At 44.9% G+C, this 72,089-nt stretch overlaps 1 protein-coding gene across 1 annotated transcript; it reads right to left on the bottom strand.

Moving 5' to 3' along the window:
• Nucleotides 1-14,586: 14,586 nt before the first annotated feature.
• LOC307180255 (small integral membrane protein 10-like protein 2A) lies at nt 14,587-34,410 on the bottom strand. The gene is made up of 3 exons (XM_079910380.1): nt 33,687-34,410; nt 31,802-32,102; nt 14,587-14,717 (listed from the first exon to the last, which is right to left on the bottom strand). Exon 1 carries the CDS (start codon nt 34,265-34,267, stop codon nt 34,031-34,033), a length of 237 nt encoding a protein of 78 aa, XP_079766506.1. The 5' UTR covers nt 34,268-34,410; the 3' UTR covers nt 14,587-14,717; nt 31,802-32,102; nt 33,687-34,030.
• Between the last annotated feature and the right edge of the window lie 37,679 nt (nt 34,411-72,089).

Below are 72,089 nucleotides of genomic sequence, written 5' to 3'. Positions count from 1 at the left end.
CCACTGGACCGCCAGGGAAGTCCCAAGTCTGTAAGGGTCTTGCAGGTTAGGTTGGGCACCTCCTAGTCACTCAGTTTGTGATTTCAAGCGCTGGTCTGTGCTGATCCGTTGGGGAGAGGAATATGTACAGTGCAGAGAAGCAGAGCAGTGGGCATAAGGAAGTTCCTCTCTCCTCCCTGGTTCCAGCCAATGCTTAGGTACACACACCTGCTACCCTGCCAGCGTCTGAGTCAGCTCCTCTCCTCTCCCTGCCCTATGTGCAACTGCCACACGGAAGCCAAATTCGACAGACGTCAAGCTAGGACGCCACCTTGCATCTGAATTACTTTTTGAAATTCGGCATGTCCAGGTTTACTGACCTGTGCAGTCTTTTCAACATTTCCTTCTGCTGCACATGGTTGGGGTCACAAACTTTCGTCTTGCTCTGCCAGTCCTCTGACTACAACATTTTGAATCGAGTTACTTGGAATCTCGTGCCTGGTTCCAAGCCTCAGAAAAACACGAGAAGATCCAGAAAGCAGGTTAGGCGTGAGGCCGGTCATTGCCCCTATCCGTGACCCCATTCAGGGCCCTTGTAACGCTAGTGCCCTTCAGGAAACAGAGAACCAGACTCCTCAAAGGGCATTGCAGCAGGTTTCCAGGAATTACTTATCAAAGCCGATGACCCAGGGGCCGTGACCCCTAGATTCGGACGGGATTCAGGGCTTTCTCCTAAGGGAAATGTCTGCCCCTACTTCTTCCCAGCATCCTCGGATAGTGTGACGATTCCTGGGAGATTCAGGAGGGTGGAGGGGAGGACGTGCAGCGTGAGATGGTGAAGTCAGGCCGCCGACGGTCCGCCCCGTCCACTGCCAGCCCTTGCAAGCGGCATGCCTGGCGCAAAGACCCGGCATCCCAGCCTCTCCTGAGGATCCGGATAAGCCCGCGCAGGCGCGCCCGACGCCCCGCCTGGCGCGCGCGCTGCCGGAAGTGGGCGGGGCCTTTCAGCGTGGAGGGCGGGGCCTGCCGCCGGCGCGGCGGTGCGTCGTGCGGTGATGCAGCTGACGCTGCGCCCGCCAGGCCGCAGTCCGGCCGCCCCGCCCCCGGCCCGCCCCGCCGGCCCCCCAGGCGGCCCTGTCAGAGTGCGGCAGCGGGCGGCGCGGGGCTGGTCCTTGCAGCCGGCGAGGAGGCTCCTGCGGCACACCCCCGGCGGTCGGCGCCTCTCTTCAGCGCGCGCGGACATGGCCCAGGCAGCGGCGTGCTGCCCCAGCGCCCGCGGCTCCGGGGACGGCGAGACTGGCAAGCCCAGGAAGGTGGCGCTCATCACGGGCATCACAGGCCAGGTGAGCAGGGGCGGGGGCCGCGGGCACGTGTGCGCGCGGGGCGCCGGGGGGGCGGCCGCGGGGGCGCCGGGAGCTCGGGCCGCGAGGAGGCCGGTGCCCGCGCGCGGGGCTCCCTTGCTGCCCGGTCCCCTCGCCCGGGTCCCAGGTCGTGGAGGAAGTAAGACGGAGCGGTGCTGTGCAGTCACAGACCAGGAAATGTTTTCTTGTTTTGTGTTTTCTTACACGTTAAAAGCCACCTCGCAGGAACTTCCGAGACCGCGGCCGCACCTGGACGTGGGGCAGGCTGGTCTGGGCTCGGGCCAGGTCCCCTCCCTGCCCCAGACCCTCAGGAGTGTCCGGAGCCCGGCCCGCGAGCGGCGGGCGGCGCCGGGGCCGGGCCTCTAGGGTCCCCCCGGGCGGTGGTGGTGCCGACACCCAGGAAGTGATGGGGTGAATAAAGGTGATAATCCTAATGCGCACGCAGGCTGTGCTTATTACGCGCAGTCACTTGGCTGATAGGACCTCATTTAGTTTTCCCAGCTGCTCTTTGAGGCGGTGCTCTTATGATCTCCACTTCACAGATTGGGAAACCAAGGCCCGCGGTCAAAGCGCTAGGAAGTGTCCAGTTGGGATTCACACTGCTGTCAGACTCTCTGGCAGGAGACAAGAGGTAGAAATTGTCTAGGCGTACAGTCAAAGGGCGTTAGACAGTTGTAACTGCTGGATACCTGATTACTTCTTAGTTACTCATGCATCGTGCTGTGTTTAAGGTAATTACAGTAAACCCCGTTTTGAAAACTGGTGGGAGGGGTGTGGGGGAGGGACAGGGATCTGAGGCTGAGTAAGAGAACCCTCAAAGTCAGTCAAGGGCCTGCATACTTTCAATATTATGGAGAAAGTAGTTAAGCTGTTCGTGTAAGTCTGTTGGTATGGCTTATGCCTACGGAAGTGCCAGCAGCGTGAATCCATGCAGGTTAGAAGGGAAGCCTTATTTAGAGCCGGGAGTGCAGTGGTCGGGTTGGTGCTGAGTGGCCTCCTCCAGGCTGTCTTCCTGAGCTACTCCCTGGCCAGACAGTTTTGGCTCCCCACTTCATTTCCACCTTAAAACCCCTGCTTGAGGGTCAGGCTCCTTCTAACCTCTGCACCAGTATCTCCCACTTCCCTCCAACCCCACCCTGTGCATTGTCCCCTCATTTGTTGGGTGTTGTGCTGGCTTCTGCAGCCCCTGGTACAGTGCTGATCTCTGGTTGCCACGTAAATCCCTGCTGGTGGAGTTTACTGCTCTGCTTCGCATTTATCTCCCAGGACAGTGACTCCCGCCGTGGGTCTCGGAGTGCTGTGAGGTTCATGCAAAGGATCTGGAGAGCCATACCTGCTGTCCAGTTTCTTAGTCGTGTTGGGTGAGAGCTTGTTGAGCTACTCATTCTGCTGAACATTTTATATATTCCTATGTAAGAGGCAGGTACAGTTTTTGTCCCCATTTTACACCTGGCTTAGTAAGTAAGGTTAAGTATGTTCCTTGAAGGCGCACACCTCATGAGTGTCAGGGCTGAGATCTGAACCCAAGAGTTGCTCTAGTCATTTTGTTATACTGCCTCTGTGGTAAGCCACATTAAGTTACAGCCCTGTGTGTGTGTGTGTGTGTGTGTGTGTGTGTGTGTGTGTGTGAGAGAGAGAGAGAGAGAGAGAGAGAGAGACAGACAGAGACAGACAGAGACAGAGAGACAGAGACAGACAGAGACAGAGACAGACAGAGACAGAGACAGAGACAGAGACGGGGGAGTAGGGGAGAGAGAGGGACTGTTTTACTCTAAGAAGAGGTCTCAGATTCAAGGTGAGGTTGAAACCGCTGCTCTGGCCCTTAGGGCTGTCGTGGCCTTTGTGCTAAGATGGGCTTTTGCATGGGTTGTCCCACGTTCGCCCTTGAGAGTGCATGCAGGTGGCCAGGGTGCCTGTCTGCTGTGCATCTCTAGTGCTCACTGCCAGCAGTCACTCCAGCTTTCTTCCTCCTGTCTCTTCCTGACAGTAGTTGTGAATCATTCCCGGGTTTTTTTTTTACCTTATTAAATCACCTCGAAGAAAACCAGGCTGTGCTCTGCATTGCCGCTTCAAGGCCCTCTGCCAGCCATCCCCAGGGCTCACCTCATGGTCTAATTATGCTTGCTCTTTGCTACACCCGGGGAAATGTTATTGCTGGTCCCTGAATATTGCTGCCTTGTACCTCCGTGGGGTCATTATTTTGCACCTGAATGCCCTCACAAGTCTTACTCCTTTTAACTCAGCTAAAACCCTCAGCCAAATGCAATCATTCCAGGCTTTGTATTTTCAATTCTTTGTATTTACAGATGTGCAATCCATGTTGGCTACATAGATAGTTCACATAGCTTAGTTCTTTGGTTTCTTAACTCCTTTAGGGTAGAAACCTTCTTTTGAGCTTACTACCTCCCATGTGGCTTCACCTAGTGGGCTTCCAAAATGTTGACTTACTCTTCCCATGAACAGAACTTGTCTCTACTGTGTGCCTGCAGGGTGCAAGGCTTGCTTTGTGGCTGCTGGGAGCCAGAGCCTACGTAAGCTGTACTCTCTGCCCTCCAGGATCTCACAGTTTTTGAGGGACTTAATGCACATGTCAAAGTCCGTATTTTACAAATATGTTAGGGGCCGCATGCCTGGTTCATCCAACCTCACTGAATGCTGGCAGTAGCAGGGGCTGTGTTTGGGGAGAACAGCGTGTACAGGAGTGCAGAGAGGGGAGAGTTTGGGGGGCCATGAGGACCAATCATAGTAATAATGGGAGGAAAGAGAATTTATTACATTTTGTACCCCTTGCTTATTTCCAAAAAGATTCTGAGGTGGCTTCAATAAAAAAAAACACAGCGTTGGACCATCCTAAGAAGAATGAAAAAAATAGGAGTCTGCAGTGAAGGCTGTAGAACGATGGAGGTAGTGTCCCCAACACTGAGGACAGCTGCCAGGTGGGCATGAAATTCAGCTTTGAGCTTCCTGACCGTCGAGGCAGAGTGGGTGGGCACGTGGAACTTTGTTAGTACTGAACTCTCGGGGACACAGAACAACATGATGCACAATGAGCTCAATGGAGTCATCTCCTCAGGACGCTCTTGTTACCCCGATGGACTGTGGGAGCACATTTTTCGGTAGGTGGAGACTTCAGAGAACTGAATGGTCAGCGTTTGTGGGGTTTTCCCTTTCTGATATCTGTTATGTCAAGCTAGTCTCTGCCAGGAGCATAGGCAAGTTGGAACTGTAGATTACCTTGTCAGGTGTCCTTGGTACGAAATTAATATTGGTGTTTTAAATATGGAAGAACTGACACGTTGAGGTCCTCCACACCTGCAAGCAGCCTAGGTTTTCCTTAGGAAGCGCTTTAGATGTGGTCAGACATCTAAGCAAACACCAAGTCCAGAGTTCTGCGCCATGACACATGGAAGGCAAAGTGTTTATCTTTAAATGGTTGGAAAGCTAGTCCTGGTCAAGAGGAGTTAACTTGTCTGCTGTTGGCAGACAACACATTTTTACCAAGTCTTGCGTAGAGGAAAGAGATGGACCCTTTGAGCTGTCAGGCAGATTATTTAAGCCATAATATTTTGTTTCAGAATTTTATTTTTATGGCCTTATTTTTTATTTTCACTAATTTAATTATTTTCTTTTGAGCATGTTCTAGCTGCCATCAGACAACCATAGCCTTTAAAGAAAGCATGTTTAAAACAGATACCCAGATTCCCTAGACTTAGGTGGCTCTCACAGGCTTTATCTTCTTCATTTAAGATGCTGGAAAATGGTAATTGAGAATTGGCAGGAAGTACCATTCTTTCCACAGTTTTCCTTATCCCTTTTAAATAATGCTTCAATGGGATCATAATAGATGATGGGGATATTACGTCTTCTGGTTTTACTTTCTAATCCATATTTGGTGTCCCGCAAATTTCTGCATTCCAGTATTGGCATCAGAATCATCACTTGTGTAGATAGAGATTTCGTGAAATGTGATGAAGTCTATTAAAATAAGCCTATTTGATTGGTAATGGCTACATGGAATCGTGGAGCCAAAGCTGTGTCCAGTTCAAGGGAGAGGCCCATGATAGATTAGTGATGTCTGCCTGGGAGAGGGATGGGAGTGATGGCACAGTGCTATGTCTTTACAGGATTGTGAATCCTTGGGTTTAGGAAAAAAGTGTCTTAATCACTTATCCCCTATATCTAGCATAACTGGTAAAGGTTAGGTACTCAAAATATTTCATAATTAAGTCTTTACTTACTGATGTTTATTATCTTGCAGAAAACTTGCCTGGAAGTTGTAGAAGTCTGTAGAAATGAGAACAGAATGCAGTTGTTGTTGGTTGGGTAGAAGCAAGGCATTTCAGGGTACTGTGGGGGAATTGGACAGTGTATACCCAACATAGTTGCAATTTAGGAGATAAAATGATTTGTTGTAACTTCAGATTTAAAGGATTTAGAAAATACCCATTTCAGGGAAAAAAAGTAACATCCAGTTTTGTATGATAGATTGCCTACCATTTTTGTACTCATGTTAACCATTGAATTAAAAAAAAATTCCGTTGTCGTGTGCATTGAGATCTTCGTACCGGAGTTAAATAACCATCATTGTGTGGAGGAGGAGGGGAGGCTGAGAAGGTGTGATTCCCCAGGTCACACAGCCGGTTAGCACGGGGGCTAGGACTGATCAACACTGTACTTCACTGACAGCAAAGGGGCTGCTTTGAGCCAGAAAAATTGGGGTAAAGGAGTCTATGGTAGTGAAATGTGGAGGATGGTGTTCTGTAAAGTTGAATAATAATAAATTACACCTGAAAAGCCATCAAATCTATTTCAGTATTTAAGGAAAAGGTGACTATGTTAAGTTTTATAACATTTAACATCTTATTTTGACAAAATTTTTGCAGTTTGAAAAGATTGAGAGGCAATTAAATAGGAGTCTTTAGTATTTAACTTACAAAGGAAAATTAATAAAATACAGGGACTAGAGAAGGTGGTTCACGTTCGGCCATTCCTTAGAGAACTCGGACACTCCCTTCATTGGAGGCGTATGCTGTCCCGAGCTAGAGTTGCCTCCGGAGCCTGCAGACTTCTTGAGCACGGCCTGTCTCCCCATTACGCGCAAAAGCCCAGTGCTTCTGTCTCCATGTGGGGCTTCGGGACTCCAGGGCTGAAATCGAGGGGAGTTTTATTAGTTACCACCTGATCGCTGAGATGAACTAGAAGAACTGCTAATTGTCCTTGTGATCTTGAACGGCTTTCTTTGAGGTGTGGAGTTCTCAACTTGCCTGTCCTTTGAAGCAGCCTTTCCTCAACTTTTGTTAGAGGTTTTCACTAAACTGGGATTATTTGGCTATGATTCCATATAAAGAATCAGGCTTAAGGAGTGAGGCAAAATGTTTGCCTTTAACCAGGATTCTGGACACTTGGTAGATAATTATTTGGGGGGAGGGTACAGAAAAAATTTACTGACATTGATAGAATGATTGCTGTGTGCCAGGCAGTGTGCCCAGCATTTTATATAAATTATCTCATTTAACTGTGGGTGGTAGGTATTTTTACTGTCCTCCCTATACCGAGCAAGGAAACTGAGATTTGGAGAACTTCAGACTTGCCTGAGAACCTCTTGCACCAGTCTTTTCTCAGGACCTTCTCTCCTGTGTCAAGTCAGACTAGCTCTGTTGGCCAGATTGTTGACAAACTGTACAAGTTCACTGCTCTTGAGAAGCAGGTTGTTTTTAAAGGCTGCTTTTTGATTAGTGCTTTACCATGCTGTTTAGGTGATATTAACATTACTAGCCTGTGTGTCTAGGAGAAGTCTGGGGTGAGGGGGGGAAGGGGGACGGAGGGCTGCCCTCTGAAGCCTGCTGAAGACCCCTGGTGGCTCCTTTCCCCAGCGTTCTTCCCAGTTCTCTGAGGGTTTTACGGTAAGAAATGGAGATGGGGGAGCAGAGTGGCTTCCCTGCCCACAGACCTCCCGGTGGAGGGTCAAGAGCCAGCAGCCACTTCGTGGGCCCTCAGAAGCGGGCCAGGGCTGCAGCTTGGGTGAAGGCGGTCTGGTTGGAGCCTGTGGCTGCAGAGCTTGCCCACGGCCCAATGTGCACAGGGACAGCCAGGTCTCCGGGTGGTGGAGAGAGGCGGGCGAGGGCCCTTCTCCACCTGCATGTGGACTGGAGTTACAGCTCCGGGTTCACTTGCTGTGCTTCTTTCCTCTCTGCAGAGTGGGGTTTGTCCTTGCTGTCAAGGCCCAGATTCCTGAGGAGACTAAGAAGTCTCCTGTTCTAGACTCTTGGATGCCGTCATGTAAGCTGGAACATCTTTTGGCCTGCAGAGTGCCCTTAACGGATACTTTGGACTTGCCTTTTCTCCAGGTGGTAGTTCAATCTGAAGAGATGCTTCCTTGACTTGAGAGGACCCTCCTCTCTTCTCTCTTCCAGTAAGCCTTGCATTCGGGCTGAGAGTGGTTCTCTATTTCATATCCCCAAAATTTCCAGTAGCAATTTGGTGTTGTTGTTGTTGTTGTTGTTTTTTGCTTAATTAATCTTTTCTCTTGGAGGCAATTACATTTGGGGGCAGATCATCCTCTACTTAGTGATAGAAGTACTAGTGCTCATGATTAATTCGGTCGACGGATGTTTGAGTGCCAACGATGTGTCAGGCACTGGGGATATGACAGTGAACAGAACAGACAAAAATGAGCCTCCTGTGACACTCACGTTCTGGGTGGTGATGATGGCGGTGATGGTGGGTGGATGACAGTAATTAAGGTGTGTTGAGCATTCACCCTGTGCCAGGCACCGCTTAGCGGGCTTTACACCTGTTTCCTTTCTGGAGCAAGGGAGCCCTCCTCTGAGGCGGTTTTCTTGTCACCCCTGAGGAACGCAGAGGTTAAACAGATAGCCCAAAGGTCACTCCCGTCCTTGTTTGCAAAGTCAGAGGTGAAATGTAAATCCCAGTGATTTTATTTTCTATCAAATTTATTGCTAGAATTAACAAATAAATTCTAAGGAGAGGTAAATAGATGGTGTGTCAAATTTGAAAAATAAAGCATATTCAAGAGGTTTTTTTGTTTGTTTTTGCAGTTGTGGAAAGATATGGATTATAGTAGTAAAATAAGCCTGTATTAATCACTACATTATATGGCCCTTATTTTATTTTCTTTGCTGTCATTTAGGTCACACCGTTAATTAATTCGTTGATGACTTATCTTGCGAACTCCCTAAATGCTGGGACTCTGTCTTGGGACAAGTGGAAGAGGAGTTGAATTTCTCGGCCAGCATGGGTTTCAGTTACTGCTTAGCTAGTTAGGAGCTGCATCGATTTGGGCAGGGTATTTACCTTTGCTGCCAGGTTGGAAGAGTTATTCCTACCGAATAGAAAAGAAGTCTGGCATGGAATAGGGCGTTTGCCCCATGACTAGAATGGACCTCTCTTCACAGTGCTAACCGGATAGTGAGAGTGCTCCAATATGGGGAAAGGACATTAAATGTGGAGGGCGCCAAAGTCAGCCTTGCTCTGTGGGGGGAATCTATCGCCTAGGGCGGAAAGTTCCCTGGGATTTGGAATCAGCCACAGGCTATAAACAGATTTGAAGTCCGGTGTGTCTTACAGTGCAAAGCAGATCTGGGGGCCGATCTTATCTTCCCTCGTGAGAGGATTGTGGGCAGTGGACTGGGCTCTAATCCTCCTTACTGTGATTTTTGGTCCAGGAGGAAAGGTTTGGCATAACTGGGAATGAGAAGGATGTCTTCAGTCCTGTCCTGCTTTGGTCAAAGACTGTTATGCGGTGAAACTTTTTTTTATGTCTTTACATTACACATAATTAATTGATTAACTGAGGAAAGAGCATGGACCTGAGAATCAGAGGCTGGGTTTTAACACCAATTAACTGTATAGCCTTAATTTTTTCTTAATCCATAATACGAAGGGATCACCTGACGATCTCTAAAGTCTATTCAGAGTGGAACGTGCTATAACTTTAGAATTGAACACTAATTATAGTTTATTGTATGCAAAAAGGTCTTGCATTTAAGCAGTGCTGTCATTTAATATCAGTTTCAAAGCTAAGGCCAATAGGACAATTTAAAAAAAAATAAAACCAGTGACTGTTAACTGTAGTGAATTTATAATTAAGTGTGTAAACTGGGAAGAAATTCACATATGAGTTGTATTTTGCTAGAATTTATAAGGTTAAAGCAGGAATTCTGAGCTGTCTGCCCTGGTAGGTTTTACCAAATGAAGTGGTTTTTTGGTGAGGAAGGATTTAAAATTCCTGGAGATCACGCCTCATTTTCCACATTAAAAATTAGATTCAGAGAGGGCTTCCCTGGTGGCGCAGTGGTTGAGAGTCCGCCTGCCTATGCAGGGGACACGGGTTCGTGCCCCGGTCCGGGAAGATCCCACGTGCCGCAGAGCGGCTGGGCCCCGTGAGCCACGGCCACTGAGCCTGCGCGTCCGGAGCCTGTGCTCCGCAACGGGAGAGGCCACAACAGTGAGAGGCCCGCGTACCACAAAAAAAAAAAAAAAAAAAAAAAAAAAAAGCCGTCTCTGGCAAACTGCCATCCTGAGCAAACGCCCAGCGCACGGACTCCCGCGCAGTAGGCGCCTGGGGCGAAGCGCAGAGGTCAGGAAGCGGCCGTGGGGCTTCGGGGCCGCCTGAGACTGGCCTGTGCCTGCCCTTCCCTGCCTGCGTCTCCCCGACCCCACCGCCAAATGGACTCGGAAACACTGCGACTTGTCTCCGGGAGTTGCTTGAGGGTTAAAGGACGTGGATGCCTCTCAGGCCCTGAGCCCAGTGGTTGGCACAGACGAGCGCTCAGCACCCACGGAATCAATGCAACCAGAGCACGGACGCCACTCTCCCCAGCAAACCTCAATTTAACAGATGCCCGCCAAGAAAATGACGTCTTCTCAGTGTCCCCCGAGTCATCCCCTCGGTGCCAGACTCTGGGGCAGGTTTCTAGGGCTCAAAGGTGAGCAAGTTAAACACGGCCCCTGCCCTCCGACCGGGGACAGGTACATGATTCCTCCACTTGGCTTCAAATACGCGCGCGTTTGTCAAGTAAAATCAGGGTCACCCTCAGATCGGGCCGATGCACCGTAGGGGAAATCTGGAAAGGCATCTGCTGCAGGAGCAGCTGGGGAAATGCAGGGTCGGGAAGGGCCCCCGTGGGCCTTCTCTGCGAGGGTGCTGTGGGGGGCCAAGGGGACTGAGAGGTACCTGGTGGGAGCGCTGGCTGGCCGGGGCACTCCCCCTCCACGGGGTCCCCCTCCTCCGGAAGACGGGCACCGCCCTGGTCAGAGGCCTGAGCGTGGTCACCGCAGCCTGGGCACGCGCCACACGAGATGATGCACGAGGCTGATGCCGCTGCCTCGTGGATGCCCTCTGGTCACAGCGACCTCTCGGGGCCTGAGCCTCCTGCTGTCTGTCCTCAGCCTCGGTGTCCCCAAGGGACCCTGCTTCCACCCTAGTAGGTGACACGGGCCCCATGCTCCAGTGTGTGGGTTCATCACATGCAAGGCCCACCCCTGTGGCCGTCCAGCCAATGAGGGTGCAGCTGGTGGGCTCCTGTGGCGGCTCTCTGGAGCTATCCAGATGCGGGAGCAGCCTGTGCAAAGCTTCTGAGGCCAGAGTGTGCCTGATGTGTTCAAGGAAAAGCCAAGTGCTTGGAGCAGTGTAGGTGAGAGATAGAATAGTAGGAAATGTGATCAGAAAGAGAATAAGGATTCAGGCTTCTACTGTGCATAAGATCTGAAGTCCCTGGAGGGTTTGGATCCTTAGAGAGGATTCTGTCTTATGTTTTGGAAGGACGCCTGTGGCTGCTTGACTGTGAACAGGTTATAATGGGCTGAAGAGTGAAGCAGGAAGGCCAAGTAGAAAGGTACTGCTTCATGCCTGGGCACAGTGGCGGAAACTGTGCGCCCTTCATGCCCTGCAGAGGGAGACGGCAGAAGAGCTGCAAAGAGGATCATCTGATGGAGGAGATGGAAAGGGAGACGCCCGAGAACCAGGGGAGAGCAGTGTTCGGACAACGAGGGGAGGTCTATGGGGCGTGGGGGGCATGGTGTTGAGTACGGGGGGTAGAAATGTCTACTGGGCTTAGGTGATCACCAGTGGCTGTGGGATGGATTTGGGCAGCAACAAGTCACAAGGGGAGAATAGAGAGTGTGGTCTGTCCTTTCAGCAAGTGTCAGCATGAAAAAAAAGTGAGATGGGGAAGAATAAAGGCAAGGTTTTTCCTTAACGTACTAGTCATGGTTGAGCCTTTAGAGTGTGTGCTCTGTGCTGGTACTGTGCTGAGCACTTGACGTGCAGCCACTGATTTCATCCGCCAAGTTTTTCATGGTAGGTGTTATTATTATTATCCCCACTTTATAGATGAGGGTCCTGAGGCTAAAGGAAGTGGAACAACTTGCCTGAGGGTGCCAGCCAGGGGGAAATGGGATGTGGGCCTGAGCAGTCTGGCTCCATCATTGGTGCCCACGAGCACAGGGTCACGCTCAGCGGCCAGAGCCTGGAGACACCCATCCTTCTACTCCTTCCCCCTTCATTCCAGAAACACTCCCCAAGAGAGTGGTAAAGACCCCAGGGAGAGGGGTTGGTGACAGATCAGGAGGAGGTCTGGGGTGTGTGCTAGCATCTTTCCCTGGCTTTCTGATCCTTGTAAGCTGTGAGTCGGTGTATTTGCTTCTTGCTCCAACTTTAGGGGCAGTGGTTTTCCTTTAACATCTGATGTATGTGAAAAGAGTTGTTGATTTTCAATTTGTTCATCTTTTTTCTTGTTATGAGGATGAGAGTCATGACTTCCAAGCTCCTTACTTGCTGGGCAGGAAACCTGGTTTTATTTTTATGTCGGAGAATGTTCTGGTTTTTAGGAGATATGTGCTAAAAAAAAATTTAGGACTGAGGTGTCATGAGGTTAGAAAATGTCTTTGAAAAGGTTCAGCATGTTGGGGAGGAAGAGATTTTCCTCTACCCTTCTAGCTTTTTCTGGCTGGTCTAAGAATTAAACTTTTTAAAATTTTAATTTTATTGGAGTATAGTTGATTTACAATGTTGTGTTAGTTTCAGAAGTAATAAGACTTAAATTGACGTGAGACTGATTAACAGGAGAAAATCACAGAAAAGTTTAATAATGTGTATACATGGGAGAGACCCCAGGAGAACTGAGTAACTCCCCCAAATGGACAAAACCTTCATCTTAAATACCAACTTCAGCTAGAGATAGAAAAGGATGTTGGGGGTAGGGGTTTGGAATGTAAAAGGGGAGGAAGGCATTTCACATGAAGATGGAAAAGCAAATGTTTGGTAAACAAATGTTTGCTGGGCCCTGCAGAGACAATGGGACCCGGGGTGGACTCTGATCTCTAAGAGTTGCCCCCCCAGACCCAGCCCATATTCTTACAGATGTCTCTGGTGATAGTTCTATTCTGAGAACAAGCCCTGTATCTAAATTCTTTAGGTGGTTAGGGGGAAAGTCAAAGTTTCTTCTTGAGTCTTTTGGACCTAAGAGACATTTTGGAGTGGCATTTTTGCTTTCCTATGTGCACAGTGTTCATGGCAAGAATGTTAATGATAGTTGTGTTTAGATGGTGAATATTTGGGTGTTCATGGTGCTATTCTTTCAATTTCTCTGTATATTTAAAATTTTGTATATCATTTTGAATTTAAAAATCAAAAGGAAAATAGGAATCTAATCATGTGAAGGAGCTTGGTAGTGACTATTTCCCTAAGGGAAATTGTCAGCCTGGTGAGGTTTGACATCATAACGGACAAGGTGAAAGAAACCAGAGGCACACAACATGGGGATTCTAACTCTGCCAGAAATGATCTGGGCCCCCAAGTTGTTATGATCTAACGGCTGGGAGGAACAGGACGTGGACTTAATATCGGGTGGAATTATAGATTAGTTTCAAATACCCTGGTTTGTGTAGGGGCCTCAAGTTTTGCACTTGGTTTTCTTGGCCCCCATCTAGAATGACCCCAGGCATCTGGCAGAAGCAAATGAAAATCCTCTCTGGAGTAAGCTGCTAGCATTCTAGGTCTCAAGTTATTCTTACAAATATATTTGAAACACAGTGGACAGCAGGAGTGCAAAAACACGTAGGCACAGATAGAAACAAGTCTCTGTGAATGCAACCCAGCAGAAACGGAGTCACTCTGCCCAGTTTGACAGGCACTTGCCAATAGGTTTTGGTTTAGTCTGTTCAGGCTGCTCTAACAGAATATCATAAACTGGGTGTCTTATAAACAACAGAAATTTATTTTTCATAGTTCTGGAGGTTGGGAAGCCCAAGATCAAGATGCTGACAGATTCGGTGTCTGGTGAATGCTCACTTCCTGATTCTTACACAGGGGTCTTCTTGCAGTGTCCCCACATGGCAGAAGAGAACTCTGGTCTCTTCAGCTCCTTGTATGGGCACTAATCCCATTCATGAGGGCTCTACCCTCATGACCCAATCACATCCCAAAGGCCTCACCTCTAAATACCATCACACTGGGGGTTAGGATATCAACATCTGAATTGGGAAGAGGGGGAACACAAACATTCAGTCCATAAGTTTGTTTTGTTTACTCTGTGAAGGTCTCTTTGCCCCTAATATTTTATTTTCTCATTATCATATTCTGCTTCACAGCAAATAGTTTGCATAGTCAAAGAAGGAATTACTTTGATGATTAAAGGCTGTTTGAAAATGCAGATTTTAAGTAGGTAAACATCAGGTAGATCTGGGTGGGCCATATTCCAAGTCTGGCAAAATCCACTATTAGACAAATTGTAAAAGAGGCAGAGAAGAAAAAGACATTAGGTAATAAACTGCTAATTGCATATTAATTACATATTGATCATATGTAATATTTACTATGCCTGGAAAGCATCTCCAAATGACTTATTCTGCAATGACTGAATAATAGTGATGTGGTTAGTGCTTTCATTTGCAAGAGCGTATCTCCAATACTAAATAAGATAAGCCTGTTCTAAACTTTTAAGGTATAAGTAATATTTTAAAAATATTATACTTGACTATACCTACCAAAGGAACATTAATTTTTTTATAATTCGTTTTTGAATTTTATTTTTTTATACAGCAGTTTCTCATTAGTCATCCATTTTATACATATTAGCGTATACATGTTGATCCCTATCTCCCAATTCATCCCACCACCACCCCACCCCACCCCCCGCCACTTTCCCCCCTCGGTGTCCATACGTTTGAGGAACGTTAATTTTTTCCCTTTGTATTAAATATGGATTTAGTCTTTTACCTAAAAAGGAATTAATGTGATCAAAATGATTAACTCCCGGGACTTCCCTGGAGGTCCAGTGGTTAAGACTGCGCACTTCCACTGCAGGGGGCGCAGGTTCCGTCCGCGGTCGGGGAACTACAGTCCCTCATGCCACGCTGCAAAAAAAAAAAAAGAAAGAAAGATTAATTCCAGCCATCACTGTTGATTCATACCTAGTATCCAATCAGTCTCTGAAACTTTTGCTTCTGTGCTCCTCATTGCACGGTTGCCGGAGTCAATGCGTTCAGGTGAATTTGGGGGAAGACCAGTAGGAGGCTCCACAAGAGCTGCAGGAGGTCCTTTCTTCAGGCTGCCCTGGTGTTCCAGAACCTCTGGGTCTGCGTAATGGCTCATGGCTGGTAATTGTGTGTAAGGATGATTCCAGGGCAAGGCACACTTAGTCCTTGTACAGTTGACTTATAATTTGCACCTGACTATACTCAGCTGGCAGAAAAACACGGACACAGTGGGTTAATACTTCCACATATTTGGGGGGGGAGTCAACCCATAACCCCCTGTTTTAATTTATATTGGGCTGTATTAACTATTTTATGTGGGATTGAAGGTCCAAGGGCTTGCATTTTGTAAAACCAATTGTGCCAAAGACTTTATCTTTCATTGAATCAGAGCATAGTTTTGGGTAATTTGACTATGGGGGAATTTATGCAAGGCAACAGTTCTGATGTCCTTTATTTTGTGTTTGATAACTCTCTCCAAAAATATAATTGGTACCTTTTTAAGATCTAGTGAGAATCTCCAGGTATAACTGTATTCGTGTTCTAAGTCTGATGCTGATTAAGGCTATGAAGCTTTGCCAATTGGTGCATATCAACAGATGCTAAAGTTAATTCAGAACCTCTCTTGTAGAAGTACAAAAGCCAGTTAGCATAATTTAATCTTTTGTTGCATAAATTCTTTTAGTAAATTTTGGATATCCAATTGGGTAAAACTATGAACCTCTATTTTAGTTTTTTGTCCCCCTCACCATCCAGTGTTTTGCTTTTTGAGTAGTTACTGGATACTTCCAGGGTCCTCTCTGTTCTACTTAACCCCAAATTTGGTTTAGATATCAAGACAGGTTACGCCTTACATGCATTAAAGCACTAGTAACAGGATCAGTACTCACATATTGAGGCTTTCTTGGGAGACCAGGGCAGCCTCCCCAAGTAGGTCTGAAAATGGCTTGAGTGAACAGGGAAAGGAAATTGACTTTGGGTGTTTATTCTGCTTAGGAGATGGAGCTGGGGTGAGGGATTTTGCTTCCACTGGGTGGGGCTGGCATGGTTTGAACTTCTGGCTTGCATCAAAGGAGGGAATATATGTACCACATCTTCTTTAAAATGATGTGGTCCATATATATATAATGGAATATTACTCAGCCATTAAAAAGAGTGAAATAATGCCATCTGCAGCACAGGAAACTCTGCTCAATATTATGTTTCTAAGTGGGAAAAGAATTTGAAAAAGAATAGATACATGTAAAGAAAAAGTTGTAATAAGAGGGAGAAATTGGGAAATGCTAATGCCTAATTCACTAAACTAAGCAGATGGGGTTTGGGTCAATTACTAAAGAACTGCTGTGGGCACAGTGTCCCCCCCACCATACACACACACACACCATCGCCACCTGCTCCGGGGAAGCTCTCCCCAGTCCAGGACTCTCGGCTCTCTGCACAGACACACAGCACTTACGCTGCTGGGTCTGGCCTGCTTTTCCAATGGGGGACTGTGTAGGGAAGCTGGGGACACAGAGTGCCCCCTCCTCCTGGGGTGTTAGCCTGCTAAAGGGACCTCAGGTGGGGCTCCGTTAACCAATGTTTCTGATGTTAGGGTGGATACAGGCTGCTTTCCAAGGGGATCAAACTGAATAAGAGCAGACTTTGAGGGGCCACCTCCCCACCATACGTCTCCAAAGAAGTTTGTCATTTCCCTTTCTCTGCACTGTGAGTCTTGCCTCTGAAATCCCTGACTCCCACTCCAGTTTCCTGCTCTTCCCAGATCAGCGAACTCCCTTTTGCTGATCTGACCCCTACCCTCTTCTTTGTATTCACCCCACCCAAGCAGAGCATCTCTTTTAGGAGCTGGGTTGCTCTGCCCCCCTGAACTAAGTATTCACAGCATTTGAGTACGGCTTGCATTTCCCCAGGGCACTTGCCCCTGCTCTCTGGGGGGTTCAGATGTGATTGGAGAGCATAGCTGTCCTCAGCCCCCACTGGTGGCTCCTCCCCACACACAGAGTTCTGCCTCTTGTCCGAGGGAGGGTGTTCCTGCACCTGTAGCCTGTCCTTGGTGCTTTCTATTGTTCTCATATGGGGTTTGGAATTTTTTTTTTATGTTAAAGCCATATCGTGCCTAGCCTCTCCTCTGTCTTCTAGTTTCTGGGATGGCCTGACCTTTCCTGAGTAATTGGCTTTGCATTCCCTAAAAGTGAAAAAGACGATTTGTGGATATGCCCCTGCATTGCTGCAATGGTCCCTGTTCGCCTCCACTGTGCTTTGCTGGCTCCAAGGCAGGTTGCTCCCTGGTCTCCGAGGAGGTCTAAACTCTGCGACTGACCCCTGCCTTGCACTTGGATATTTGCACATTCCTTGATAAAACGTGCCAATGAACCCCCTATCACAGCCCTGTTGCGGTAGCTTCCCCTTTGGTACCCTAATTGCTGGGTTAACCTCATTTTTACCTTTCAGTTGCTTTTTACAGTCACTACAGTGAATAATACTATTCTGAATGGGGCACCTAAGATGGGCTGCCCGTGTATTGCCTTCTGCAGTCGCCTCCGTTTCACATGATCTGCCCTGAGTCACAGCTCCTTGCTCACCAAGGGTGGCAGACAGTGCTGGGGCGATCTCCATGATCCCCAACTCTCGGTATCCATGCTTTTGTGTAACCTCCTCCCCTTGAGTATGAGTGGGACGTTCTAACCAGCAGAATGTAGCAAAGGTGATAGGATGAACATGATGACAGTGTATAAGATTGTAACCTTCATCTTGTGTGAAGACTCTCACTCCCTTTAGGCTTTGAAGAAGCAAGCTTCTGTGTTGTGAGCGGCCCTTAGGAGAAGGTCACGTGACAAGTAGCTCAAGGTGGGCTCTGGCTGACTGCCGGCAAGAAAGGTCCTCAGTCCAAAGACCACAAGGAACCGGATGCTGCCAACAACGATGTGAGTGAGGAAACAGATCTTTTGCTAGTAGAGCCTCAGAAGAGACCACAGCCTCAGCTGACACATGGCCTGAAGACTTTACTGCAGAGGACTCAGCTAAGCCAGGCTCAAACCACAGAATCTGTGAGATGTTTAATGTGTGCTGTTTTAATCTGCTAATTTTGTCTTAAAATTATTCCCCCACCATTAGATAACTAATATGCTGATGATGTATAAATTCTGCTAGTAATGCTTGTCCTTGGACCCCCATGCCTATTTTTCTTTCCCAAATGGACTGATATCTCCTCTGTAGTAGCCTTAGCTGTTGTTATGGTCTAAATGTTTGTGTCCCTCCAAAATTCATATGTTGAAATCCTAGCCCCTCAAAATGATGGTATTGGGAGGTGGAGTCTTTGGGAGGTGCTTAATTCATGAGGCTGTAGCCCTCACGAATAGTATTAGTGCTTTATTTTAAAAAAAAGAGAGCCAGGGAATTCCCTGGTGGCCCAGTGGTTAGGACTTGACGTTTTCACTGCCGTGGCCCGGGTTCAATCCCTGGTTGGGGAACTAAGATTGCATAGGCCACTCGGAGTTGGAAAAAAAAAAGGAAAAAAGAAAAAAAAAGGAAAATAGAAAAATGAGAGAGAGAGAGAGAGAGAGAGAGAGAGAAAGAAAGAAATCCATCTGTTACCCCTTCCACCATGTCGCCATGTGATGGCACAGAGAGGACACCAGCTATGAACCAGGAAAAGGACTCCCACCCAACCGAGCTGGCACCCTGATCTCAGGTTTCCAGCCTCCAGAACTGTGAGAAATCAATTTCTGTTGTTTATAAGATTCCCAGTCTGTGGTATTTTGTTACAGCAGCCTGACCGCACTAAGACAGTTAACTTTGCATATAATACTCTGCTCCTAGTTTCAGCTAGGAGTAGGCTGACTGACTGCTGTTCTTTGCAGGTATTTAAACTGTTACTGACAATTTTTGCCTCACCTCCATGTCTGATTTCTCACTGCACAAGGTGTCTGCTTTATCCATCATGGTCTTGTTGTGACCTTGGGATAATGTGCTACTGTCTTTGGGCACCACTGTGCTCAGTGCTCTGAGAGGATGCCCCAGGTCGTTTTCCTCACACTACACAGATAGCTCTATCCACTCTTGTCCTGACCACTGCTTTATTAAGACCTAATCTTTTCTCAGACATTGACCTTTTAAAAATAGCTTTATTGAGTGGATGGACCTAGAGTCTCTCATACAGAATGAAGTAAGTCAGAAAGAGAAAAACAAATACAGAGTCTCTCATACAGAATGAAGAGTCTCTCATACAGAATGAAGTAAGTCAGAAAGAGAAAAACAAATACCGTATGCTAACGTATATATAAGGAATCTAAGAAAAAAGCTATTGATGAACCTAGATGCAGGGCAGGAATAAAGAGGGAGACATAGAGAATGGACTTGATGACATGGGGTGGGAGGGCGAAGCTGGGGTAAAGTGAGAGTAGCATGGACATATATACACTACCAAATGTAAAATAGTTGGCTGGTGGGAAGCAGCCGCGTAGCACAGGAAGATCAGCTCAGTGCTTTGTGATGACCTAGAGGGGTGGGATAGGGAGGGTGGGAGGGAGGCTCAAGAGGGAGGGGATATGGGAACATGTGTATGCATGTGGCTGATTCGCCTTGTTGTGCAACAGAAACTAACATAGTATTGTGAAGCAATTATACTCCAATAAAGATCTATTTTAAAAATAGCTTTATTGAGGTATAATTTATGTACAATAAACAGCGCCTATTTAAAGTCAACTTTGACATATGTATACACAATGAATCAAGATAGACGTTCCCGTTACCACCAAACGTTTCCTCTTGCTCCTTTGTAGTCCATCCTTCCTTCCATTTCCATCCTCAGGCAACCACTTATTTACATTCTGTCACCACAGAATAGTTTGAGATTTTTCTAGAGTTTTAAATAAATTGAATTGTAGAGTATGTACTTCTTTTTACCAGTGTTCTTCCATTCCACCTAATGATTTTGAGGTTCATAGAGTTTGTTGCATTTATCAATCGTTCTTTCCCTAATATTGCTGAATAGTATTCCATTGTATGGATATATGACAATTTATTAATCCATTCACCTGGTCATGGACATTTGTGTGGTTTCCAATTTTTGCCTATTACAAAGAAAGCTGCCTTGAACATCCACGTACAAGTCTTTGTGTGTACGTGTGTCATCTTCTCTCTTTGGTAAATATCTAAGAGTGGAATTACTGGGTAACATGGGACATGTACATTTAACTTTTCAAGCAACTGACAAACTGGTCTCCAACTGCTTCACATCCTCCCCAACACTTGGTATGGTGAGTTTTAAATTTTTTTAGCTTTTTTATTTTTATTTTTTCAAATTTATTTATTTATTTATTTTTGGCCACGTTGGGTCTTCGCTGCTGTGCGTGGGCTCTGGGCGCGCGGGCTTCAGTAGTTGTGGCACATGGGCTCAGTTGCTCCGGAGCCTGTGTGATCTTCCCCCACCAGGGCTCGAACCCGTGTCCTCTGCATTGACAGGCGGATTCTTAACCACTGCGCCACCAGGGAAGTCCTTGGCTTTTTTATTAGTGTTTAGTGATTGGTATCTCATTGTGGTTTGATTTTTCATTTCCCTAATGACTAATAATGGTTGAGCATATTTTCATGTCATCTATATAATTTCTTTGGTCAAGTGTCTATTCAAACTGATTGCCCTTTTTATTAGATAGTTTGTCTTCTTATTATTGTATTGTAATAGTTCTTTTTGCCGCACCGCACAGCTCGTGGGATCTTAGTTCCCCTGCCAGGGATCAGTCCCGCGCCCCCTGCAGTTGAAACATGGAGCCTTAACCACTGGACTGCCAGGGAAGTCTCTGTAATAGTTTTTTAAAGATATATTCTAGATATAAGTCTTTCATCCAACATGTGTTTTGCAAATACTTTTATCCAATCTGTGGCTTGTCTTTTTATTTTCTTAAGTGTCCTTTAAAGAGCAAAATATTTTAATTTTGATGAGGTCTACTTTATCAATTTTTCTTTTATATTTTGTGGGGTTTGGGGGGGTCTTATTTAAGAAATCTTTTCCTAAAACCTAGGTCATTAAGATTTTACCCAGTGTTTACTTCTAAAAGGTTATGGTTTTGTCTTTTACCTGTATGCCTATGATTTTGAGTTAATTTTTGTATTTGATGTAAGGTAAGGGTCAAGTTTTGTTTTAAAAAATATGCTTATCCAATGTTTTCAATACTATTTGTTGAAAATATTATCTCTTCTCCGTTGTATTGCCTTGACACCTTTGTCAAAAGTCAGTTGTCCATATAGTTGTGAGTATATTCTGAACCCTCTGTTCTGTTCCACTGATCTCTAAATCTATCTTTATGCCAAGGTCACACTGCCTGGATTATTGTTGCTCTATACTAAGTCTTGAAACTAGGTAGTGTAAAGTTCTGCACCTTTGGTCTTTTTCAAAATTGTTTGGGCTGTCCTACTAAGCCTTTTGCAATTACAAACAAAAGAAGAGCAAAGAGCATTGCATTCACCATTCAAGTCTACAAAGATTAACCCGCTGCAGCTGCTGACCGACAGTGCACTTGGTGCTTCAGACGAAGAGATTAAAGGGATAACTGGGTGAAGCACCCTGTGCTTCAGACAGAGGAAATTCAAGATGATAACGGGGTGCTCTGTTCTTTGGGCAAACAGGCCTTTAGATAGTTAAGATGCATTTCAGGAAGAATTTTAATGGACCTGCTTCTTGCACCTTCCCATACGTAGAAAAGCACTGTATTCATTGAGTTGAGATATCTGTTTTTGGTGACTAGCAGTAATGTTTTGCCAAAGTGTATGCTGACTGCTTGTATTCCCTCGCACACACAAAAATCACATATAAACTAGCCTCTATCCCCGCTGTTTCTTTGGAGCTGTTCCTCAGAGCTATCTGAGAGGCTGTCTCCTGGGCTATACTCTTCAGTAAGACCCTGAACAAAACTTAACTCATAATTCTCACATTGTGCATTTTTCTTTCAGTCCACACATTTCTATAGAAATGTTGGACTCACCTTGTCAATTAAAGAAAAAAGGTACTGCTATGGCCTTTTTACTTTACTTCCTCACTTCCTCCCCCTCTCTGTTCTATAAAAGAAACTGGCATCCAGACCCCGATAAGATGGTTCTTGGGGACACCAGTCTGCCATCTTCTTGGTCTGCCATCTTTCCAAATAAGGTCACTATTCCTTGCCTCAAAAAAAAAAATAGGTCCTGCTGTGACTTTATTGGGAATGCATTGAATATATAGATAAGTTTGGTAGAGTTGACATCTAACAATATTGCATTTTCAAATTTGTGAGCATGGTACATCTTTCCATTTATTTATGTATGTATTCTTTAATTTCTTTTGTAATTTTCAGTATACAGGTCTTGCATATCTTTTGTTAAATTTACTCCAACTACGTAATACTTTTTTCATGCTACTGTTAAGTATTTCATTTTTTTTTATGTTATTGTACACGGTCCTTTATGTTTTGCTTTCTTTTTCTTTCTCTTTATTTTTTCTTCCAGTTTTATTGAGACATAATTGACGTAACAGCATTGTATAAGTCTACGGTATACAGCATAATGATTTGCTTCACACACATCATGAAGTGATGATCACAATAAGTTTAGTGAACATCCATCATCTCATATAGACGCAAAATTAAATAAATAGAAAAAAGTTTTTCTTGTGATGAGAACTCAGGATTTACCCTCTTAACGACTTTCATATATAACATACAACAGTGTGAATTCTATTTATTATGTTGTACATTATATCCCTAGTACTTATTTATCTTACAACTGCAAGTCTGTACGTTTTGACTGCCCTCATCCAGTTCCCTCTCCTCCCACCCCTACCTCTGGTGGGTACATGGTCCTGTTTAAAAATAATTCAATTGCTGGAAATCCATTGCTAGTATACATAAGTGCAGTTGGTATTTTTATTGACCATGTGTCTTTCAATGTTGCTAAAATCGTTTATTAATTCTATAAGCTTTCTAAAAATAATTCCTTAGGATTCTTTTTTGTTTCCTTTTTTGCGGCACGCGGGGCTCTCACTGTTGTGGCCTCTCCCGTTGCAGAGCACAGGCTCCGGACGTGCAGGCTTAGCGGCCATGGCTCACGGGCCCAGCCGCTCAGCGGCATGTGGGATCTTCCCGGACCGGGGCACGAACCCGCGTCCCCTGCATCGGCAGGCTGACTCTCAACCACTGTGCCACCAGGGAAGCCCTCCTTAGGATTTTTTACATAGATAATGAAATCCTCAGCAAATAAAATTTTATGTCTTCTTTTCCTATATGTATTCCCTGAAAAAACTTTATTGCATTGTTGCATGTTTACTTTTTTAAGTAAATGCAGAAACTTTTTCCAGGGTGGCTGTTTAACAAGTTACACTCCCATTAGCAACGTATGAGAGATCCACTTTCTATGCATCCTCCCCCAGTATTTGATGTTTTCACTAGTTTTAACTTTAGCCATCATAATAGGGTAAATTCATCTTTTTGTATAGATTTCCAATTGTCTCAGCACCATTTGTTGAAAAGACCATCATTTCCCCATTGAATTGTCTTGGTACCCTTGTCAATATCAGTTGATCATTCTAATATACAAAATACATAAAGAACTCTTATAACTTAACAAAAAAAGACAACTCAATTTTAAAATCGGTAAAGGACATGAATAGATGTTTCTACAAAGATACACAAATGGCCAATAAGCAAATGAAGAAATGTTCAACATCATTAGCCCTAGGGAAATGCAAACAAAAATTACAATGAGATACTACTTCACACCCACTAGGATAGCCATAATTTTTTAAAAAGGAAAATAACAAGTGTTGGAGAGGATATGGAAAAATTTGAATCATCTACACTACTGCTGAGAATGTAAAATGGCGCAACCTATGTAAAACAGCTTGGTGGTTCTAAGGTAAGCATAGAATTACCATGTGATCCAGCAGTTCCAATCCTAGGTATGGATGCCCCAAATTGAAATCGGGTGTTTAAATAAAACTTGCACATGGACGTTCATAGTAGCAATATTCACAATAGCCAAAAGCTGGAAACAATACAAATGTCCACCAACATATGAATGGATAAACAAAATGTGGTATAGCCATACAATGGAATATTATTCAGCCATAAAAAGGAACAAAGTACTAATACCTGTAACAATCTGAGTGAACCTCCAAAACATGCTAAATTAAACAAGCCAGGCACAAAAACTCACATATCGTGTAATACCATTCTCATAAGATATCCAGAATAGGCATATATATAGAGACAGAAAGCCTGTTTGTTGTTGCCAAGGGCTGGGGTAGGGAGGGAATGGGGAGTGACTGCTTAATGGGCATGGCATTTCGTTTTGGGGTGATGAATTGTTCTGGAACTAGATAGTGGTGATGGTTGCACAACATTGTGAATGTACTTCATAGCACTGAATTGTATATTTTAACATGATAAATTTTATGTTATATGTATTTTACCACAATAAAAAACAATTGATCATAAATGTAAGGATTTGTTCATAGTCTCTCAACCTGTTCCATTGATCTACACACCTACTTTGCACCAATACCACACTGTCTTAACTGTTGTGGCTTTATAATTTTTGAAATAGGTAAGTGATTCAACTTTTTCAAAATGTTTTAGCTATTTAAGGTAATATACATTCCACATACATTTTAGCATCAGCTTTTCAATATCTATAGGAAAGTTAGCTGAGGTTTTGATAGATACTGTGTTCAGTCTACAGATAAATTTGGGGAAGATTGCTATCTTGACGATATTCAGTCTTCTAATTCACAAAATGTCTTATTTATTTAGAGCTTTTATTTTCATTTAAAAAAATTTTTTAAAGTATAGTTGATTTACAATGTTGTGCTAATTTCTGCTGTACAACAAAGTGACTCAGTTATACATAATCTTTTTCATATTCTTTTTCATTATGGTTTATCACAGGATATTGAATACAGTTCCCTGTGTTATACAGTAGGACCTTGTTGTTTATCGTCTTATACATACTAGTTTTGCATCTGCTAATCCCAAACTCCTGATCCTTCCCTCCCCTACCTCCCCCTCCCCCTTGGCAACCACAAGTCTGTTCTCTATGTCTGTGAGTCTGTTTCTGTTTCATAGATATGTTCATTTGTGTCGTATTTTAGATTCCACATATAAGTGATATCATATGGTATTTCGCTTTCACTTTCTGACTTACTTCACTTAGCAGGATAACTTCTAGGTCCATCTGTGTTGCTGCAAATGGCATTATTTCATTCTTTTAATGGCTGAGTAATATTCCATTGCATATACGTATATATATATATATATATATATATATATATATATATATATATATACACCAACTTTGCATTCCTGGTATAAATGCCACTTGGTCATGGTATGTATGTCTAGGGTGTTTGGACCAGGCCTTTCCTGGTCTCCCTACTTCCCATTCACAGAGGATGTGATCCATGAAGCAGAAAAAAAGAGAATCATAGTGAGGAGGGTGCAGATCCCCCAGCTTCTTCTAGGGCTGTATCTCTGATCAAAAAGCCACACCTTCCATGCCAGTCTCCCATCCTCCCAAGGACCCCACAGAGGAGCCCCTCATCCCCCTGAAGCACACACAGGGCAAAGACCCCAGCCCATTTCCCTATGGCCACCAAATTGGCACCCTCACCAATGATGGAAGGAGCCAGGATATCCCCGCCCACCTCCTCTTAGCGGCCACAGGAGCCCACCCGCTGCACCCTCATTGGCTGGACGGCCACGGAGGTGGGCCTGCACATTGCGCACCCAGGGACTGGAGCATGGGGCCCATGTCACCTCCTAGGGTGGCAGTAAGGTCCCTTGGGGACACGGAGGCTGAGGACAGACAGCAGGAGGCTCAGGCCCTGAGAGGTCGCTGTGACCAGGGGCCATCCGCGAGTCAGCGGCGTCAGCCTCGTGCATCATCTCGTGTGGCGCGTGCCCAGGCTGCAGTGACCATGCTCAGGCCTCTGACCAGGGTGGTGCCCGTCTTCTGGAGGAGGGGGACCCCGCGGAGGGGGCGTGCCCCGGGCAGCCAGGGCTCCCACCAGGTACCTCTCAGTCCCCTTGTCCCCCCACAGCACCCCTGGTCTGGGCGGCAGAGGCGGCTCCGTCTTGTGTGCAGGGGGTTTGGGGCGTCCCTAGTCCTCGAGAGCTGGGCCGGCACCACCCAAGCCCCAACTCTCCATCGGTCTCAAGTGCGGAAGACGGGGGCAGAGAAGGCCCACGGGGGCACTTCCCAGCCCTGCATTTCCCCAGCTGCTCCTGCAGCAGATGCCTTTCCAGATTTCCCCTACAGTGCATTGGCCCAATTTGAGGGTGACTCTGATTATATTTCACAAACGCCCATGTATTTGAAACTAAGTGGAGGAATCATGTACCTGTCTCCGGTCGGAGGGCAGGGGCCATGTTTAACTTGCTCACCTTTGTGCCCTAAAAACCTGCCCGGGAGTCTGGCACCTAGGGGATGACTCAGGGGACACTGAGAAGGCATCATTTTGTTGGCAGGGATCCTTTGAACTGAGAAGGTTTGCTGGGTAGTGTGGTGTCCCTGCTCTGGTTGCATTGATTCTCATGTGTGCTGAGCGCTTGTCTGTGCCCGGGTAGGAGTGGGAGGTGAGCACCTGACTTCACCCCAGACGCCAGGCAGGCTGGCCTCAGCACCAGGACAACTCCCATGCTCCTGGGTTCTAGGTTGTAAAAATAGAACTACTGTGTGATCTAGCAGTCCCACTTCTGGGTATATAGTTAAAGGATATGAAAACAGAATATCGAAAAAATATCTGCACTCCCATATTTATTGAAGCATTATTCATAATAACCAAGATATGGAAAGAATCTAAGAATCCATTAATGGATGAAAGGACAAAGGAGATGTGATATGTGTATACACACACACACACACACACACACACACACACACACGTATACACACACATAGAGAAATTTTTTTCTTTTTTTTTCTTTTTGGCCACATAGAATGTGGGATCTTAATTCCCTGACCAGGGATGGAACCCGCGCCCCCTGCAGTGGAATAGCGGAGTCTTAACCACTGTACCACCAGGGAAGTCCCATAGAGGAATTTTTTAAATTTTTTATAGTTGATTTACAATACTGTGTTAGTTTTGGGTGTACAGCAAAGTGATTCATATATATTATATATATTCTTATAAGGATTATATATATAATTATATATATATATTCTTTTCTTTGATTCTTTTCCATTATAGGTTATTATAAGATATTTAATGCAGTTGCTTGTGCTATAAGGAAATCGTTGTTGTTTATCTATTTTATTTATGGTATGTGTACAACAGAGGAACATTATTCAGCCATGAGAAAGAAGGAAATCTTTCCATTTGTGACAATATGGTTGGGACTTGAGGGCATTATGCTAAGTAAGATAGGAAAAACAGAGAAAGACAGATACTATCTGACATCACATTATGTAGAATGTAAAAAAGCCAAAGTCATGAAAACAAAGAGTAGAACCATGGTTAGCAGGGGCTGGGAGGTGGGGAAATTGGGGAAAGGTTATTCAAGGATACAAACTTGCAAACAGGAGATGAGTTCTGGGGATGTAATGCACAGCATAGTGATTATAGTCAACAATACTGTATCATAAACTTTAAAGTTGCTAAGAGACTAGATCTCAATTGTTCTCATCACACTCACAAAAAATGGTAATTATGTGATGTGATGGAGGTATTAGCTAACACTACTGGTGGTAATCAAACTGCAAAATATAAATGTATCAAACAAACACGTGTACAACTTAAAGGTAGACAATTTATATGTCAATTATATCTCAATAAAAAATTACTCCCCATAGTTTAAAACTACAAATGGCCAATGGACATATGAAAAATTTTAATCTTGATATGTATTGAAAGGCATGCAAAATAAAATATCAAAATAAACAATTTGGCTTATCCAATTGAGAGATTCAAAACCTGTCTTGAGACTTCGCTACAGGCAAAGGTGAGGAGCAGGAAGAAAGGAACCACGACTTTATCCCAGGACAACTGGAGAGTGGATTTAATTCTAGCCGTGAACTGGGGATGATGGGAAAGGAAGAGTTTGAGGGAAATGATGAGTTAAATGAAAGATTACACTGATCTTGAGGAGAGAGAAATGCACCCAGCTTGAGGCAGGAAAGGCAGTAACAGATTTTGAAACGTGTTGTGACCCACAATTGCCACCCTTGTCTCACAACAGTCTCACTCCTGAGTGGCATGAGCACAGTAACGTGGCACCGCTGCTCTGGAGGGTGTCAAACCCCTGAGGCGTGCCTACCCTGCGGCCCACGTGCAGGAGTGTATGGTAAGAGATCGACCATGACTGCACCACAACATTTATCCACAAGGACACCTGTCACCGCGTCATCAGTAAAACCCAATAAAAACCACAAAAGCAAACCAAAGCCAACAACAACCTCAAACTCAACCCCCCAAACAACAAAAAAGGAAAACAAGCAAGAGGCAGTGCGAAATACATGATGAGAGCTTCATACCAGAGATACTCTGTGGCTTTGGAAGCAGAAGCGTACTTAATCACACAGGAAGATGAGCAGGAAGTGTTTATGTCATAAAGTGAAAAAAGTCATATGTTCCTAATTTTACATATATAAAGGACATGGACACAAAGTGAAAATTCATCCGAAACTGGGCAGTTTCCCTCGGGGTGGGCTGGGCTGGGACTCTGTACGCCGTTTCTCTCTCTCGTGTTCTGACTGTATTGGGTTCTGACTGGCCCTCCTGGAACTGCCCTCTCAGCTGCTCTTTCGCCCTCCCTTGACTCAGTTGCTTAGATCCCAGTCAGTCTCCAGAGGTGGGAGGTTCGCAAGAAGACAGGTGGCCCCACCTCAGCGTGGCCCCAGCTGCTCCAATGGGGAGCTCCACGTTGCTAAGGCTCCCAGCTCCGCCCCCAAGCCCTGGGTTTCTTATCTGGCCCCTGGCCCCTACCCAGAAAGACCAGGGTCGCCTTCAGACTGTGTCCTTGCACCACCCCTCCAGCCTAATTCCCTGCCCCTGCAAGAGGCACTGGGGCCTCAGGAAAGCAGCTTCTGCTTGGGCTTCTAGTTCAGACTGGGCTCCGAGACTCAGTTTCTCTGAAAAATGGGGATAACCGTGGTGCTGGTTTGCAAACTGGTCCTGTACACAGAAGGCAAGGAGAGACCTAGAAAGAAGCAGACCACTCCAGACTGGGAAGGGGGCACGGTTACTAAGCAAACGAACTTACAGATGAGGCTTGTCTTGAGTGCACAAGACAAGCAGATCTCCCCACGCACCTGGCAGAATCTTAAAAGTTTGTACAGAGGTCTTAATGGAATTCAGTCACATATTCAGTCCAGATAGTCCCAGAGACGCCTTACTCTCTCAAGGCCACGTCCTCAAAAGGGCTCTGGCTGTGGAACAGTGGGCAGAACGTGCATCCCAAGGAGTGGGGAAGGGTGAGGAGCCTCCGGCGGCCTGAGGCCAGCTCGAGGTTCAACCTCAGTGACATCCTAGTGGTGACCTCCTCCAGAAGGTGGCCATGGGGATAATGAGGTTAAGGCATGGTGTCTGGAGCTCGGCAGGCTCTCATCACCTGCCAGTTCGTTTCCTTTCCTCATGGTGACAGGGCTGCTCTGGCTGAGACCTGGGGCCATTTGTTGAAGAGACATCCTCACACTGAAGGCCCACAGCACCCTGAAGCCTCCTTTCTGAAAATGCACGAGTGCCCGTGGCTGGCCTGGGGCTCCGCTGTGGTCAGTGGAAGAGCTGGGCTCAGCGCGCAGGTCTCTGGTGTCCTAGGCACCCCTCTTAACCAGAGTGTGATGCGCCAGCCTGCCTGCCTCCCTCGCGGGGGAATACGGTCCTCCCTCGCGGGGGAATACGGTCCTCCCTCATCACGGTCCCTTGGGCCCTGGGTGCTGGATCCTCTCTCCCATCTGGCTGTGCCAGGCTACCTGGTCCCTGAAGTGGGTGCAGAACCATCAGGGACTGAACAGGACCATCTGGACCAAGGGACGGGAAGCTTGGGGCTCTGGCCGGGACTGGAGTCTACCCCTCCCTCCTAGGGTGGCAGATGCTGGAAGAGGCCCTCTTGTCAAGTTGCTCTGACCCCTGCGGAGCTCTTGGCGACAGGTGTCTTACCCCAGGCTGCGCTCCTCGTGTGACCACACCCCGAGTCCTCAGGACACCCCTCTCCTGGGTCCTATGGGCCTGCATTCCTCCGAGGCGGGTGCTGCCCTCCCCTGCAGGCGTCCCTCCCCAGCCCTTTGTCCTCGGCCCACCCTCCCCCTGCAGCAGCCTCAGAGCCCCCGCCCTGGCTTCTCTGCCGGGACAGCTTGCGTCTAAGGTGGGAGTAAGGGAGGCAGGTTTCCAGTCCCAGAGGTTGATCTTCTCCAAAACTCAGACACCACCTGGCCAGCTGGGAGGTGATGGAGACCCTGCCACCTGTGGCTGCGGAAGGGCCTTCGGGGACACAAAATGATCTGCAGACAGTCCATTCCACCTCACCTACCGCAGCCCACCCTCGGGGTTCAGCTGAATTACGCGCCTTCTAACACCAGCCTCTAAGATGAAGAAAAGGCCTAGGCGTTAGTTGATTCAAATAAAGTTTGTGAATGGGACAAAGTGCCACCTCTTGGGCCAGGCCTGTGCTGCTGCCTTCCCCTCACGGGAGCAGTGGTCCAGGTCAGCTCGGGTCTCGCCTCATCTTCTGACCCGGCACCAGCCCCGCCCTCAGCCCCGCCCCCTTAGAGCCCTCGGGGTGCTCCCCTCCCCCAGCTCCCGGCCAACAGAGTGGGGTGAGCTCGCCGCCCCTCTCTCCTCCGAGGCGGCAGAAACAGGAGGCCTCCAGGTTTTATTTGATTGAACTCAAAGGACTTTCTTCTTAACTGAGACAGACAACAAGATTTGACAACACCCGAAACAAGAACATTTCTCTGACCAGACGCTGCTGCCCGGTGCAGAGTACATCACACACAGGAAAGTGGAAGTTGTCTCATTCAAGTCGGTGTCTGATATTGTGAAAGCTCCACTGCCTGAGAAACAGACGGCAAATAAATAAAGTGCTCTGAGAGCCCGTCAAGCAGCAAGGGCCCAGCGGGGGAGACGAGGAAGAGGTGGGGAAGCGGAAGCAGCTCAGGACTCGGGGCCAGAACCGTAAGAACAGCCGCGGCAGGAGCGCATGCTAAGGACGCGTCCCCAGCCCCTCCCACGGCCAGCCCCTCAGAGCGCAGACAGCCCCAGCCAGGGCCACCGCCGTGCCCCTCCCACGATGGGTGGGAGGGGGTCTCTGAGCCCGGGCCCCTGGGCCTCCAGCGCGCATTCTCCCTGTTGGGAAGCAGCCCCAGGCAGCTCTAGCTGAGCCCCGAGCCCAGGGAGGACAGGGCACCCTGCACAGCTCACTGCTCAACAGCTCCGCGCCCGCTGCAACGCACAGCCACTCTTGTGTGTGCACAAGCACCCACACACACGCTCACACCCGCACGTTCACTCACACACACACGCGCTCACACCCGCACACCCGCACACACTCATAAATGCGCACTCACACACGGGCACCCACGCGGTCAGTGAAGAGCCTCTCCTGTGCCATTCTCAGGCCCTCTCAGGCTGGCCCAGCAAGAGGCTGGAGCTGGGGATCGAGCCACCTGGAGGGTGAGAGCTGGGCTTGAAAGGGGCACGTCAGCTAATCAGCCCCAAGGAGGCCCCTCGTCCTCTGCTGCTCTCCTCCCGTGCAGCCCCGCGGCACAGTCTCTCAGAGGCTATCCCCAGAGCTCCGGGGATGCAGTCCGCAGGCTGGCAGGCTCCCAGAAGTGGCCCTGGGTGGGCACAGTTGGGCTGGAGGAGGGCCACCAGGACCAGGGCTCCCGGGTGACTTGGCACAAGGAAGGAAGCCATCAGGCCCCGTCGGTGGGCATCTGTGGGGGGCACGTGGTGGCCGCGGTGCAGCCTCCGGCCCCGGGGTGAGGCAGGCAGAGATCCTCACCTGGGACCCGGGCTCCAGCTGGGCAGCTGAGGAGGGCACATGGTGTGAGGCTCGGCCGCTCTGTCCTGGGGGCAACCAGGCTGCTGGGGTGCTCAGCCCCAGGAACTCTGAGTGCATCGACCATGAGCAACCACCGCCCGAGCAGACGTGGCAGCGGTGCGGGGTGAGGGCCAGGGTCTGTCCTGCCTCCCCTCTGCACCGCTCCTGGGGTGTCAGTCAGCAGCGCAGCCAAGGCCTCCAGGACCAATGCAGGCCCATCCAGAGGAGACTCTCCCGTGAGATGCTGGGCCCAGGGGCCAGCCTGGGGACAGAGACATGGGGTCAGGCGTGGGTCTCAGCCCCACCCCACCCACCACTGTCCCTTCCCCTCCTGGTGACACCGTGTCCAGGAGCCACCCACCCTCCCGTCCCACCACCCAAACTGAGAGCGTTGTGCCACTCAACACTGAGGAGCCCTTGGTCCAGCCTTGGGTGGGATTTGCGGCAGGGTGGGGAGGTCCGGCTCTGTGGGTGAGGACCTTGCTCGCCGGGGGTGCTGGGACTCATCTCTCCCGTGCCCATCTCAGCTCAGACTGTCCCCCGGTCTTCCCTGTGACTTCCCATACACTCCACTTTTCCTACCATGGGCCCCTCTGTCTCTAGGTCCCCTGGGAGCCTCTGCTCCCTTCCCCCATCCCTCGGCGCTAGGTCTTCCAGAAGAAGGTGGGAGAGTGCAGGCCCAGAGGCAGATTCGGCTCCACCACTTCTTACCTGTGTGATAAGGGCAAAGCGCTCCCCTCCCAGAGCCCCAGTAGGTGGGGAGGACAGAGCTCCCGCAGAGCGTCGCTAGGTCTGTCCTTCCTGCCCCGTGTCAGAACCGGAGCACTGGGCCACCCCACCCCTCGGGGTCTGTGCCTGGTCCCTTCCTGTACTCGTGGGTCAGGCCCTTCTCTAGGCTGCTCCCCAGGCAGCTCTAGGGTCAGGGTCAGGGTTAGGGTTAGGCACTCTCTTGACAAGACCAGAGAAGGGGCAGGTCACTTCCTATAACACCAGTTCCTGAGACAAAGAAAGAGATGGGGACTTGAGAGCTGCCTCCCCACCCAGAGAGGTCCCTGTCTCGACAAGTGTCACCTCCTCTACAAGCCCCTTCTCCATCTCCCCTCCACCCCAGCCTGAGAGCTGCCCTCCGCTCAAGGAGATCCCCCCTTTCCCAAATCCTCTGGGACACGGGGGCTGCTGGAGGCCGTCCAGGGCTGTGACACCGGGAGGGCACGGGGAGGAGCTGGAGGGAGCGTGGCTGAGATGGCGGGAGGGCCGGGGAGGAATGCACCTTTCCTGCTCTTCCGTGGCCGCAGATGCGGAGCTTTGGAGGATGCCCCAGGAGAGCGGAGAGGGGAGCAACAGGGCCAGCAGCAGCAGGCAGAGAGCAGTCCCCCGGCCGCAGAGACCAGGCAGGGGGCCGGTTTGCAAAGCGCTGAGAAACAGACCTGGGCTTTGGCCAAGAACACAGCCGCCCTTCCAGGCTGCCCCCCAGCGTGTAGAGGACAAGGGTAGCAGCATCTTTTCTCCTCTAGGGCCTTCCCTGGGCCTCCCCTGGGCCTCCCTGAGCCCATTTCCCTCCACTCCCCCGTGTTCAGGTGACACCACTGGGGCCGTGGCCGGGAGGTGATGGGCTGACCCTCCAAGATGCCGAGGCCGCCGCCTCTCACCCCCATCTTGGAAATATGACAAGGGACTCTGGAGGGCATGCGCCCGCCCTGCCTTGCCTGCTCGCGGCTCGGCAGCTTTCCCGGCTGGCTTTCTCGGGCCCCTTCCACGTCTCCCCCAAACCACCGAGGGGCCTGGACATCTACATGTCATGGCAACCGCCTCCCTCCAGCCCGAAGTCCAACCTCTGGCCTCCTACCTCTTTGGTCAGGGCCAGTCATTCACGTTCCTGCTGCAGAATTTCTTCCTTCTGCTCCCCACTTCGCCCAAGGTGAGGCAACAGGTCGGCCGCACTCAAGTAATTTTCTCGAGTTCGATGGAAAGGGCCCGTTTCGCGAGTTTCTGTGTAGTTCGTCACCGGCCGCGACGTGGATGACCGGAGCCGGGGCTTGGGGCTCGGTGGCCGTGACCTCCGCCGAGGTCTAGGGTCCGGTGGCCCGGGCCGCCCCTTCTCCTTCCCCCGCCGCGTTCCGGCGGCCCTGGGTCCCGCGTAGCTTCATGCCGGCGCCCCTGCCGTCGCGGCCGCGCGGTGGTTGCGGGCGCTCACTCGATCCGCACCTGCAGGCGGACGTTGAGCATCACCGAGGCCACGATGTAGAAGTAGGGGAAGTTCATGCGCAGCCGCCAGGCCAGGTCGAAGAAGGTGATCAGCGTGCGCGTGAGCCCCTTGCAGAAGGCGCCGTACGAGCCGCGGGCCGCAGCCGAGCGAGACAGCCGCACAGCCAGGCCCGACATGGCAGCCGCCGCCGCCGCCGCAGACAGGGCCGCCGACGCTGCCATGGGCCCAGCCCGGCGCACACCCCGCCGACTGATCGCACCGCAGGCTGGCGGGCAGGTGGAGCCGAGGCCTTGAGCCGACGGCCAGCAGCCCTCGCGTACCGCCCGGCTCTCGGTCTCGCCTACCCGGCTGGGCTCCAGCTGCAGTGGTAGCCACAGCCAAGTCTCCGCCTTAGCCGCCCAGGGACAGCTCCGCCCCCTCGCCTGCTCCCGGAGTTGCGGCCGCCAGCGTAGCTCCGCCCCTAGCGTGGTCACGCCCCTTGCCGGGCGCCATAGAGCTGCGGGCGCGGACTCAGCCCCACCCCCAGACCCGCCCCCCGGGAAGCCCCGCCTCCTCCCGGGCTGCCAAGAAGAGAGCCCAGAGGGCCTTGAGTGCTTTGGAAGGCAGTGCTGTCCTGGCATTCTTTTGCAGAATGTGCTAGAGCAGGGGCAGTGGAGGCACGGAGGGTCTGGACCGCTGGGCTTATTCTGAACAGAAGGTCCACCCTGAACGCTCTGCCAGTTTACACCATCCCCTCTCCCTCCCTGTCTCCACAGAAAACTGGGCCAGCCAACCCACTGTACTTTTTCTTAAAAGTATTTATTTATTTGGTTGTGCCGGGTCTTAGTTGCAGCAGGCGGGCTCCTTAGTTGTGGCATGCAAATTCTTAGTTGCGGCATGAATGTGGGATCTAGTTCCCCGACCAGGGATGGAACCTGGACCCCCTGCATTGGGAGTGCGGAGTCTTATCCACTGTGCCACCAGGGAAGTCCCACTCTGTACTTTTCTTTAATTCACATTTTTCTGGTGACTCTGCACTATAGAGTTTCACCAAGCCCACATGCACATTTTTTCCCCTTTCTGGTATATTTGCTGGTGTTGTGTATTTCTTTATTCATGAATTGCCCCATTGTCCTTCCCTTTTACCTGTAGGGGAGGAAAGACTTTCCCTCTACCCTCCTAGATTCAATATGTCAATATATACACTTCCTAGGTCAATGAAAAAAACCGACAACAGGCAGAGTAGCAGGAGAAAAGGTATACATATTTATTAATTTTTAATGTTATTTGGGCGATGGCATCATAAGAAAATAAAGAATACCCAGACAGGCAGTGAGATTTGAGATCTTATATGCCACCTTAACAGGGGAAGGGGAGGTAAGATGTAGGCAATCTAGGGAAGAGTAAATGATTTGTAGAAAGTTGGATGACATCTTAGAAGCATAGATAGGAGATTTCACAGTTTGAGACAGAGTTTTTCTGGGTGTGGTGTTGACATCTAGTTCTTCTCCTGTGGTAAGAGTCAATCCTCCCTGGTTGATGAAAATTCCAAGGAGGGGATTTATGACAGAGTTCCTTTTAGAAGCTCTGTCTTTAAGCAGATAAGGGGATTTCAGAGAAAGCTGTTTTTTCAGATGACTTCCGCTAAAGATAATCAGTATAACCGAAGTGGCATATTTTGGGGTGGCATGTACTGAAGTCCTTCATACCCTACAGTGATTTCTAAGCACTTCTCTTAATCCATTGTTTGTCCTGGATACTGCACAGAATCTCTCAGGTTTTCATTTGCCCTCGTTCATGGCATTTCTTGCTGGTGTGTTTAAAAGCCCTTTCATGGTTTCATCTCATCTTTATTGTAAGCCAAGTCCAACCCAAACTTGATCATGTTTTCAAGACTATTTAATGAAGTGGAAAAATGCTCATGTTTCCTTATAGTTGTAACTTTTAAAAAACTGTCTGCAAGAGGTAGAGTCACCACGACCCCATCCCAGTTTCACAAGGAGGGCTGGCCTGAGTATTAAGGCTTTCTCAAAGTGCCTGTTCACCATCACATTTGAACATCTCTATGGCATCCATGTGACTGTTTAAGAAACCCAACAGATTCGTATACACTGATTGGGCAATTGTCCTACCTACATGATCAAGGAGAAAAAGGCAAACCTGAAGCGTCAAGGACACTGAAAGAGGTGGTACAGAACGGAACTAATTGCTGGTTCAGTTTACCACCCATACACACATACACAAATTCTATATTTGTGAAAACCTCCTTCAGAAGTGAAAGGGAAATAAGGACATTCTCAGAGAATTTTTCATCAGCAGACCTACCCTTAAAGAATGGCTAAAGAAAGTTCCCTAGACAGAAAGAAAATGATACGTGAGGAGGATGACTTGATGGTTGAAGCAAAAATTATGTCATCTGCTGCCATTTATTACATATGGTGGGTATTGATCTTTTTTTTCCCATCCAGATATTTGGCTTCAGAAAAAATCAGATTAGGAAATGCTTATAAACAAGCTAGTGTTTCTGTTTTTAAATAACAGTTTCATTGAGATGTAATTCATATAGCATAGAATTCATCCTTTTAAAATGTGCAATTCAATAGTTTTTAGTATATTTACAAAGTTGTGCAACCAGCACCACTATCTAATTTTAGAAAATTTCCCTCACCCCAAAAAGAAACCCTGTACCCCTTAGCAGTCAAACTCCATCACCCCCTTCTCCTAGGCCCTGGCAACCACTAATGTACTTTCTATTTTTGTGGATTTGCTTATGCTGGACGTTTCATATAAATGAAATCATACAGTATGCAGCTGTTCATAACTGGCTTATTTCACTTAGCGTAAAGTTTTCAAGGTTCATCTTGTTGTAACCTGTATCAGTATTTCATTTTTCATGGCTAAATAATATTCCATTGTACAGCTAGGACAAATTTTGTTTCTCCATTTATCAGTTGAAGGATATTTGGGTTGTTTCCACTTTGGGGCTGTTATGAATAATACTGTTAGGAACATTCATGTACAAAGTTTTGTGTGGACATACGTTTTCATTTCTCTTGGGTATATACCTAGCAGTGGAATTGTTAGGCCATATGGTAACTCTATGTTTAACTTTCTAAGGAACAGCGAAAGGGTTTGCCAAAGCGGATGCACCATTTAACAATCCCACCAACAATGTAAGAGGGTTATAGTTTCCCCCATATCCTGCCAGCACTTGTTCTGCCTGTGTTTTTTATTATAAACCTCCTAGTGGATGTGAGGTGGCACCTCATTATGGTATTGATTTTTATTTCCCTAGTGACTAATGACGTTGAACATGTTGTCATGTGCTTGTTGGCCACCTTTGGAAAAATGTCTGTTCAGACCCTTTGCTGATTTTTTTTATTGTAGTAAAATAGATGTATCATATATGACGTAATAAGAAAGATATACTTGGTCTTTGACCGTGGTTCCTGACACTGAGCTCCCAAAACTCTTATAATGTCCTGGATGCTAGGGGTGCTAGAAGCATCTTATTCAGAGTGCCTAAATCCCTTTCTGGGGTAATAGGAGTGTCTTTCATTCTAATGAGGTGACCCTTGGTGGGCTCCTGGGTAGTTTCAGGATGGGGGCTTGTCCCCAGAAGGACCAAGTAATGATTAAAAGCTTAGTGCTTTCAGCCCCAAGGGGAGAAGAACCTGTCCATGTGTTGGAAGGATGGCACACCACAAACTCCACAGGGACACAAACTCCTGTGTTCGAGACCCTTGCAGACCTCTCCCTGAATACTTCTTCACCTGGCTGTTCCCTTGTATCCTTTATAATATCCTTTATAATAAGCTGGTAAGTGTAAGTAGTGTTTCCCTGAATTCTATGACCTGTTACAGCAAATTGTCAAACCCGAGGAGGAGATCATGGGAACCCCTGATTACAGCCAAACTGTAAAGAAGTGTAGGGAACCTGGGAACTCATTACTTGTGATTGGCATCTGAAGTGGGGGCAGTCTTATGGGACTGAGCCCTTAATCTGTGGGATCTGTGCTAACTCTGGGTAGTTAGTGTCAAGATTGAATTAAATTGTAGGGCAACCAGTTGGTGTCCACGAAGAACTGCAGAACTGCTTGGTGTAGAAAACCTACACATTTGGTGCCAGAAGTACTGTGAGCAGAGAAAGTTTCCCTTTACATAAATTTACCATTGTAAAGTGTAGAGTTCAGTGGCATCAAGTACATTCACAAAGTTGTGTAACCATCACCACTGTCTAGTTCCAGAATTTTTTCTTACCCTAAATGGGAAACCCCATACCCACTAAGCAGTCACAACTCGTCCCCACTTCCCCCTGTCATCCCCTGGCAACCACTAATCTGCTTCCTGTCTCTGTGGATTTGCCTGTTCTGGAAATTTCATGTGAATGAACTCACCTAGTATGTGGCCTTTGTGTCTGGCTTCTTTCATTTAGCATAATGTTTTTAAAAATCATCCCTGTTCTAGCATAGATCAGTACTTCATTTCCTGTTATGGCTGAATAATATTCCATTGTATGGATAGATCACATTTTGTTTACCCATTCATCCATTGAAGGACATTTGTGTTGTTTCAACTTTTTGATTATTGTGAATAATGCTGCTATGAACATTGGGTACACGTATTTGTTTGGACATCTGTTTTCAATTCTTTCGAGTATATGCCTTGGGGAGGAATTGCTGGATCATATGGTAATTTTATGTTTACTTTTTGAGGAACTAGGGAACTGTTTTCCACAGTAGCTGCACCTCATCCTCCCCTCCCGCCATTCACCCCTTAGCCTCTGGAAGGTCTCATGCCGTAAAGGACTTCCCCTTACATGCAAATCTGTCATAGCATTGCCCAAATGAAACTCTTGTACTACTTCCTCGTGGTCATATTTGCCCCTTGATTAACCCCGTAATCCTTCAAATTCACTACCATTGGCCCCCATACCTGCTGGTTCTGCATCTGCACATACGGAGGGCTGACTGTATTCATTGTACTAGCCATTTTACATAGCACACTAGAGCATCCATGGATTTTGGTATGGGGGAGGGTGTGAGGCTCCAGGAACCAACTCCACGCAGATACAGAGGACGACTGTATATTGTCCCAGTCCAGATTTGTTTCGGGGAGACTTTAGTGAAATGGGAGAGCTGCTGGAAAAACTGCACCCCAACATGATCCTGCCCCCGAAAGAGACACTCAGCGCTCCGCTCTCGCCTCTTTGACGGCACTCCATGGCCTCCAGCAAAGGAGCATTGCAGCTGGAGGAAGGAAAATGCCCTTGCTTCAGAAGCTACTGGATATGGGCTCTTCATAAATCAGCATTTTCCAAATCAGCCTGGATTCCCAGACACTGTGCTTAAGGGCACCCAGCACTCAGGCTCTGCCCACCAGGATCCCCCTCCCACCCACCTATATAGTACTCTGTGCCGCAGACGTGGGACTTTTTGTTGATGTCTCTTGGAATGCAACAGCCAGTGCAGTTTCTTCTGTCCAGCCGCAGAATCTGTTGAACATCCATTTCCTTTCCAGAACTAATGACTTTTGTTTTTCCATCCCAAGAGAACTTTGAACCCAGGAAGGTGGCCACTGCAATCCATGGAGGGGATTGTATAAGTCATTTTATATGTCTGTTGCTAATATTTTGTTTGAGGTGAGAGGAGAACCTTCTTCTTTGTTGAGTTTTTAAGACATTTTTGTAAATGTATTTAAAAATTGTTGCCTACCAGCTGTTAAAACTCCAAACTCTGCTGGGTTGTCACAGACTCAATTCCCCGTTTGTGGCCAACGCTATCGGGCAACTTGTCTGTGGGAGTAATTCAGAATTGGGCCCAAAGAATTTGTATTAGCCTCATTTTTCTTCTTCAGGTACCATGCTGGCCGCCACACAAGAGAGGCATAGTGGTAGTGGTGTCAGATTTCTACCAAGTCATCAAATATTCCCATTTAAAGAACTTGATCATCATATTCATGTTGCATTCTTGTCTTTTAGTGTGTTTACAATTTTCAACAGCGATACTGAAGGGTAATCGTCATCTAAAATCCAGTAGTTAGCCTCTTGCAGGCTAAGAGTTGTGAATGGTCCCTGTTGCATGGACTTTCAGGGAAGAAGGCTAAAAAAGAAGTTGAAACTGGGGCTCTGGGACAGGTTAGGTGGGGGTCTGTAGACTCAGTTAATCTGAACTCACAATCTTCATTATTATTTAACTGGGAACTGCAATTCACATGTTGGACCCCTAGCCAAGGAAAAGGATTTTTGAATAAAGGAATATATTGACCATCATGATTACATTAAAATGAGAAATATTATTCTGTCAAAAATATCCAAAATCTCAGGGCATACATCAAGCTGGTGAAAATATTCACAAATACAGCAGACAAAAGGCTGACATCTTTCCTGTGTAAGAAACTCCTATGAATCGATTAGATAAACAAAGGACATGAACAGGCAATTTACAACATGGGAACCACAACTAGTTTACAGACATGGAAAAATGTTCAGGCTCTCTGGTACAAAGGAAATTCAAATTCAAACAGTAATGAGATACTCTTTTTACCTATCTAAGTAACACAATTAAAAAATATATACCACCATCACCAACCAAAAAAGAATACCTAGGTGTGGTATATAACATAATTCTCATGCATTATTGGTGGGAATGTAAATTTGAATAATCCTTTTGGAAATAAACAAGGTAATATAAAGAGAACCATACAATTTTTATATCTTTGACCCATAATTTCCTTTTCTGGGAGTTTACTGGAAAACATAAACCTATATATGTGCTATGGACTATTTTCCCCCAAAACTGTGTTTCCTTCAAATTCATATGTTGAATTTCTAACCCTCATGTGATACTATTTGAAAGATTATTAAGTTTATATGAGGTCATGAGGGTGGGACCTTCATGATGGGATTAGTACCCTTGTAAGAAGAGATACCAGACAGCTTGTCGTCTTTCTCTTTCCCCACCACGTAAAGACACAGCCAGAACGCACGTGTCAACAAGCCAGGAAGACAGTTCTCATCAGAAATCAACCATACTGGCACCTTGATCTTAAACTTTTAGCCTCCAGAACTGAGGGAATATTAATTTCTGTCGTTTAAGCCACCTGGTCTATGATACTTTGTTATGGCAGCCCAAGCTGACTAAGACAACATGACTTTCATTCATTCATTCATTTATCTGTTTATTCAACAAATATTTATTGAGAGTCTGCTATACCCTAGGTACTATGTTACATGCTGAGGGCACCATGAGGAATCAGGCAGGTATGGTCCTTGCCCTCATGGAGCTTACCGTGTAGTGGAAAGATACACATGAAACAGAAAATTATGGAAAGTGCCATGGAGGAAAAGTACAGAGCGCTATGAGAACATACACTATGAGATTGACTGGGGTTATTTACACAAGCAATGAATTGAAAACAACCTGAAGATCCATATAAAAGAGATTGATTCAAGAAGTATCAATGCATCCACTTGGAGGATTACTACAAAGACATTTAAAAGTCCTTTAATAGTGATGGAAAATTGCTAAAAGAAAAAAAGGATAAAAATTGAGGACCTAGGAGGGTCAGATCAAGATGGCAGAGTAGGAGGACATGGAGCTCACTTCCCCCCACAAACACATAAAAAATACATCTACATGTGGAATACTTCTCACAGAAAACTAACTCGAAACTGGCAGAAGAACTCTTATACAACAAAAGCTGCAAAAAATATTTCCATGTAACAGGGTAGGATGGAAAAAAGGCATAGGGTCAGGATCTCTGCCCCTGGGAGGGATCTGCAAGGAAGAGAAGGTCCAGAACCTCACCCTGGGGAGCAAGTGGGTTGAGCCACAGACCAGACATCCCAGGCCTGGGGTCCTGTGCTGAGCAGACAAGCTGCCTTCACTGCTGGGAGAACCACTGGGACAGATAGAAGGGCTGGAGAAGCCAAGATTCCACTTGCAAAGGGTGTGGGGTACTGACTTACCAACAAACAGGACAGAGAAAGCCATGCACTGTCAGCTGCCACCACGCTGCACTTCCCCATTCCAAGGGGGCAAACACCCCAGTCCTGCTCCCTGCACACCGCAGCTTGGTGCAGGTTCTGGGCCAGCTGGGCCCTGGGAAAAGACTATGTCTAGCTATGCAGATACAGCCCTGAGGCCTAGAGTGTTGTCCAGGTGGGGTGGCGTCAGCCAGTGTTGGCACTAGCTTAATCAGAAGCTCAGATCTCTGATGGCAGCACAACCACTTCAAATCTGCACCCACAATGCCCCGACCCCCAGCCCCAGCCTAGCAAACAGTCCAGCCCCACCCACTCCATATCACAGCCTTGCACTAGATCTGAGACAACCGCAACAGGAGAAAGGATGCAACCTTGGGCTGCATCTGGGCAGAGCTGCAGATGCCTACACAGGCAACACACCGCCCTCCGTGAGCACATGAGCCTCACTTACTTCAACACTCCCCTCCTTTAGGGCAAAACATGCACTCAAAGGAAACAGAGCCTGCTAGAGCCCAACCCTCAGGTCTTCTGCTCCAGCAACTGGGGAGCAGACCTGGCCCCTAACTGGGTGACAACAGCCATGGAGCAGAGAGGAAGTGCCACCTCATACCCTGCACAGGCTTTAGATCCCCCAACACTAACCACATCCCCTATCAAGGTGGTAGCAGCCAGCACACACTGAGGAAAGGCATGGTTGGCATCCACATCAAAAACAGCCCTTGCACTAAATACACTGGACACATGCAGCCTACACAAGGATGCTCCCACATAAAAACACCCTTTCGCAACCACAATACATAAATGTTTCTCCTAAATTCATAGACACGGAGAAAGTTAAGTAAAATAAAAAGGCAGAGGAACTACTCCCAATTAAAGAGCAAGAGAAAACCCCTGAAAAACTAAATAATGAAACAGAGATCACCAGTCTACCAGACATTGAGTTAAAAAAAAAAGAGGCAATAAAAATGCTAACTGAATTAAGAAGATTATCGATACAAATGCAGATCATTCTAACAAGGAGCTAGAAACTATGAAGATGCCCAAATCAAAAATAGATAATTCAATTTCTGAGATAAAAAGCAATCTAGAAGCAATAAACAGCCAACTAAATGACACAGAAGAACAAATAAGTGATCTCGAAGACAGAATAATCAAAATCACCCAATCAGAACAGCAGACAGAAAGACAAATTAAAAATTTTGTGATTGTCTGGTACCCCAAAATTGATCCTAAAAAACCAAAATTATTTTTAATAAATAATAAAGCTAGTCAAAAGGCTGAAGGCCCAGCACACAACTTACAAGGGTGAAGTCAATTCTTAGTTCACATGTAATAGTTGTAGGAAAAATGAATACTCCGTGTAATTATCAAAAGTTTTTCAGCTTATTTACTTCGATAACTATACAGTCAACCCTCAGTATCCGAGGGAGATTGGTTCCAGGAGCCCTGCAGAGAACAAAATCCACCGAAACTCAAGTCCCTTATATAAAATGGTCTAGTGCAGTCGGCGCTCTGTAACTGCAAATTCGGAAGCTGCGGTTACGGAGGGACGATTGTCTATCTTCCCTCTTCTTGAGTGCTGCCCAACCTTTATCCTCTTCTCTTCCTATTGCTCACACTCATTGATTCAGTCCATTATTTTAATTCCCACTTCTAGGGTCATACTAATGGTGTTCGCATGCTTGCAACTCAGAGCACTGTGCTTGGACATTGGCAAGAGTTTAATACAGACTTGTGGAATAAACTTACAAATCTACTTTGTTAGCCTCGATTCTCTCCCAAACTCCAAATCTACACGTTAGGGAACTAATATAGGGCAGTGGCTAATAGGGTGGGCTATAAGATAAGAGTGTTCAGGTATAAACCTTGGCTCAGTTACTAGCAAGTTGTGTGGCTCAGAGGAAGTTACTTAAATTTTCTAAGGCTTTTTTTCTTGATCTATAATAGAGGGATGATAACAAAACAAGCCTTATAAAGCTATTGTAAGTATTAAGCAATGTAATGCATGTCACGGACTTAGCAGAGTGTCCAACCCAACACATAATAAGCCCTCTATAAACAATACCTTTGTTTAACTGTTTGGTAGATATTGTCTCACTGATGTCTCCCAAACACCTTAAATCTGTCCAAAACTTAATCCATTACCTTAAACTCAGTGTTTCTATCACTGGGCAGGCTTCTCAGGTGCAGGCAGACAACTGATTCCCTGTACATGGCACACTTTCTCACAGTTCCAGTACTCTAGTCACCGTATTCCCTTAGTGTAGAATACACTTTGTTTCGATTTCTGAATTTTATACCTATACTACAACCCCCTTCACTTTCCTGGTTTCCTTAATAAACTTTTTTGGAATTAAGAGCTTCCTTCTCCAGTGTTGTGTATTGAGTAATATGATTTCAAACCCACTTGTTTTGATCTAAGAATGAAGCTGTTTACATTGAGGAAGTGTGTCATTATTGATATCTGTGGTTGACCATAAGCATTCAGTAGTTCAGCTTTAGCACTGCTGGGGGCTTATCGATAAGAGCATGTGAAGGAGCGACTATGACTGGCGGACATTTAAGCTTTAAATACCAAGAGGTGTGAACAGCATCTCCAGAGTGTTTGGTCTGGGCGAGGCGACTCTTTGCTGATCTAAATAGCTCTCTGAAGACCTTGCGGGGAGCGGGGAGGGGAGGGACTCTTTACCTGCTGTGGTGAAAACCGAGCAGCGGCCCCTTGAAGGAGACCATCTTGCCCGTCAACATGGCTACTTCCCTCCCTAGCAACGTGCCCTAGCAACGGGGGACTTTTGCTTTGCTGGGGCAGCTGAATGTCAGCCCTTGTTGCCTAAGCCCACTTGTAGAAAACCAACTTGTAGAAAGGTGCAGCTCAACTAAATTTGGACTTTATTCCTTTCATCTCCCCCTTGCCTGGAACCATAGTGTGCTTAACCTAGTATTGGTTTGGAGTATGTTATTTCTTCATTGGCTTATTAAGAGATATTATCCTTTATGCTATTGGCTTGTGAAATTATTATAATTCCCGCAGTGAACCTGTGTTAAATAAATTATTGGCGAAGACAATCTCAGTCTCTGAGTATAATTTGCCCCCCCCAAAAAACATTCAGTTTTCCATGATATTCCCTAAAACTTTCTTAAAACACTTATTTGTCTATGTTTAATAATGATTTGTGTATATATCTGTCTCTTCTAATAAACAAAGTTAATTGAAGACTTTACTTACCTTGTTATTAATCATAGGGCTTAACACAGAGGCGGATGGGTTAAAAAATGAATGAATAAATGTATGAATGTATTCCAGTGTATAAATTAAATTATGAATAATGGTATTTTGAAATGTACTGTAAAATATGTGGCAGGAAATACATTTTTCAAAATCATGTAAAATGAAACCCAAAAGTTGTTAGTTAACACTGACCTATTTATAATCGAAATAAATTTACTGGTCAAAAAAATCAAGACCAGAGTTCGAATGAGTTTGAATTACACTCATTTTGTGTGGGATAATTCACATATTCCTGGTACAGTGGTATAAATCATGTGAAATGTCCTAGTGCCTACAGGAGAATTATTTCAAGTTCTGCCATCTTTTCACTTTGAGCATTCACTGTCTTCTGACCCCTCCTATTTCAGTCCTATCCCATTTCTGGCAATTTCTTCCTCTCTGTATAAGCCCTACAGGTCCACAGCTCCACACAACTCAGGCATAGGACAACCACATTGTGTCCAACCCAAATTTCCAGAGACCACATTCTCTCCATGAACTTGGTACCTTGTCTTCCTGAAGACAGGTGGATTAGAAAAAGAGATAGAACACTGCAAATCATAACATTTCAATCACTTAAGTTTTTGTTTTAATTGTGGTCAAAAAAACTTGTTTTGCCCTCTTAACTATTTTTAAGTGTACAATTTACTAGTATTAAGTATATTCACATTGTTATGCCCTATATCTGCAGAATTTTTACCTTGCAAAACTGAAACTCTGTACCCATTCAACAATTCTCCATTTGTCCCTCCCCCCAGCCCATGGTAACCACCATTCTACTTTCTGTTCCTATGAATTTGGCTACTTTAAATACTCCATATAAGTGGAATCATACACTATTTGTCTTTTTGTGACTGGCTTATTTCACTTAGCATAATGTCCTCAAGTTTCATCCATGTTGCAGCATGTGACAGGATTTCCTTCCTTTTTAAAGGCTGAATAATATTCCATTGTGTGGATATATCACATTTTGTTTTATCCATTCATCCATTGATGGACATTTGGGTTGCTTCCTCTTCTTGGCTATTGTGAATAGTGCTGCTGTGAACATGGGTATGCAAATATCTTGTTGAGACCCTGCTTTCAGTTCTTTGGATATATACCCAGAAGTGGAATTCCTGGATCATTTGGTAGTTCTAATTTTAATTTTTCGAAGATTCAATCACTTACGTTTTTAAAAAGAAAGATGGTGCTTTTCAATAACTTTATAACCATTTAGGTTTGCTTTTTCAATCAATTGTTACAAGAAGAAATTAGTCTTAATTTAAAGAGCAGAGTGTACTTAAAAATAACTAGCCTTTTGAAAAGATATTTTTTCCCTTTTCATCTGCAGGCGTCCTTCTGGGCAGGCTGAACAATCCTTAAGTGAACAAACGAAGAAAACTTTCTGTTTCTTGTCCCATAAATCAGCAATAGGTCAGAATTGCTATCATAAAGCCAGATTATCTCTTACCAATAATAATATACACACCTATAGATAGATGATGATTACCCTGTACCCGGATTGTCTTGCAAAAGTCAGTATATTTGTGAGTGTCATCAATATTTCTCTGGGAAGTGAGAGAGTGGGTCTTGCAGTGTGCTGGAGGTGGTTGACACTAGTTCCTGAGAGTACATTGCCTCACAACTGCCAAGAGCTGATTGTATGTTAGTGACATGATGTTGAAATTGACCATAATGACAGTATTTACACCATGGAAATTGGCAAACATTACAAATCAGGACTTTTATTTATTTATATATATTTTTTGAGAGCCAGTTGGCAACTATTAACCAGCATACTACTGAGTGGGTACTAAGGAACTTTCAGTTCACTGTCTCGGAGATTAATAAAAAGCATAGTAAAAAGATTTTTTAAAGAGCCTTATGTAAAATAGATGTGAGTAGAAAAAGAACATTGATTAAAATTGAATGAAGTGAAACAAATGGCCTGGAAGAGGGTGAACTAACTTCCTTATTATAAATAGAAGTTTCCATTTGTTTGCTTTTTTAAAACAAATAAAATAGAAAATATTTAATTTAATTTAAAGCTCTTTAGAAATATATCACGAAATTTTTAAGAGGCCATTTTTTTCATAAAACTTGATCAAATATTTGATCTGACAGTATAAACGTATACCTATACAAATTGACTTAGACATCCAAAAATTAACTATTGCCCAACAAAATCACATTTTCTGCAATAAAAGTAAGTTTATAGACAAATTTATCTTCTTTTTTTAAAATTAATTAATGTATTTATCTTTTGGCTGCATTGGGGCTTTCTCTAGTTGCGGCGAGGGGGGGCCACTCTTCTTTGCGGTGCGTGGGCTTCTCATTGCGGTGGCTTCTCTTTGTTCCAGAGCACGCACGGGCTCTAGGTGCGTGGACTTCAGTAGTTGTGGCACGTGGGCTCAGTAGCTGTGGCTCACAGGCTCTAGAGCACAAGCTCAGTAGTTGTGGCGCACGGGCTTAGTTGCTCTGTGGCATATGGTATCTTCCTGGAACAGGGCTCGAACCTGTGTCCCCTGCATTGGCAGGTGGATTCTTAACCACTGCGCCACCAGGGAAGTCTCCAAATTTATCTTCTTAAGTTTGCCAAGTTGTATTATTTTACGCTAGAAGTTATATTTTTGATAATTTTTCTACTTAAAAACAAATATTCAAGCTCTAGTACTCCACGTACCATTAAAGGAGAGGCTATTGAGGCAATGTTTGCAGTAGCAATCATACTTTACATCAACCCTTTCCTTAACAGATGCCTGAATTCTGTTAACCTGATACAAATCTCTGGCAGGAGACTCAACAACCTGGTGTTTGAGAGAGATCTCCCTTTCACATACAACAAAGGACAATCTGATTAAAAGCCACTTTCTGCGAGAATAAAAGCACTATTCAGATTATTTGCTTAATCAAAGCCATGTACAAAAGAGCTGTAAAAATTCCTCATTGAAAAGATCTTTGCACAAATTGTGATTTGTGCCCCTAGTTCAGTAAGCATTCAATGGATATATGTATATATTTAGTTGTAACTTATCCATATCCATCCATTCTCTTTAGGCTACACCAAATGTACCATGAAGTTAGTGTGGTGCTAACTGGAGAACGTTTACCTTTTAGCACTCACTTCAGACAGCACTCTTTTTTTCTTCTGGCCGTGCTGTGTGGCTTGCAGAATCTTAGTTCCCTGACCAGGGATGGAACCCGAGTCCCCTGCAGTGGAAGCACAGAGTCTTAACCACTGGACCGCCAGGGAAGTCCCCAGACAGCATTCTTCAGAGGACGATGTCTGACCCACCCTGTAACGGTGCTTTACTTCATAACTTCATTTTAATATTTATCACCCAATTGTGCACTATTCACCTGACTTTCTCCTTCACTAGATTTTGAGTCCTTAGAGGAGAGAAAGAAATTTTATTTGTAATATGTGTATCTCCTAATTCTATTAAAATCCCCAGTACAAAGTGACTGTCAGTTAAATGTTTGTGGAATGACTACTTCAAATTGAGAAATAACTGTTTCTTCTTTATCCCTATATATTTTTCCCCAGAACTCCCAAATGGCTCATTTATTCTGGGGGAACAAGTTAGATACCTTTGGAGCATGCAGTCATTCTTCTGGTATGACTGACTTATATTCTGAGATAATTATAACTTAATGGTTCTGTCATGAATGCAGGGCCTGTTGGGGAGGCGATCTTGGAATTTTTTAAGCTGGAATGCTGCATTTATAAAAATTGCAGTTCCTGCATTTTACACTGCCAAATGGAATTTGGTTTTACAGAAGGCTTCCTTTTTTAGGGTGGGATCGCTTTGGTGAGCCTGGTCAGTCATTCAGATAGTAGGCAGGTATGAATCCAGAAGGTACTACAGACAGGATTTGAACTGTTTAGTAATATAAATTGGGTGCATTTTAAAACAGATTATGCCTACACAGAGGCATATATAGACAAAAAGTGCCCTATGCCTGAGATCATTGTTGGGTTTGAAAGATGTCTATAAATATTGTGAACAGTTCTCAGCAAATCAGCGGGCATAAGTGGCCTGATCTTCCCTTGACTTGTCACTAAAGGAAAACCTTTGGCTAGAAATTAGACTGAGTTTGATCCCGCATGCCCTGCATTGGACCATAGGAGCCCTTTGTGGGGTAATTTAAGTCGGGAATAGGCCACACGTTGGCTAAATGCTTTGTACTGTGATGGTCTTCTTCAGGCCATAGGGTCCAGAGTCCTTTCTGTAGAGATGGGCGTGCGATTCCCTCTGAGAAAAACGAATGTCCCGGCTCCATTCAGAGGCAGAAAAGGAGTTGTATGCTTGGGGAAAGAATTTCCTCCTTTTTCTGTGGCTAAAGGTTCTGGGTTCGGGGGTGGGGTAATGAAGCATGCCATGGCTCCCCACCTCGAGGCTGCTGAGATGCTTGGAACGGGCTGCTGATCAGTGAACAGCCATGTCTGGGAGTGGGTATAAGCCGCTTTCTACATGGGGTCTTCCCTACACCTCCAACGAGGTCTTTACAGCGCTCAGCTCCATGTGATCTGTGCTGTGAGAAACTGGATGGAGCAGGGTCCCGTCCCACAGCCTGGAGTTGCAGGATGAGTTACCATCCACGGCGGAGGAACAACAGCTGTTCCCAGAAGATCAAGCACCTCTCTGTGTTATCAGCAGCGCCAGAGGCCTGGGAGCAATAGAAGTCAAGGGCAAGCCATGGAGCAGGATGTTCCAGAGCACAGGTGAGCAGGTCCCACGTTCAATGCTCAGGAATACTTAGTGATAACTCTTGGAGTGGGCTGAACTCCAGCAAATAAGGGGGGATAGGTAGTTATGCCGTGATGATTTGGGCATGCAAAGAAGAGTAATTTTATTTTGTAGGCATTGGCTATTGAGGAAGGTGACACAGTTATATTATTGACAATATAACTTTGTCTTAAGGTCCCCAATTTTATCCTATGGCTATTGGGATCTAGAATTACTTTGAGTATATAAAATACTATTTTCTAGTGGGAGTTATTGTCAGGGAATAAATCAGCTACCAAAAAATCTGGCTTTGTGCTCTGACCAACAGAAATTTGCTTATAAACATTTCCATTTTTATGGACAAAAGCAAGAATCTGCTTTGGGGCTTCCCTGGTGACACAGTGGTTAAGAATCCGCCTGCCAGTGCAGGGGACATGGGTTCAAGCCCTGGGCCGGGAAGATCCCACGTGCCGTGGAGCAACTAGGCCCGTGCGCCACAACTACTGAGCCTGCACTCTAGAGCCTGCGAGCCACAACTACTGAAGCCTGCGCGCCTAGAGCCTGTGCTCTGCAACAAGAGAAGCCACCACAATGAGAAGCCCACACACCACAACGAAGAGTAGCCACTGCTCACAGCAACTAGAGAAAGCCCGCGCGCAGCAACGAAGACCCAACACAGCCAAAATAAATAATAAATAAATAAATAGATTTTGAAAAATAAAGAATCTGCTTTGGTGTGTTAAAGGTTCTCTTTTTCACAGCTCTATTTGAGTACAAGTGGTTAGGCTGCTGTGGGACCTGACTTTCTTGCATTTATGTTGATGGTCTGCTAGGCAAACAATTGCATACCATGTCCGCAAGACTGAAACAACAGATGGAGAGCTAGAGCGGAAAGGTGCTTTTTCTGCTTCTGACATGATAATGTAGAAGAGAAAATTGGTTTTCTTTAAGGTAGCCGCAAACACCATACAACAAAGCATTATCAAATTAAATACTGACACGAGTTAGTTGACTTCTTACTGAGTTATAAATTGCTATTTAACCATGGATATTCATAACTTTCATAAAATCTAAAGTATATATTTATAACACACCACTTTTTATTAAAAACACTTATTAAATGTTTACAATGGTTCTTCTATAAAACTGGCACATGGGAAGTGGCACATCCATCCTTAAAACTGCTTTTTGTTTAATTTGGTTATTTGCCTTTTACTTTATCAATATTTGAGTTACTGACTAAAGTGAACTGACAACTATGGGGCCAGAAATAAATTGTTACTGTTTTCTACACATAGCTCTCAGCCTGAATTATTAAATAAAGCTAAAATCATCATAACAACAACATTAATAATGAAAGCATTTAAAAAACAGATGCATTTAGTTTTCACTTTTATTTTTGCCCTTTCTATATTGTCTGCAAAGAAATGGTCTTTAAATACTTGAAAACTACAGTCTGGCAAACAAAGATGAAAGGTCACTTTCCCCTCCTTCCCAGGCAACCGTGCAGGCAGTTCCAGGCATCCTACTCATCTGCTTCTTCCTCCCAGCACCATGGCTAAATGAACCATAGATGAGCTTTAAAAAATCACAAATGTAGTGGAGGAACAGCTCCCAAAGTCAGGACACTGCATTAACATAGTTTAATGTCTGGTTTCATTCACAAACAGTTTAAGAGAAAGCAAAGCAAGATGCATCAGAGATCCCACAAACTAAGTGGTTGCCATCTTAATAAAAAAAATAATAGATTTCAGCCAGGCACAAAGGTCTCCATGAAAACGGTGAGTTTAGATCCCCATAAGCATCATTTGTGCAACACAAAAGATCCATCCCACTAGCCTGTCTAGCAAATCTTACTTTTCTAATCTTCATTTCTTTGCCCTGAATTTGTATCTTAATCCTCAGCTATCTGTACCTTATTATTTAAACATCCTGGAAAATTGCAAAATAATTTAAAAACTGAATTTAGGGCTCTGTTTCCTTGATATTCACAGGGCAGAGAGATTCAAGGTTGTGTAGAGTTCATATTTAAGGCCAGCTTAATTTTATTTCAAAGATGGACAGTTGTTTAACAAACATGAGTTTATTCAAATTGTTTCATTTTTTGAAATGAGAGTGCAATTCAACAGAAGTAAAAAAAATGTGGTGAAATCGAACCAAGAAAAGGCTCACAGAAAAGAGAATGTTTGGATGCTGATTTAAAGCTAACTTTTATATACTGATATCCACCCACACCCACATCTAGCACCTCAAGGTACTCTTTTTTTTTTTTTTAACTTTTTTTTTTGGCCGCACCGTGCGGCTTGTGGGATCTTAGTTCCCCCACCAGGGATCGAACCCGGGCCCTGGGCAGTGAAAGCACTGAGTCCTAACCACTGGACAGCCAGGGAATTCCCTCAAGGTACTCCTCTGAGTAATCTTTTTTTTTAAATAAATTTATTTATTTTATTTATTTATTTTTGGCTGTGTTGGGTCTTTGTTGCTGTGCACTGGCTTTCTCTAGTTGCGGCGAGCGGGGGCTACTCTTCATTGTGGTGCGCGGGCTTCTCATTGCAGTGGCTTCTCGCTGCGGAGCACGGGCCCTAGGTGCACGGGCTTCAGTAGTTGTGGCATATGGGCTCAGTCGTTGCGGCTTGCGGGCTCTAGAGTGCAGGCTCAGTAGTTGTGGTACATGGGCTTTGTTGCTCCACGGCATGTGGGATCTTCCCGGACCAGGGCTTGAACCCGTGTCCCCTGCATTGGCAGGCGGATTCTTAACCACTGCACTACCAGGGAAGCCCTGAGTATTCTTTTTAGCCAAAACTTTCTATTTTAGCCAAGACTTTCACAATCATAAATTCAGCAAAATATTTTAAACATGTTTTAATGAATTATGTACTAAATGGATTCCGGGTTCATATTTTATAGCTAGGTAATTGGAGGCAAGATATTTTAAACAGAGATAACATACATGCTCCAATATAATTAGGTTGCTGTGAGAATTAATGGGGTGGTGCTGTACAATTATTTTTTAATTCTGTAGCAATATACAAATATACATTGTTAGGGTGATATTTGATGTTGTTCATAGGAAACAGTAATAGTGCTCATTTATGAAGACTTGTATTTAGTATTATTAGCTCAAATAAGAGCTAAACAAAGTGACTTAAAAATTAGGTTTTGATTATAAAACAAGCTTAGTATAAAAATACTTGAATAGTATATACTTTTATAAAGTAAAGGGTAGTTCTTATTCCACGCACTTCCAAACCCTGTCCCACTGTCCTTTTTTTTTTTTTGCTGTACGCGGGCCTCTCACTGTTGTGGCCTCTCCCATTGCGGAGCACAGGCTCCAGACAGGCAGGCTCAGCGGCCATGGCTCACGGGCCCAGCCGCTCCGCGGCATGTGGGATCTTCCTGGACCGGGGCACGAACCCGTGTCCCCTGCATCGGCAGAGGACTCTCAACCACTGCGCCACCAGGGAAGCCCTCAGCTGCATTGTTTTATTGTTACTATCCATCAGGCAGTGAATCTCCATTAGACGAAAGCAGAGGAAAGTGAATAAAGCAAATATCTTGAAAGAAATTGTGTTTCGCTAATTTATCATAAGATGTGGTATTTTTTGTGAGTTTTGAGAATTATTATTGTGTGTTCGTTTGATATTTCAAACCCACTTGTTCTGATCTAAGAATGAAGCTGTTTTGTGAAGTTGTTCACACTGAGGAAGCTGTGTCAGGATGTCATCACTGACATCTGTGGTTGTCGATAAGCACACATTAGTTCAACTATTGACAGGCATTGCTGGGGGCTTATCTATAAGAACGCGAGGAGGAGCGACTGTGGCTGGGGAACATTTAAGCTTTAAATACCAAGAGGTGTGAACAACATCTCCAGAGTGTTCGGTCTGGGCAAGACGACTCTTTGCTGATCTAAATAGTTCTCTGAAGACTTTGGGTTGAGAGTGGGTGGGGGTGGGGACTAGCTACTGCCTGGACAAAGCAACTCTGCCTGCAGTGGTGAAAACCCTGCAGCGGCCTAAGGAGATGCTTTGGCCGCCAACAAGACGTCTTCCTTCCCTAGCAACGTGCCCCGCCCGCCAGCATGGCGTCTCTTGCCCTAGCAACGTGCCCCGCCCGCCAACATGGCGTCTTCTTGCCCTAGCAACGTGCCCTAGCAACGTTTTGTCCTGGCAGCTGAACGTCAGCTCGTCAGCTCGTGGTTAGCTAAGCGCACTCTTTCGAGAACCCACTGTAGAAACTTGGACTTAACTAAATTTGGACTTTATTCCTTTCATTTCCCCCTTGCCAGGAACCATGATTAATCTAGTTTTGGTTTGGAGTATGTCATTTCTTCATTGGCTTATTAAGAGACATTATCCTGTATGCCACTGGGTTGTGAAATTACTCTAACTCCCGCAGTGAACCTGTGTTAAATAAATTATTGTCAAAGACAATCTCAGTCTCTGAGCATAATTTGCTGCCTGGAAACCAAACAAGCAATTACGTTTTCCCCAAGCATACATGTACTCAACAAAAATGTCAATGTTTTTCAAGGATGACTTTCATTTCAAAGGTACATATTTCAGGGACTAATTTTATTATTTTTAATGAAAATTTAAATATATAATAAAAAATAAATATCTTGGTTCCCAATTATGTAACCATGTTTTTAAAAAATGTGTTCAATGCTTTTTCCATACTCTATGTTAACATTTTCATTTGGTTAATTCTATAAATTCTAAAGCTTATGTACTAAATTAAATCACAAACTATAAAGGTATATGGCTGAAATTTGTTTAAAAATTATTATTTACTCTATATAATATGTCAAAAACACCATACATGTTAGAGCACATAAGTAGAGGTTCAAAAATATGTTTTAATGAATGAATGAATACATGATGATGTAGTCAGTAAAAGACTATGTCATCTGACAAGTATTTAATCATATGGAAACATAGCTGCAATATATTTCTGAATTTTAATTCTGGTTAATTCTTGAGCATGTAATTATAGAAGTTTCCTATTTTTTTCTTTTACATTTTCACTGTTCTAACATTTCCACTAAAATAAATGATTTTTAAAATATGAGGTATGGTTTTTAAGCTATTACAAAACTACAAAATATAAAATTCAAACTGTAAAAATATTTGTAAAATGTAATGTGTTAAAATGAAACTAGCCAGAGGCACAAAGAGAGTGGCTGTGGAGCGTATCTGCTTTGCTGAAATCTCATTGCTAGCATTAGTCCTATTAGGTAGGCTGGCAAACCAAATTTTGGCGAGAGGCTGTAAAGGACTGGGGAAAATCATGAGGACCTAGAGCGGCTTGGGAGAGGGTTGAGGGAATCTGTGAGAGAGAAGACACTGAGGCTGAGGAGATAAACCTAACAGTAGTTAGGTGAAACTTGGGAAACTAGAGAGAACTTTTTTAGAAAGTTTAACTGTGTGACATGTGATATAATCTCTTCTTATCTTTCCAAAACTTTAGTAAATATCTCCGTGCCTCTTCCAAGTTTAATTGAAAAATTGTCTATGTTGTCCTACATTGTCATACATTGCCACGTGTAAATTCACAAAGTACAGAAAGAATCTACCAAAGTTAATAGAAAATGAGTTCTACAATTAAATATTCATGTCATGATTGACTCTGAGGAATTGCCACTTATTAAATAAATAATTAAATACTTTTATTCATTCATTAAATAAAACTTAGTAGAATTTGTTGGCATTTATTAAATAAAACTTAAATACTCAGTAGTCATGTGGATATTCTATGACCATATATTCAGCTACAGTTTTAGGTAGTTTAAAAATAAATGGCAACTGGGCTTCCCTGCTGGCGCAGTGGTTGGGAATTTGCCTGCCAATGCAAGGGACACGGGTTCGAGCCCTGGTCTGGGAGGATCCCACATGCCACGGAGCAACTAAGCCCGTGAGCCACAACTACTGAGCTCTGCGCGTCTGGAGCCTGTACTCCACAACGGGAGAGGCCGCGACAGTGAGAGGCCTGTGCACCGCGATGAACGGTGGCCCCCGCTTGCCACAACTAGAGAAAGCCCTCGCACAGAAACGAAGACCCAACACAGCCAAAAATAAATAAATAAATATTTAAAAAGAGTATTACACCTTTAAAAAAAATTTAAAAAAATAAAAATAAATGGTAACATAGTGGCATAGTATTTAAGAGCACAGATTTTAGATGAAGCTCCACTTGGATTTGAAACCCATTTTTACAAGGTACCATGCTTTATCTTAGGCAAGTTATTGAAGTTATTTGAATCATAGCTTCCTTATCTGAAAGACAAGGCTAAAAGTACCTACTCCATAGTATTATTGAAAGGAGTATACTATGCCCATGAAATGTTTGGCACAGGCCCTGAGAAATCAACAGATCTTAATTATAATGTAAGCTCAACGAGGGCGGGAATATTTATATCTTTTGATCACTGTTGTATGGCTAGCACACAGAAATGTCAATAAATATTTTTTGAATGAATTGATGAGTGTTGTTATTATCAGTAATTATTTCAATAATTAAAGTGCCAACTTAAATATATCTGGAAATATATGTATACAGGGAATATATGATATTGAGGGAGTTTAACACCACTTGTCCCTCTGTGCTGTCTCTTTCTCCAGGTCCTGCCCCTCTCCATCCAGGCTGAGAGCTTCTAATTGTCATTTAGAAGCTACCCTGGGGGAGTCAGGGTAGCGGGGTGAACTGGCCCTAAGTACTCCCCGGTCTGTAGATCGTAACAACTCTTAGCTTTATCACATCAATTAATAAATGGATACAAAGTTGCAAATGGTTTTAAAATTTTTTCATGGATCTCCATCAACTAATTTTGCAAGCTCAGTACTGAAATCTACAGTTTTAGAATTCCTCTATTTTTACTACAAGTTGTCCTACTGTTTCTCAGAATAAATATTTTTAGACATTATGTAGAAACACTCCTTAAGCCAGTTTCGTAAAGGCATAGGAAGACATATCTGGAGCTGGAAGAGGGAAGTTGGTGAATATGGTTAGTGGTGCATTTTGTGTGCCCAGGAAAGTTCTGAAGAATCTGTTCTGAAATACCTACACCTTGTGGGATGCCAGAGGCATCATCTCCAACCCATATGACATGGCATCCACCTGAGAGCAAAAAGGCAAATGGCCTGCAGATTTTGGAGGAGAAGTTGTGAGAGCTAGAGAGATGATAGAACTAATACCAGGATGCTCTAAAATTCCTTGCATTGTAGGTACACCAAGACATCAAGCCATGTCCCACTGTATCGTAGCTTCTACACCCATCGCTCGTTCTTCCTGACTGCCTAGTTGCTGTCTATCAATTGCTGAGTGCACCCTTAATGTCTCAGCCTTCTTCAAAGTTCTTTGTGGACTCACTCCTCTCCTCAGTTCATTCCCTCCTCAGTGATTTCATCCACTGCTGTGTGTCGCAAGGCCTGAAATTCCGTGTGCTGCCTTGACATCTCTGAGCCTCACAGGGTCCCAAAGGCCTAGCCACGATTCCCCCTGCTTTTGCAAGATATGCTCCCGAGCCAGTGGGCAAAGCTCCACACCCAGGTAGTTCCCATATTGGCTGGACTGGCTGCAGTGCGCCTGGTCCTTAAGCAGAATTATTCAAACAAACCAATGACATCCTCCCATATGAATGAAGGGCTAATCCGCATTCTTGTCACTACAAAACCTACCTCCCCCAGTTCCTCCTGGTTCCCTCAGCTCCTGAGTGCAACCCCTGTGTGGTCCTGCATGATGTGCCACGTCCTCCTTTCCTGAGCTGTGAGTATATGTGACTAATAACTGCTGCCAATCCCATCTGTCCAGAATTGGGTATTGTGTGTTCAGGTATCTCATACTATTTAGGCCAGGGAATCCCTCCTTCGTCCCTTGTGCAAGGGTGCTGAGATCAATGTATTATTCAAATGTCAGGAGAGCCACTGGCTTCAGGAGAGGTTAGGAGAAGTCAGTTCTGGTTCAGAAAACCACAAAGGGAGGGCATTGGCTCACTTCCACTCGTTTCCCTAGAGAAGAGCGTTTCCAAAGTTCTCTGAAAATGAGAGGCACTATTTAGTACCTCCTTAAGTTCTTAGCGAACACCCAATATGTGCCTAGTATTAATTCACCAGGGAGAGCTGCTTAAATTTTCCAAAGAAGGGTGCACATGTATTCAGGATTTAGATTTGCCTTCCTCATTCTTAGTCATTCTAGGAGAGCCATAATTCTTGGACTCATGAACAAATTTTCTGACATTACTTTTGTCCAGTAACACTTTCAATAGCAGCTGAATCTGTATATGAGCCCAGGCCCTTGTAATCCACTGGTCTTGCCATCCCACAGAAGCATCTGGCCTCATATGGTGCTGGAATAGTGTGCTGAGACTTCTATATAGGAGACAGAAGCCTGCAAGGCTGGAGGGCTGTCCGAGAGACGGCAGATCAAGCTCTGGACCCACAAGCGACCTCTGGTGCCATTCCCCCAGGCCAGGATGGGTAGACAGTGACTCCTCCCATTCTTATACCTAAGAAGACAATTACAGATGTTTATTTCCCTGTCTTTCCCCTCAAAGCTGGGCTCGGAGGGTCTGAAGGTTAAAGTACTCAAGGCAAGAACGCCTCTCCCATGGAACATTGCCATACTTCTGTTAAATTGGAAACCGACATTGATCATCGTCTCCTGCCCATTTTTAGGTCTTTGGGCAACAAAACTGATAGCTGACCACTAAGGTTATAGTTTAGGTTCCAGACAGGACTATGGCCAAATTGATCTCACCTTTCAGTGATAAGGTGGCTGACAGCACTATGTTACCCTGTGCTGGACAAAGCATTTCTTCATCTGAGCAAATCAACAGTGGATGCTAGCTGTGGAAAAAGCAACGGATTGTTCTACTTATTCTGTTTGTCTGAAAGGTAAATCCTACTCCCTTCTTTCCACTGCTCTATGCCCCAGGAAGCTGAAACCCATAGACTGCGTTACTGTGGTTTTCTTGTCCTCTGGCTGGCAGATAGCTTTGGCCAATGAGAGACAGCAGAGAGAAATTAAAGAGCGGAAGGAGACAATATATAATTCCGTGACACAGCGTGAGGCGCTCTCCAATCAACCTCTAGTCCCTGAGCCTCACCTGCATCCAGATTCTCTGTTATGGCCTCCACAAACATCTCCTGAGAAAAATTCATTTAGGAGGATCCCAACCAAATCTCTCTTTCTGCCTCTGTCTCTGTCTGTTTCCGTCTGTCTGTCTCTCTCTTTTTGCCAGCCAGTCCCCTTTTGAATTTCGCATTTGTGATGCTTGAGACCTCATGCTCCCAGTACGTGAGGGATATTTCCTCCTGTAAGTTCAGCACATCACCGAACCTCTGTGAGGAGGCCCTCTCTGGGCCTGAACCCACCCAGAACCTCACGTGAGCCCACGCCTCCCCACTCTGCGGGTGAGGGGTCAGAGGTCACAAGAGTGCATGTGATGCCTCCCGCAGCAGTCAGTCCTCCGCGGATGGTCAGGCCACCCCTGGGAGATGTGGAGTATGGGTACCAATCACTCTGGGGAGTCAGCCAAGTCTGAGGCAGGCAGGATCAGCCAAGCATCTCACTGGCGAGCAGGCTTCCCCACACCCGCACTGCTCCTGCCGCCCAGCTCTCCCTGTCCCCCCTCCAGCTTAGCTCCCGCTCTGGGTGCCCAATTTCCCACGCACTTCTGTTTCCAGTGTCTCCCAGTGAGCATCTGGCTCTCCCAGCACATTCCTTTGGGAAGCTCTCTTTGTGGGTGCCGTCGCAGTTGACCTAGGAGCTGGCCTCACTTCAGTCCAGTGGATTTTCTCCACCCAGCTGTGGCCTGAACAGGTGTGCTTCACATGGCACAGATAAAGGGAACTGGGATTCCACTTATTTGGGGAGAATAACAAGAACAAATACCTTTAGAAGGCCTTGAAGGCACGATGCTCCCATTTCTAAATGCCTTGTGTTCTGATGTTTTCATATTAAATAGAACCAACAAAGACTCTTAGATGCTGTAGAATATCTAAATGACACTCTCATGAGCATCAACATTTAAAAAAGAGTATCCTAGATGCACCCCCGCCCCGACTCATGACCTGTTCTTAATGTCTTCTCACCAGGATAAGCAACCAGGTTTTAGAGGGGAACACAGTGGATGTCTTTCCAAAACACCTAGGGGACAGGAGACTTGGGTCCTTGAGTGACCTAGAACTACATAACTATTCCCTTGCTTTTTTTTGGATTAAAGATGGAAGAAATCTGACATGCAGTGTGATCTCACCATCTCTGCTGTGTCTGAGAGCCCCTGCATAGACTGTTAGGATGACTAGAATCCCCTCTCCAGTGTAAGTCAGGAAAACTATCGGTATAAAAAAAATCAAGCCAAAAGGAGTGAAGATGCCGCTTTTATTTTAACAGCTGAAACGAGGAGTTTGTTGTTCTACATTTTGTTGTCTTTTTTTGTTTTCTAAGATTAAATTTTAGAAAAAAATTTTTTTTTTCTAAAATTTTATGACTTCTTGGCCCTGGGTGTGACTTAATTCAGCATCCACACCCACCTGGACAAATCCACATCACTTCTGTGCTTGCCCAGTTGCCTAGCAAGTAAAAAGATCACCACACTGTTGGTGACCTTCTTGGATTTTTCTTTCTTCTTGATGGTCAGTGTAGGCATGTTGGGACTGACTTCAGAGGTTCCTTTATCCATGACTGGTTGATGCCACAAATGGCTTCAGGAAGAGCACAACCGAGACAGCCTGAAAAAGACGATGAAACCCACTTAACCCAGTGGACCCTGGGGCCTCTTGCCCTCACAATCTCCCTGCCACACTCACACATCACTGCTCTATAAGCAAACGACAGTCCCATACCCTCCCCCCTTTTCTCTAGTAGGGTTGGGGTTCATGAGGTAGAGTAGTATGGTGATGGTACAAAACAATATGACATTACCTTGGTATATCTGGATACGTTGCCTCTCAGACCACTCAGGTTTCTCTGGAAGGAGCACCCTGAAGAGATGGCAAGAAGTGAGAGGGAGAATTCTCTCACTCCCTGTCTTATTCTGAGTGCCAGGGCCTGATTGGTCAGACCCAAGAGGAGTCATGATGACTCACAATGACTCTCAGCACTTTTTGACCACATACCATGGATACCACCACCTAGATTGTCTCAAGGCTAAACAGTGAGTGACTGAGAGGTGCTGGAAAAGGGGCAAATGCTACCCATATTTGGGTACCATCTTCATATCTGTTCCCTGTAGGGGATACTCATTTCTCTTGGCCTCAGAGATCTTCCATGGCTCAGTCAAAATCTCTCTATTAAAACATCTCTTGTAGACGTAAGAGGGAGGAGATATGGGGATATACGTATATGTATAGCTGATTCACTTTGTTATACATCAGAAACTAACACACCATTGTAAAACAATTATACTCCAATAAAGATGTTTAAAAAAAGTCTCCTGTGTGAGGAGTTAGCAACACCCATTGCATATCAATAGGTCCACTGGGCAACATTCAGCAATTTTGGCCTCAAGTTCCAAACAGGAACTTAGCCCCAGGTAGAATTTTCTGCTTCCTTCTCAATCTCTGGATACAGCCTTGTCCACAACTCTGAAATTACTTTAATAACACACAATTCAGAAGTGGGGTGTTTACTTGTAGAAATTTTGGCTGTGAGTAACCATACTTCTCAAGCCATACTACCTTGCAAGTCTCTGATATAGAGCAATATAGTTAACATTAATGAGTGATCCTAGTGGCTATTGTCTATCAGTAGGACATGGATTCTCACAGGCTATAAGAGGGGTAATGGTGAGGACAGGGCTTTGTTGTTAGTGGTGGGTTTTTTTTTTTATTATTAGTGCTATCCTAAGAGTCTGACATGACTATTATGATGAAATTTAACATATTCCTACACTGGTGACCCTACTGTGGTCAATCTTATATGACAACTGAAGAAAGTTGAGGCATGGAGGTCTATGAGATGGACCCAGGTCAAACACTCCCTTCCTTGAGTGGCAGAGAAGGCTCAGGCATCCAGATTTCCTCCCATTCCATATAGAACCATGGAAAAATCACTAAGATACTGTGTTCAGTGTCTAAAAGAAATTAGAGAGGCATGAGAACTGTTATTAGTGTACAGTATTTTATTAACAAAAGGAAGTGGCAAAACCGACTTTTTCTTTTTTTTTTTTTTGCGGTACGCGGGCCTCTCACTGTTGTGGCCTCTCCCGTTGTGGAGCACAGGCTCCGGACGTGCAGGCTCAGCGGCCATGGCTCACGGGCCCAGCCGCTCCGCGGCATGTGGGATCTTCCCGGACCAGGGCTCGAACCCATGTCCCCTTCATCGGCAGGCGGACTCTCAACCACTGCGCCACCAGGGAAGCCCTATCTTTTTCTTAAGGGTTTGCCTTCCTGGAAAAAGCAAGGCAAGTAGATCAGGAAAGCTTGGTTGACATAAGTTAAACACATAAAAAATAAATAAAATTTGCATACTCTTCTAATAATTAGGAAATATAATAGAAATAAAATGTCATGTCCAAAATATCCCAAGCATTGTAAAACACCTATAGATATAATTAACTTTTAAAAAAACATAGGGAAAATATACATGAAACTTTTTATGACCTTCCTGTTTGGACACTAAAATAATATTTTAAAATAACTTTCTTTTGGAAAGGAAGACTAATTTTTGGAATGGTGTCAATTATTCTCTAAATTAATCTATGAATTCAGTGCAATCCAAGTCATAAATTACAACAGGATTTTGATTGTGTATGTGGAACTGGAGGACTAGATTATAAAATTACCTTGAAGAGAAAATGTGAGGGATTAGTCCGGGGGCGGGGGGGAGGTGTCATACTATATATTAAAATTTATAGAATTAGTAATTGAAACAGGAATTGATTAAGTATGTCAATGGAACAAAATAGAGATTCTAAAAATAATTTCATATATATGTGGGAATCAAAGAAATGATAAAGCTGGCATTTCAAATCAGATGTTGCCTCAAGGCAGTATCTTGTGATCAAATATGTGTGTGTGTGTGTCTACACATGGACACGTGTGTGTTAGGGAGATGGAAATGCAGAGGGGCTTCTGGGGCCACTTGGTATTTTTCCTACAGGTAATTCTGGATTCCATCATCTTTCACAGGTTTTCTCAGTCGTGCTGTCTCCCTGAAGCCATTTGTGGCATCAACCAGTCATGGATAAAGAAGCCTCTGAAATCAGTCCCAGGATGCCCACACCCATCATGAGAAGGATGGCAGATGAATACCTAAAACCCGCCCTGGCCTCCAAAAACATGCTGATCTTTTTACTTGGTAGGCAACTGGGGAGGCACAGAAATGATGAGGAGCTGACAAAGTGGCTGTGGACGCTGACACAAAAAACACCAGGGTGCGAGCTTCCCTGCTGGCGCAGTGGTTGGGAATCTGCCTGCCAATGCAAGGGACACGGGTTCGAGCCCTGGTCTGGGAGGATCCCACATGCCACGGAGCAACTGGGCCCGTGAGCCGTGGCCGCTGAGCCTGCGCGTCCGGAGCCTGTGCTCCGCAACGGGAGAGGCCACAGCGGTGGGAGGCCCGCGTACCGCAAAAAAAAAAAAAAAAAAAAAAAAAAAAAGAACAAAAAAAACACCAGGGTGGAGTTGGCCTTTACCTAAAAGTCATGTGACTTACCCACCTTATAATCCTCAAGGATTATGAAAAATCCAAGAAAATGGTGTGGATCAATAAGTCTTTCCCTGATGTAACCTTAAAATTGAAGCTGTTTCCACGTTTTTTGGTTTGATGTGTTATTTGTTCATGTGCCATTTGTACTTCTGACCCTTCTCCATGCTACCCGAAGGCCACAAACATGTGAACTTTGGCTACTCACCTTTGGAGAATGTTTACTCACATAGAGGCTGGGGGATTTGGCGTCAAGAGGGGCCCTCTTGAGAGAAGCTGGAAAAGCTGCTGCGTTTACAAGTGGAAAGTGCCCTGATTTACTAGGGTAATTAGGGCTTCAAGAAGGCCACTTGGGGGGGTCTTGATTTGTCTCCCTTGAGGTTTGAGAGAGACAGTGGGAAGAAGTCAGAATCACAAATAAATTTAAAATGGGAGTGACTGGGAAGGTAGGGGGAGTTCTCCCCTGTGTGGAGGCTATGTGTTGGGGAACTACAGGGACTCAAGGCCCAGAGATGTGGTCTCCAAAGGAGCCATGAAACACCTCAGCAAGGGACAAAATTTAAACAGTCAGATTTAAACAGCTGCTAAACTACATCCAGATAGGGAGACTGGTTGTGACCCTGGCCTCTGGTTCCTCCCTGTGCTCAACAGACCCTGGGGGACAAGTGGTTGCAAAAGGGGAGGGAAGAAAATGCTGGCTGATTCCCAGTGGAAGCATCATACCGCACCTTGCTCCCCTTTCCTACTGCAGGCTTCAGCCTGGGCCAGGCCTGAACTGGGGGAAGGGAGAGGCTTTGACACTGAAAGAAGGTTAGAGTTGTGATTATTACCTTGAACAGGACATACAAACTATTGAACACTGATCATGTGGAATACTAAGGTCACCAAAGACCTGGTAGTGATCAAAAAAGTCATGAGGCTGACGCTGGGATTGATGAGGGGGACCAGAGAAGGAAGAACCCAGTAGAATGGAGTTGGCTGAGGCATTGGGAAGGGTTAGAGAACAAAATTATTGGGTTTTTTTAATGGGAAAATGATTGTTTTATTTCTATCACAGAGACTAAAGAAAACACATCTTTACATAAGAAACAACAACATGAATATAATAGATTATTTTACCAATTGAATACTGTAGTAAAGATGGGCCTCAGCTAATTAGAGTGATACAGAATTAACAGAGCCAAGTTAAAGGGAAGCATGGCATGAATGAATGCTTATGGCAGTGGTAACCTTGAACCATGTCATAACAAAAAAAGAACAGAAGGATGGAATAAGGCCATTTAACTTAAACAGAATGACCCTAGAAGTTTAGAACTAATGATCATGAGAAATTAAAAATCCTTCACTCAAACCACTTAGATTTATTTATTTATTTTTAACATCTTTATTGGAGTATAATTGCTTTACAATGGTGTGTTAGTTTCTGCTTTATAACAAAGTGAATCAGCTATACATATACATATATCCCCATACCTCCTCCCTCTTGCCTCTCCCTCCCACCCTCCCTATCCCACCCCTCTAGGTGGTCACAAAGCACTAAGCTGATCTCCCTGTGCTATGCGGCTGCTTCCCACTAGCTATTTATTTTACATTTGGTTGTGTATATATGTCAATGCTACTCTCTCACTTCGTCCCAGCTTACCCTTCCCCCTCCCTATGTCCTCAAGTCCATTCTCTACATCTGCGTCTTTATTTCTGTCCTGACCCTAGGTTCTTCAGAAACATTTTTTTTTAAGATTCCATATATATGTGTTAGCATACGGTATTTGTTTTTCTCTTTCTGACTTACTCCACTCTGTATGAAAGACTCTAGGTCCATCCACCTCACTACAAATAACTGTATTTCATTTCTTTTTATGGCTGAGTAATATTCCATTGTATTTACGTGCCACATCTTCTTTATTCATCTGTCGATGGACACTTAGGTTGCTTCCATGTCCTGGCTATTGTAAATAGAGCTGCAATGAACATTGAAACCACTTAGATTTAGATTCAGGAAAATTCATTTAATTGCGTTCATATATGTCAGCATTCTTGGAAACAGAACAAGATTAATCTCTGCTTTGTAAAAGTACAATAGGTCTTGGCCACTCAATAGTTAGAAAATAAAAGCCTCCATTGGGCTTTGGTCTCCATATATATTTATTTTGTGTAGACAACAATGACTTTTCACCATTTCCTTTCCAATAATTCCATGATTCTCAAAATGATAATTTCATTCTTTCATAGTAAAAAGTTCACCAAACCTTTTAGTACTGTTAACATTTTCACATCTGTTTGGGGATATAGCTAGTTGATTTTCTTCTGATTTCTTCCATTTTTGGAATCCCACATGACTGTAATGTTAAAGTATACCAAGAAGAATAGGAAGTTCAATCAGGAGACAGAAGAACACTACATAATAATCAAGGGATCAATCCAAGAAGAAGATATAAAAATTGTAAGTATTTATGCACCCAACATAGGAGCACCTAAGTGCATAAGGCAAATAGTAACAGCCATAAAAGGGGAAATCGACAGTAACACATTCATAGTAGGGGACTTTAACACCCCACTTTCACCAATGGACAGATCATCCAAAATGAAAATAAATAAGGAAACCCAAGCTTTAAATGATACATTAAACAAGATGGACTTAATTGATATTTATAGGACACTCCATCCAAAAACAACAGAATACACATTTTTCTCAAGTGCTCATGGAACATTCTCCAGGATAGATCATATCTTGGGTCACAAATCAAGCCTTGGTAAATTTAAGAAAATTGAAATTGTATCAAGTATCTTTTCCGACCACAAGGCCATGAGACTAGATATCAATTACAGGAAAAGATCTGTAAAAAATACAAACACATGGAGGCTAAACAATACTCTACTTAATAACGAAGTGATCACTGAAGAAATCAAAGAGGAAATAAAAAAATATCTAGAAGCAAATGACAATGGAGACACGGCAACCCAAAATCTATGGGATGCAGCAAAAGCAGTTCTAAGAGGGAAGTTTATAGCAATACAAGCCCACCTTAAGAAGCAGGAAACATCTTGAATAAACAACCTAACCTTGAACCTCAAGCAAGTAGAGAAAGAAGAACAAAAAAACCCCAAAGGTAGCAGAAGGAAAGAGATCATAAAAATCAGATCAGAAATAAATGAAAAAGAAATGAAGGAAACAATAGCAAAGATCAATAAAACTAAAAGCTGGTTCTTTGAGAAGATAAACAAAATTGATAAACCATTAGCCAGACTCATCAAGAAAAAAAGGGAGAAGACTCAAATCAATAGAATTAGAATTAGAAATGAAAAAGGAGAAGTAAAAACTGACACTGCAGAAATAAAAAAGATCATGAGAGATTACTACAAGCAACTCTATGCCAATAAAATGGACAGTCTGGAAGAAATAGACAAATTCTTAGAAATGCACAACCTGCCAAGACTGAATCAGGAAGAAATAGAAAATATGAACAGACCAATCACAAGCGCTGAAATTGAAACTGTGATTAAAAATCTTCCAACAAACAAAAGCCCAGGATCAGATGGCTTCACAGGCGAATTCTATCAAACATTTAGAGAAGAGCTAACACCTATCCTTCTCAAACTCTTCCAAAATATAGCAGAGGGAGGAACACTCACAAATTCCTTCTACGAGGCCACCATCACCGTGATACCAAAACCAGACAAGGATGTCACAAAGAAAGAAAACTAGAGGCCAATATCACTGATGAACATAGATGCAAAAATCCTCAACAAAATACTAGCAAACAGAATCCAACAGCACATTAAAAGGATCATACACCATGATCAAGTGGGGTTTATTCCAGGAATGCAAGGATTCTTCAATATACGCAAATCTATCAATGTGATAAACCATATTAACAAATTGAAGGAGAAAAACCATTTGATCATCTAAATAGATGCAGAGACAGCTTTTGACAAAATTCAACACCCATTTATGATAAAAACCCTGCAGAAAGTAGGCATAGAGGGAACTTTCCTCAGCATAATAAAGGCCATATATGACAAGCCCACAGCCAACATCATCCTCAATGGTGAAAAACTGAAAGCATTTCCACTAAGATCAGGAACAAGACAAGTTTGCCCACTCTCACCACTATTATTCAACATAGTTTTGGAAGTTTTAGCCACAGCAATCAGAGAAGAAAAGGAAATAAAAGGAATCCAAATCGGAAAAGAAGAAGTAAAGCTGTCACTGTTTGCAGATGACATGATACTATACATAGAGAATCCTAAAGATGCTACCAGGAAACTACTAGAGCTAATCAATGAATTTGGTAAAGTAGCAAATGAAGCAACTGAGAAAGGATTAATCTCCAAAATATACATGCAGCTCATGCAGCTCAATAACAAAAAAACAAACAGCCCAATCCAAAAATGGGCAGAAGACCTAAATAGACATTTCTCCAAAGAAGATATACAGACTGCCAACAAACACGTGAAAGAATGCTCAACATCATTAATCATTACAGAAATGCAAATCAAAACTACAATGAGATATCATCTCACACCAGTCAGAATGGCCATCATCAAAAAATCTAGAAACAATAAATGCTTGAGAGGGTGTGGAGAAAAGGGAACACTCTTGCACTGGTGGTGGGAATGTGAATTGGTTCAGCCACTATGGAGAACAGTATGGAGGTTCCTTAATAAACTACAAACAGAACTACCATATGGCCCAGCAATCCCACTACTGGGCATATACCCTGAGAAAACCAAAATTAAAAAAGTGTCATGTACCAAAATGTTCATTGCAGCTCTATTTACAATAGCCCGGAGATGGAAACAACCTAAATGCCCATCGTCGGATGAATGGATAAAGAAGATGTGGCACATATATACAATGGAATATTACTCAGCCATAAAAAGAAATGAAATTGAGCTATTTGTAATGAGGTGGATAGACCTAGAGTCTGTCATACAGAGTGAAGTAAGTCAGAAAGAGAAAGACAAATACCGTATGCTAACACATATATATGGAATTTAAGGGAAAAAATGTCATGAAGAACCTAGGGGTAAGACAAGAATAAAGACACAGACCTACTGGAGAACGGACTTGAGGATATGGGGAGGGGGAAGGGTGAGCTGTGATAGGGCGAGAGAGAGGCATGGACATATATACACTAACAAACGTAAGGTAGATAGCTAGTGGGAAGCAGCCGCATGGCACAGGGATATCGGCTTGGTGCTTTGTGACAGCCTGGAGGGGTGGGATAGTGAGGGTGGGAGGGAGGGAGACGCAAGAGGGAAGAGATATGGGAACATATGTATACGTATAACTGATTCACTTTGTTATAAAGCAGAAACTAACACACCATTGTAAAGCAATTATACCCCAATAAAGATGTTAAAAAAAAAAGAGTTTATCTCCTATCCACATGATATAGAGAGAGCAATCTAGTCTGGATTTATAAACTCTGCCATATATGCATCTAAGAGACAACAATAAGCTTAAGGGGTGAATAATCAAATCCCCAATATTGTACCTTTTTATCACTGCTGTTAAAATTCCCTTGTTTGGTAAATTATAAGTAATTTCTTTCCAGTGTCTCTCTGCTTCATAACCACCAAACATAGGAGGTTTTCCAGTGCTAGATGACCGGTTTATTGTAAAAGGATATAGCGCAGGAACAGCCAGATGGAAGAGATGCATAATGCCAGGTATGAGGAAAGGACACAGAGCTTCCACGCCCTCGCCAGGCGCACCACTCTCCCTGCATCTCCACGTGCCCACCAACCTGGGAGCTTCAAAATTATTGGGTTTTGACTCCTGCTTGTTCTCCATAAGGCTTCCACAGACATGAGAATGGCAAAGCCCAAATTCAGGATAGTGTTTACATGAGGGACAAATGTAGTCACTGTGTTTGAAGTTTTATTTCCTTAGCTGGGAGGTGAATATACAGACATTCCTTATACTGCTTCCCATACATTCCATACATTTTCATATTCCTGCTATACTTCATCAATAGAGAAAAAGTAAAAGGGAGATAATGAGGCAAGCAGGAACGCCCAAGAGTAAAATAATGGTATAGAGTGTATCTTTCAAATATTGGTGGAAAATAACTTGGAGCCTAGAATTCTACTTCCAGCCAAACATTCGAGTGTCAGGGTGAGTTAAATGCATTTTTAATACATGAGGTGTCTTTGTGTATGTGTTTCCAGGAAGCAGACGCTGAGACAGACCCGTGAATATAAATAGCTTACTTGAGAGGGAATCCCAGGGAGCAGTGGTATGGGTGTGGGGAAATGAGCCTTAGAAGGAAGGCAACCAGTTAAGGGGGATGATCTAGGAGGTGAGAGCTGTGGGTAACTGGAGCTTATTCAGAGAGGGGGGACTATGGGAGACTGTGTAGAATGCACCTCACATCCATCTCAAGTATGGGACAAGGAAGCTGGCGTATGTAGCCACCAAAACCCCAACTATTATTTAATAAAGCTACTTCCAGGGGTAATAAATCTCTCGCACTTCCGGCTGGCTTTGGGTCATGTCCAGCATGCGCCAAGGGTGAGGAAAAAAACCCTAATGCAGAAAGTCATGGGTGGTTGTAGAAAGCAATTTAGTGGGTGTAGAGGTGAGACCTGGCTCTGAGGAGTCAGAATCTTTTCGGCATTGTCTGCAATACTCTACCCACTATTTGTGTGAAATTTTCAATAAACTGGAATTACATTTCCTCTCTCAGTCTGATCATGTATTAAACATCGTACCAATTAGCATATTTAGTTGAAAATTGGTTTCAGGAACCCCAGTCCCAGAGAATTGTGAGATGACTTTTCAGCTGCCTAAGAAATGTTTGCATTGCAGACCTTAAAATCTTCTAGAGAAAAAGAGAGCAAGACCTCTGTGGTCTGTTCTGACTGAAGATGTGCCCACTGGGTGGGTGGGAACGGGTCTTTCCCTGGGATTTTATGAAAACCTTGGGCTGCAGGTGTCAGCAAGTCAGTTCATGTCATCCAGTCTAAAGGGCCCCAAGCTGCAACGTGTCACATCCTGCCTGAGGGGTTCCTCAGCATGCAGAGGTCAAAGAAGCTCCCCTGGTCTTCCATAGCACCTGGAACTTTTTAATATCCCTATTATTAAGCTCTGTGTTAAGGAATGAGTCGCCCATTAGGGTGTGAGCTAGTCCCACCCAGCTATGCTCACCCTTATCCCAACCAGTATACTGTCCCCATAGTGTTGTTATTGAAAGTGGGGTCCGACTGCTCGCTGCTCTGAAGCCAATAAGAGGCAAGGCTGGTGGAAAGGAAAGTTTGCTTTACTTCGGAGGCTGGCAACCAAGGTGGGTGGCAGGGGAGAACTCCTGTCCAAAGGTCGACTCGACTCCCCGCCACTGACAGTCAGTGGGCAAGAGTTTCAGGGGTGTATAGGTGGAGGGAGGGGGCTACATGCAGAAACAGAACAGTCAGCTCTGACAGTCATCTGGAAATTGGTCATACGGTGGTCCGATCAGTGACATCTTGATTGTTTCAAGTACAGTTAGTCTTCAGTTCCAGGGTCGGTTTGTTCCCATTTCTTTGAGGACAGTTCTCGAAATTGTGGCAGCTTATGTCATGGCTACAGCCTGGTCATCATGTAGTTAACTTCTTCCACCTGGTGTGCGTTTCAGTATCTATAAGACAGCTCACAGGATACGGCTCAGAATATTATCTATAGCCCTTAAGGAGGAACTAACTTCGCTTAATGATTAAGTTATTATTATTTTGTCCTGTTTGACTGTTTTCCTTTGCTTCTAAATTTTCTCACTTCTCTGATTAAACTTATTCTTTGACTAAAGCTTTTCTACAGATAAAAGGCAGGTGGAAGACATGGGGGGAAGTGGGGAGGGAAGGACCATAGCGTCCTGCTCTGTTTCCGTGTGTATTCCTCTCTTCAGAGATTCTCAGAGATGCTGTTCTGGGTGATGAGCAGCTTGTAAGGGACTGAGGAGTCAGATGAGCAGAAGTTCAGTGACATTTGGGGTATTATTACCAAATAGACTCCATTTCAGCCTAGCATAGCCACAGGTGGCAACAGATGGCCTTCCCAAGCATGTGATGGAAATCCAGTAATGAATCTTTGTCACAATTCAGATGTGGCTTGGATGCCTGGGTCCACTGGCTGCCCAGCCAAGCGTGCGGTGTCTTCCCTCAGCTGTTGGAGGTTCTCTGCGCTATCACCATCCACAGACCAGGGAGAACTTGGGGCTGGTTCAACCTTCCACCCTAACACCCCCAGAGGGACTCAGTGGCAATAAGAGGTGCCTGCTCTGGATAGAGGGGGCCTAGGTTTGGGGAAAGAGACATAACGGGAAGGGAGGTGTTACCTCAACAGAAAGGTAGGACCTACAGGGCAAAAACCAAGAGAAAACTTTGGGAATCTTGGAGGACTTTTCACATCTGCTTTCCATTTGGGATTAGCAAGTGTAAACAAACCAACCAACACACACTCATAAACAAACAGGC

Source organism: Stenella coeruleoalba (assembly GCF_951394435.1).
Source record: "Stenella coeruleoalba genome assembly, chromosome: X".
NCBI lineage: Eukaryota > Metazoa > Chordata > Mammalia > Artiodactyla > Delphinidae > Stenella > Stenella coeruleoalba.
This window is presented reverse-complemented; position numbering and strand designations above follow the sequence as displayed.

Bases quoted from the DNA above. Each gene is read 5' to 3' on its own strand.
- LOC307180255 (XM_079910380.1), bottom strand. From the start codon at position 34,267: ATGGCAGCGTCGGCGGCCCTGTCTGCGGCGGCGGCGGCGGCTGCCATG.